Source organism: Hypanus sabinus, unplaced genomic scaffold (assembly GCF_030144855.1).
Source record: "Hypanus sabinus isolate sHypSab1 unplaced genomic scaffold, sHypSab1.hap1 scaffold_597, whole genome shotgun sequence".
Taxonomy (NCBI): domain Eukaryota; kingdom Metazoa; phylum Chordata; class Chondrichthyes; order Myliobatiformes; family Dasyatidae; genus Hypanus; species Hypanus sabinus.
Window position 1 is genome coordinate 130,098 of NW_026781453.1, and position 72,089 is coordinate 202,186.

The 72,089-nt window shown below is 50.4% G+C and overlaps 1 protein-coding gene across 1 annotated transcript; it reads left to right on the plus strand.

The window, feature by feature from the left end:
• Nucleotides 1-22,916: 22,916 nt before the first annotated feature.
• LOC132389546 (NACHT, LRR and PYD domains-containing protein 3-like) lies at nt 22,917-58,179 on the plus strand. The gene is made up of 7 exons (XM_059962017.1): nt 22,917-22,988; nt 23,095-23,161; nt 30,830-32,567; nt 55,234-55,320; nt 55,476-55,646; nt 55,802-55,969; nt 56,134-58,179. Exons 2-7 carry the CDS (start codon nt 23,155-23,157, stop codon nt 56,219-56,221), a joined length of 2,259 nt encoding a protein of 752 aa, XP_059818000.1. The 5' UTR covers nt 22,917-22,988; nt 23,095-23,154; the 3' UTR covers nt 56,222-58,179.
• The last annotated feature ends 13,910 nt before the right edge of the window (nt 58,180-72,089 follow it).

Here is a 72,089-nt window from a genome sequence, read left to right on the forward strand (position 1 = left end):
AAGAGGATAGTGAGGGATAAAATTGGTCCCTTAGAGAACCAGGGTGGTCAGGTATGTGTGGAGCCGAGGGAGATGAGAGAGATTTTGAACGATTTCTTCTCTTCGGTATTCACGAAGGAGAAGGATATTGAATTGAGTACGGTATGGGAAACATGTAAGGAAGTTATGGAACCTACGACAATTAAAGAAGTGGAAGTACTGGCGCTTTTAAGAAATTTAAAAGTGGATAAATTTCCAGGTCCTGACAGGATATTCCCCAGGACCTTGAGGGAAGTTTGTGTAGAGATAGCAGGAGCTCTGACGAAGATCTTTCAGATGTCATTAGAAACGGGGATTGTGCCGGAGAATTGGCGTATTGCTCATGTGGTTCCATTGTTTAAAAAGGGTTCTAGAAGTAAGCCTAGCAATTATAGACCTGTCAGTTTGACATCAGTGGTGAGTAAATTAATGGAAAGTATTCTTAGAGACAGTATTTATAATTATCTGGATAGACAGGATCTGATTAGGAGTAGCCAGCATGGATTTGTGCGTGGAAGGTCATGTTTGACAAACCTTATTGAATTTTTTGAAGATGTTACGAGGAATGTTGATGAGGGTAAGGCAGTGGATGTAGTCTATATGGACTTCAGCAAGGCCTTTGACAAAGTTCCACATGGAAGGTTAGTTAAGAAGGTTCAGTCATTAGGTATTAATGCTGGAGTAATAAAATGGATTCAACAGTGGCTAGATGGGAGATGCCAGAGAGTAGTGCTGGATAATTGTTTATCGGGATGGAGGCCGGTGACTAGCGGGGTGCCTCAGGGATCTGTTTTGGGCCCAATGTTGTTTGTAATATACATAAATGATCTGGATGATGGGGTGGTAAATTGGATTAATATGTATGCCGATGATACTATGGTAGGAGGTGTTGTGGATAATGAGGTGGGTTTTCAAAGCTTGCAGGGAGATTTATGCCGGTTAGAAGAATGGGCTGAACGTTGGCAGATGGAGTTTAATGCTGAGAAGTGTGAGGTTCTACATTTTGGCAGGAATAATCCAAATAGAACATGCAGGGTAAATGGTAGGGCATTGAGGAATGCAGTGGAACAGAGAGATCTAGGAATAACAGTGCATAATTCCCTGAAGGTGGAGTCTCATGTGGATAGGGTGGTGAAGAAGGCTTTTGGAACACTGGCCTTTATAAATCAGAGCATTGAGTACAGAAGTTGGGATGTAATGTTAAAATTGTACAAGGCATTGGTGAGGCCAAATTTGGAATATTGTGTACAGTTCTGGTCACCGAATTATAGGAAAGATATCAATAAATTAGAGAGAGTGCAGAGATGATTTACTAGGATGTTCCCTGGGTTTCAGCACTTAAGTTACAGAGAAATGTTGAACAAGTTAGGTCTCTATTCATTGGAGTGTAGAAGGTTGAGGGGGGATTTGATCGAGGTATTTAAAATTTTGAGAGGGATAGATACAGTTGATGTGAATAAGCTGTTTTCATTGAGAATAGGGGAGATTGAAATGAGAGGACATGATTTGAGAGTTAGGGGGCAAAAGATTAAGGGAAACACGAGGGGGTATTTCTTTACTCAGAGAGTGACAGCTGTGTGGAATGAGCTTCCTGTAGAAGTAGTAGAGGCCAGTTCAGTTTTGTCATTTAAGGTAAAATTGGATAGGTATATGGACAGGAAATGAGTGGAGGGTTATGGGCTGAGTGTGGGTACGTGGGACTAGGTGAGATTAAGGGTTCGACACGGACTAGGAGGGCCGAGATGGCCTGTTTCCGTGCTGTGTTTGTTATATGGTTATTGTGGTGAGCATTTTGTCCATAACGACAGATGAGGCAGCTCGTTAAACTCAATAACAGTTTTATCGTGATAAACACAAAATAGACCGGCCAGCACGACCCAACCAGTCTCATACAGACGGGAGGTGACCATCACACACCCCGGTTACAGTTAGTGTGACCCAGAAATACACAAGCAAATAACTGTATAATCCAAGCTAAAAGGTAACAATAAATGAATTGGAACATCCCATCATAATCCCACAAAGGCATTTTAACACAAGAACAATAAACAGTGCTGCTCATTAGAAATGTAGGGGCGGGCTGTTGACCAACCCCTCCTCCTGAGGACCATCAGTGATCGTCCTTGATCCCTTCTCCCAGCTGATTCCATCTGCACATTCCCCACCCATCTTGTTCAACCTCTGTCCAGCCTGTATCCCACCACCTCAATGATATATATCAACCATTTTGTTCACTCTCTGTCCAATCTGTATCCCACCACCTCAATGATATATATCAACCATCTTGTTCAATCTCTGTCCAGACTGTATCCCACCATCTCAATGATATATATCAACCATCTTGTTAAAACCTCTGTCCAGCCTGTAACCCATCACCTCAATGATATATATCAACCTTCTTGTTCAACCTCTGTCCGGCCTGTATCCCACTACCTCAATGATATATATCAATCATCTTGTTCAACCTCTGTCCAGCCTGTAACCCATCACCTCAATGATATATATCAATCATCTTGTTCAACCTCTGTCCAGTCGGTATCCCACCACCTCAATGATATATATCAACCATCATCTTCAACCTCTGTCCAGTCTGTATCCCACCACCTCAATGATATATATCAACATCTTGTTCAACCTCTGTCCAGCCTGATTCCCAGTACCTCAATGATATATATCAACCTACTTGTTCAATCTCTGTCCAGAATGTATCCCACCACCTCAATGATATATATCAACCTTCTTGTTCAACCTCTGTCCAGCCTGTATCCCACCAACTCAATGATATATATCAATCTACTTGTTCAATCTCTGTCCAGCCTGTATCCCACCACCTCAATGATATATATCAACCATCATTTTCAATCTCTGTCCAGTGTGTATCACACCATCTCAATGATATGTATCAACCATCTCATTCAACCTCTGTCCAGCCTGTATCCCACTACCTCAATTACATATATCAACCATCTTGTTCAATCTCTGTCCTGTCTGTATCCCACCACCTCAATGATCTATATCAACCCTTGTTCAATCTCTGTCCAGCCTGTATCCCACCACCTCAATGATATATATATAAATCGCCTGCCTCAATGTCTGTCCAGCCTGTATGCCACCAGCTCAATGATATATATCAACTATCTTGTTCAACCTCTGTCCAGCCTGTATCCCATCACCTCAATGATATATATCAACCTTCTAGTTCAATCTCTGTCCTGCCTGTATGCCACCAGCTTAATGATATATATATCAACCTGCTTGCTCAATGTTTGTCCAGCCTGTATCCCAATGCCGTAATGATATATTTCAGCAATCTCTCTTCTAAACTTTGTCTTCATTGTGAAGTTTAGTATTGCACCTTTCTATTTATTTATTTATTTATTTGTTTGTTTGTTTGTGTGCCTGTCTGATTGTTTATTTAGTTATTTAGTTATTGTTTGCTAGGAATACCAGAGGTTTAGTTGGACACAACACGTGGCAGGGTAAAAGCAACCATTTCAATTTTAGATTCACCGTTACAAAATGGCTGCAGTGTTAATCTTTGTCATAATGGAACTCATAGCATCTGATGTTGAGTTTGTTATTTCCTTTCTCGGTTATTTTATGTTGAGTTTGTTATTTCCTTCCTCTGTTATTTTCATTGAGCACTTCCTCTGTTTCCATGGTAACAGCCCGTCAGAGCTGCAGCAAGTGTTGCACTTTTTATCACTCTGTGGTCACCGCCTCTCAGCGTAGAGACATTGGCCTCGGGAGCAAATGTAACAGAGTGATAGAGGGAGGAAAGGATGCTGTGAGCATTGACTGTGTGGGATGTGTTACACCAGGGTCAGAGTGAACTCAGAACTAACAAATTGTTTGGGGTGGGGTGGCATTTACAGTTCAGGGTGGCAATCAGTTACTATCTGTGCATTAAAATGAAGAGGGAGAAAATACTACAGTTGCAGGAAATTTAAAGTAAGGAAGGGAAAATACTGGAGACGCTCAGCAGATCGGCAGCATCTTGGACAGTCTCAGTTCTGGAACTGGGTCTTCCACCATTTGTCCTTTCAGAGACGTAGTCTGATGTACTGAGCTCCCAGCATTTTCTACTTTATAATTTTACATTTTGTTCCTGCTACACTGCAGGAAACATGGCAGCCCGCTCTGCTGGGCAAGATCCCACACAGCGATGACACAGAGATCAAATGTGCTCGGTTTAGCTGCGGGTGTCAGGCTGAAGTGTATCCGCATCCTCTATACAGACCGGGGAACCAGCCTGAGCACCGGCCCCGGCAGAGGGTCATTAGGTTCTAATTCCACCTTAGATTGTGAATCGGAAATGACAGGAACTCCCAAGGCAAATTGCCGGCACCAAGGCGTCTTTGTATGGGTGATAATATTGGGCTGATGAATCTGATGATATGAAATTGCCAGAAAACGGGCTACAGTCCAGGTTGGTAATTCTGCAGCTGGGATCGGAATTTTCTCAGTCTGCAGTGAAGCTGAAATCCCGGGCGGTTGGGCATTGGTTATGGGGAAATCAACGTCAACACTGTCCAATAGGATATCATATCTGTCAAGTATTTTGGAGATTATTTAAGAATGAACTAGGGCGTTAGGTGAAGTTGGGCAGTGATGTTGTTCATCTGAACTTTGGTAAAGTCTGTAACAAGATCCTGCATGGCAGCTGATCGGGGAAGTTCGGTCACGTGGGATTCACGGGGGGCTGGCGAGGTGGATTCACAGCGGGCTAGAGAACAAGAAGGAGAGGGGGATGAATGTAGATGGTTCTAACGAATGGAGGTCTGTGACGAGTGGGATGGAAGTGTCAGTGCTGAGATCTCTGTAATTTACTATTCATGCCATTGATTTGTATATGAATGTACATGGCTACACAGAGTATTATGTACCGTTGTGTTCACCCTACTGTAGTAAATATATTATCAAGCTGGAGAGGGTGCACAAGAGATTGCTGAAGATGTTGCCTGGACTACAGGGCCGAGTCATAGGAAGCATTTGGCTGAGCTGGATCTTTAGTTCAGATGAGAATGAGGGTGACATTGTAGGAGTTCATGAAATCAAGATGGAATATAAATAATGAGGTTGGTCGTAGCATTTTCCCCAGGATTCAAGATTCAAAAATGATTGATGTCATTCTAGTAATGAAGAGTAAAAGAGAACAAAATAATTCATACTCTGGATCCAAAGCAAGACAGAAAATAAATAATGATAGAGACCACAATAATAAACAAAACACAATACATAAAGTATGATAGTTTAAAACGATTGATTGTCTGTCCATAAAGTGACGTTAATCACAGAAGTGTCTGGACATATGAGGCTGACATTGATAATTCTTCTGCATGTGTCTTGCGCGTTACACGCTTGGGCGATCATGGGTCTCCACATCCGATGACTCCTCACAGCGTCAATGATATCTCGCACACTTAGATCTGTTAGTTCTTTCACAGTGTCCATATATTTTCTTCTTTGTCTTCCTCTTCCGCGATTCCCAGGCATAGGGCCTTGCAATGTAAGGCATTCTATTTCGCCCTTTCTGATGACATGGTCCAGGAATTTCAGTCTCCTCTCATTTAATGTTCTCATTAAAGATCTTTTTGCATGTGCACGTTGGAGTACCGCCTCATTAGTTACCCGATCTCTGTATGATATTTTCAGCATTCTTCTAAATAAAAACACATTTCTGTTGCTTCTAAGTTTTTTTGGAGTTCAGGTGTTACAGTCCATGTTTCGGAAACATACAGAAAGATTGACCAGATGTAACACTTTAGTAGCCTAAGCCTTGTTTTCATAGAAATGTGTCTGTTGGTAAAAATGGGTTTCATTTTTTTGGAAACACGAGTGAATCTGCAGATGCTGGAAATAAATAAAAACACAAAATGCTGGCAGAACTCAGCAGACCAGACAGCATCTATGGGAGGAGGTAGAATGATGAAGGGTTTCGGCCCGAAACGTCATCACTACCTCCACCCATAGATGCTGTCTGGCCTGCTGAGTTCTGCCAGCATTTTGTGATTTTATTCATTTTTGGACGTTGGTTTTGGCAATGGCAATTCTTCTTTTTATTTCTACTTTACTTCTAGCATCTTGTGATATAAAGCTACCAAGGTAATTAAAGCCGATCTTTTGTTCAATCGCTTGGTTACCGATGGACAATTGGCAGTTGGGAGTATCCTGCCCTTTTTATATTTCCATATATGTGTTTTATTTTACCGTTGATGGTTAGACCAAAATCTGCACTTGTTTGTACTAATTTGTCTGGGAGGATTTGTAAGCCTTCTGCAGCACTTGCTATTAGGGGGATATCATCTGCATATCTTATATTGTTGATGCAAACACCTCCAATTTTTATCCCATCTAGGTCTTCTATTTCTCTGAGAATCTTTTCAGTATAAATATTAAATAATTCCGGTGAGGCAACGCATCTCTAACTCCCCTTTGAATTTTAGTCTAACCGCTTATATTATCATCAATTTTTACAGCCACTGTTTGATTCCAATATAAATTTTGAATAAGTTACTGGTCCCTTCCGTCAATGTTTAGTTAAATGAGAATTTGAAAAAGTTTTTCATGTTACACTTTGCCGAATCCTTTAGTGAAATCAATAAAAAATGAAAAGACATCAATTTGACACTCAATTGCCCTTTCTGAAAGCATTTGTAGTATGAAAATTGTGTTCCTTGTTCCTCTATCCTCCATCAGCCCATATTGCAGTTCAGAAGTTTCTGGCCTTAACTTGTTTTTAATTCGACTCAGAACAATTATCAACAAAATCTTTATTATGTGACTCATAAGACTGATTGTTCTATAATTTTCGCAGTCAATAGTTCCAGGAATTTTAGGCAGAATTGTAAATACTGATTTCAAGAGATCGTCGGGCAATTATCCAGACTCATATATGCCATTAAACTCTTCAAAATGAATATCCATGCCCAGATCTTCCGGGGCTTGTATCATTGCCACTGAAATTTCATCAGGTCCAGAGACATGGTCAACCTTTGCCCCTTTTCCACTGAACTCTCACATGGTTAGCTTGCTCACCAGTGTGGAATAGGCCTTCACATACTCCTTTCATAGGATTTATCTTATCACCAATGTTTTCCAAACTTAGCCCATTCTCTGAACTTCCACACACTTCTTTATTTCTGAGCAAGTCATTAATTCTATCTTCAGGACCTTCATTCTATTAGTTTTCATTTTAACATCTGCAAGCGATCCCCCTTTGTCCAACCAACACTTTTGGTTCAGTCTCTCCAAATCACCTCCTTGAATAACATCAGGCAGTTGTTCACCTTCAAATTCCAAAACAAACTGTAATAGATTCACAGGCACCTTGTTAACAAGCGATTTTTCCTTCAGCCTGGTTACTGCTTCTAAAACCAATCCAGACATTCAATTTTCTTTATTCAATTTAGGAACAACACCTATCCCTTCTCCTTCAATAATATTCACATCACCAGCTTACATCTCCTCACTAACATTTAACACACCTTCTAATACAAACAACAGAGAATTCTCACTTTCCACTGGTACCAAGGTTAACCCTTTCTTCACTAAACCAAGTCCATCTGACCCAAAAGGACTGCATTCCTTTTCAACTAAATCAGATACCTCAGACTTTTTCTGAGCTTCAACACTAGGTTCAGTATCCTGTGACTGCACAGGTACTTCAACAACCTGAACACAAGCCAACGGGAAATCTGCCTCTTCTAGGCTTCCAATACCAGTCCCCTTTTCAAATACTAAGTTCCCCTGATCCTCCCAGTTACTTTCTGGTCAACTCCCATCCGGAGTAAACTAAACCCTGCGGGTTAAAGCAACTTCATCTGCTAACCCAGCAGACTCCTTCAAGGTAATGGCATCCTTTTCATTTAGGACTGCCCTTATATCGTTATCGGGAACACATTTAAGTTTTTCAACTTCTTCAAACAGTTCTGCCAAGCCAGACAGATCATCGGTGTCCAACCCTGGACCTTCTAACTGCCTCATCTGTTTCTCATCCTTACTCTGTGCCTGTATAAATTCCCTCTTGGCAAAGGTTAAATCTACCTCCTCTCCTTTACCTTCTTTCACCTCCCTGTTCTCCGATTTACCATCCCCTAATCTCTCTAGATACAGGGTCGGTAAAAACGTCTCAGCCAAATCAACAGTGGACTCATTTAAACTGTCTTCTTTCTCAGCCTCCTTTCTCGACATGCTGCGAGTGATTGCGCATGCGGGGTAGATCTTAGAATCTAGGGCCGGGTCCTCAGCACTCACAGGCTTGCTTGTCAGCTTCACTGCTGAACACACGTCACCACCTGTTAAATCATTACAAGAAGGACGTCCACGCCGTCTCTCGGTAATTCCGTCTTCACCCCTACTTCGACTGGTCCAGATACCTGGTCACATTGTAAAATGATCCTGTGCAAAGGTACAGCTTCTGTCCCTTTTCCTATGCCTCTTAATACCACCTCTCCAGTTTCTGGACCGAAATCCAGCACCTTACTTAGGATCAATGACTGGTCAGCCCCAGTATCCCTCCAGATTATCACTGGAACTGGGGTTTCTCCTTCTTTCACAGACACCGTCCCTTCCGAAATAAATTTCTGACGGCCCTCTCGGACTCTTATCTACCTTTGCCTTCCTCGTTGATCTGCTGACCGACTCAATGCATCCTGTCGGGATTGCTGTTTTCCCTTTTCCCGTCTCCTTCTTCGGAGCAAAGCACTTAGATGCAATATGACCAACCTTTCCACAATTATAACAGGTCAAGCCAGGAACCTTCCTGCCAGCTTGCTTGTCTTCCTCCTTACCTTTATCACTAGCTCCCAGCTTATTCTCTACCTTAGCCCGTGGACTTTCTCTACCGTCTCTACTGCCTTTCTGGTAACTCTTATTTGGGGGAAACTTTGTCTTGTGGGTTAGGGCATATTCATCTGCTAACCTGGCAAATTCCGTTATAGACTTATTCGACTTCTCGTTCAGATACGTCCGGATATTATCCGAAACACAACCTTTAAATTCTTCAATCAGAATTAACTCTCTTAAACGATAGAAATCCTCCTCCGCCCTTTCTGCAGCGCACCAACGATCCAAGAGCACACCCTTCTCATAGGCAAACTCTGTATACGTCTGATTCCACAGTATCTTTAAATCACTGAACTTTTGTCTATACGCTTCAGCTACCAACTCATAGGCCCGAAGGATAGACTGTTTTACTTCCTCATAATCCTCAGACTCTTCCATGGACAATGCCACATATGCCTGTTGAGCATTTCCTTTTAATACACTTTGTAACAACGCCACCCACTGATCTCTGGGCCACTTCTGATTCACGGCCACCTTTTCAAAATGCAAGAAGTAACTATCAACGTCCGTCTCTCGAACGGAGGTACTAAACTCCCTACTTACATTAAACTTCTCCGCTCGATCTGCCCCGCTACCCATATGTTGCCATCTCTCCCTCTCGAACTGCCGTTGTTTCTCTTCCTCCTCCATCCTCCTTTCAGATTCCTCTTTCCTCCTTCCAGCTGCCTCATCTGTAGTTCATTCTGCCTCTGCTTCTCCTTCTCAACCGACTCAGCTCTTCCTTTCCCCCTTTTCGCCTCCAACTCCTTTAGCAGGATCTCATACTCCATTTTCCTCTTCTCCATCTCCAACCTTATTTTTGCTATCTCTAACTGAGCCGTCCGATCGACTGGTTTCTTCTCAGGAAACAGGTTCAATGTATCAAGCGCGAACACAGCCTTGGATATATTATGCTGGGCTATGGCTCTCTGTATCTCCCACTTTCTCATCGACGATTTCACCGCCGAGAGATTTAATCGTCTCGCAACACTCACCAATTCCACCTTCCTGGTATTCTCCAATGCCCTCAAAGTCGGGTTCTTTATAAATTTGTCTATTCCCATCTCTGCTGGTTCCCGTCTGGTTACCCACGCAAACAGATCAGATAACGGACTTATAGCCGATTTCTCTGGCCTCCCAAATTAGGAATCAAATCCCGGACGAGCCCCCAATTTGGTTTTGTACCCCGTAACTGGGTGTCTAACCAGCAGAGAAAGAAGTATCCGTTGGAGTCTGGTGGTACTATTTTCAAACAGTGTTTATTAGTAAAATACACAAATCAATATCAATAATGCAAATATATAGATAATACACGTTAGCAATACTAAACCGAAAAGTGTGGGTATAATAATAAGCAATAATAAACAAGCTCTATCAATGTCTAGTGGATAATGAATTGTCATATGTGAATTTAACGTACAGTTCAGTTCATACTTGCTGAGGCAGATGTTGGTCGTTGTGTTGTAATTGTTGGAGAGATAGAGAGAGAGAGAGAGAGAGAGAGAGTGAGAGAGAGAGAGCAAGATGTAACAGCTACAGGCAGGCAAACCTTCCTTTACGTTCTTCATCCGTCGATGTGTTGTGGCCATTCAGGTATGACCCCTCTGTCCTTCTGTGGTGGACTCGTCACTCTGGCATGAGTGGGCACACACACAAGCCCCCACCGGCCCTGCTATAACACTGTGAGTTAAACTGACCAATCCTTTGTTCGGTCTCCGGTGCCCCACACCTTCACGCGGGTTCCAACACTCAAGCAGTGCTCAATAGTGTGTTCCTGGTGTGTCTGTAGGGAGTCTCCCCAGACCTCACTTTTATCCCTTCTCACGGGGTTTCAGTTGTACATCAATTTTGAATGACTGTGTCCATCAAACCAGCCCACTCCAGCTGTCCACTGAGGAATTTTAATGAACAGAATGGTACAAGGTGACCAACCCTCTCAGAAGCCATAAGTCTTTCAGAAGTCAGAATATGGTGGACCAACAAGTCTCACTCCCCTGCTTTATCTCTCTCTCTTATCTGTAGCAGATGTTCCAATTCCAGCATGTTTTCTCTTACATCTCTCTCTCTCATTAACAGCATAGCAACAGTAACGGTTTGTGATTCTCCAAAAGGCGGGGTGGGGGGGGGGGGAGATGGGCAACTCTGCACCCTTCTGCCCATCAGAGCTGTTCATCCTTCGTAACACTGGCAAGTCCACATCTGACATGTGGAGGGTGTTTAAAGTCCATCTGCACGGAGTATAGGGTATTTTGAAGTACGGGAGGAGACAGTGTTGGGTCTCTATGTTCGGTGCTCAGTGACGCTCTCTTGCTCTCCGCTGTTGGAGTGCGTGGTTATTTGAGTTCTTGCCGCTTTCCTGTCGGATTTAATCAGTCTGCCCAATCTCACTGAGTTCTCTCATTAACGGGGCCTTTAGAACCGCTGTTCACTGGATTTTCCTTTGGTTTGATTCCGGACCATTCTCAGTAAACCGAGAGATTTATACTTGAGAATCCAAGCTGCTGATCAGTTTCCGTAACCCTCATACCACCCGGTCTGGCACCAACGATCATTCCCCGGTCAACGTCACTTACATCACATTTATTTCCTCTTCAGATGTTTGGCCTGAATAACAACTGAACCCGTTGACCATATCTGCATGTGCTTGTGCTTTGAGTTGCAAGCAGATGATTAACAGATTCGTATTAATGAGCTGGTATAGAGTTGTACCTAACAAAGAGGCCATTTAATACATTTCCCATTTAAGCAAACCCTCACCCATCTCGAATATGCACACGGATGAGATCTGAGCCTGATTGTTGATGATCTGCATGTTTGTAACAACAGGCTGTCTCTGGCAAGGCAGTGGACAAAACACTGTTATAAGGTAGGATAATCTGGAGAGAGAAACCCGTCACTGTTCCCTCTGCACTGCGTGTCTGCAGAACCAAAATGCTCCCGCAAACGGAGCCTTTGTTGCAGCGCAGATGGAATTAAACACTGTCGTATAAACGTTTATGAAACCTGAAAGTTTTTCTTTGTTGTACTACATTTTTATCCTATCCTTTAATTAGTAATTAAAATCAATAGAATGTTTTTTCTCTTGTCTGTCTTAATCCTAAAATATTCATGGATGCATTTTACAAAAGAGGACGCATCTATGGTGTTGTGCTTTTCTCAGTCCGTGTGAAAAGTTCCGTCTCAGAGCAATGGCTGATCCACGCAGCTGCAAAAATAGTCATTAGATGGAACATTGGAGACCGACCCACATTACATTCTATGCATATTAATCACAATTGAATATGGTACATTATCGTGCTTCCTGTTATAGAGGAGATGTTAAAAGTCAATAGAGTGGACAAAACAGTTTCACCGGGAGCCTCTCTGCTATCCAGGAAATAGTAATGAATAACGCAAGAAAAATTAATAATAATTTCGCCTTGTCCGTAGGAGCCTACTTTAAGGCAATGATGCTCAGGTGCTTAACAATATAGAACTAATTCTGAACAGAGAATAACTAGACGGTCTATTTGCTATAAATTCAAGAGCTTTTCGTTTTCGTTTCTCTAAAGATCACTATTAATGCCCCGATAATCACTTTTACTATTTTTTCAGAACACTGTATGTTGTACCTCCCCCATTATAGGTATGAGCAAGGATGCGATCTGGGCCAAATTGCGCAATTAAGCGTTCAGCATATCACGCATCATCCTGCATAATCCCAGTTCTGATACTGGGTCTTCCACAGTGTCTTTTTCCACAGATGCAATCTGCTGCACCGAGTTTCCAGCACTATAAGGGGACGCAGGAATATGGCATTGGGGCAAAAAAAATCAACCATGTTTGAATGATGGAGGAGACTCGATGGACTGAATCACTTCATTCTGCTCTGATATCTCATCATGACTGAATGATGAGTCCTTCGTATCCCGTATCAGGATTTGTGACGTGTGAGGGACAATTAATGATTTGTTCCATGAGATCCTTTTATTTGTCTTCAGCGTTTAAATTTCAGTGAGATTCGCTTTTGAAAAAATTGAGCAGAAATATTTTTTCTCCTTTGTATTGTTAATGTGCTTCATTATCTCTCTGGTTAAAGTTAGACCTGCGGTGAGAGATTTATTGGAAGAAAAGCCCCCAGCTGGAAAGCCACGAATGAGAACGAGGGAACAGCGACAAGCGAACCAGCCCGAGGACTGAGAGTACCAACTGAAGAGAACCCTCTGACTCAGAGTTTCCATTGATTCAGTCAGGAGAAAGTTTGGTGAGTATCATTCACTCGAACACTGGTCCTGTAAACATTACAGACCTTTACAAAGGAAGGTACGAAATAGGTGGAATGCCTCGGTCAGAGCAAGTTGCAATCACTCCAGGTCTGGTAATGTGCTTTCAGAAGCCCAGCTCTTTACAGTCACTCACATTCTCTGAGTGTTTGCTCATTTGAAGGTGCTGCATCATCTGAAGTAGCTTTTGATTAGTTCTGATGTTTCCTTGTTACGTTATAATCAGCTTAAAATGCGTTGACAATTTCCTCCCTTTATAAGAAGCCCCACGTGTGTCGTGTTGCAGTGATTATAGAAATGTGGAATTACCATGAACTGCAGCAACATGCCCTTGATCCCATTGGCGATTGCAATCTGCAGTGATATACTTACCCTCGAATATATCATCGCTTCGGCCTCTGCTGAGAACAGATCATTTATAAAGGAAAATATCCCAACACTGACTTTTATTCAGTCCTAACTAGCACATGGCAACCCATAATTTACCTTGACATACCTTGGCCTCATCAAGTACATTTCTGCTAATTACATTGTCAAAACCTGTGAAGGTGACATTAAGCAGAGGTGGAAATTCAAAGTTATGCTCCCATGGATGTTGCGCAAGGGCCTTCAGCAAAGCATTTGACAAGGTGTCACATGGCAGCAGTTGGGGTGTGTAGATGGAGTGAAGAGGCCAGAAGGGAGATGGCCCCATCACAGGAAATTGTGACCATCTCAGTGGGCACTGTGGTTGGCATTGTCTCGTTGGGCTGAACGCTCTGAATTTGCATTTTATTGCTCTGTGACTCTGTCAGCAGATGCGCCAGGTATCAGTGGGCAGATATGGTGTGGAAGTGGTTACTAACAGGGAATGTTTGGTCCCCATGCCAAATGCTACAAGGGATAGAAATACTGTCATATTTGCAAAGCAGTCGTACTCTCTGACTCACTGTCTGCTTGTTGTGAAATTTAGAGCATCACCAGCCGTGGAGCTGTCCTGCAGAGTGTGAACAAGACGACGCCAATCAACAATCGTCAGTCAGAATCAGAATGGACAAAGGTATGATCACAGGGGTCTTTGAATTAAACTTTTATCGCGTTTGTACACAATAGTTCAGATGAAAGAACAGACAGAGGTGTTAACAGTGCATAGAAAAGTTTCATCCAGCAGTGTCATTTATCCCACTGGTAAAGCGGCCTTGAGTAATTGATCAACCCAACAGTTCCAGCGCAGGGACCTGACACCAGTAATGATCGAATCACTCCGCTCACCACACAAACCTTCAGCTGAGTGAAGGGAGCAGGGACTCCTGAACCAGGTGGTCATGAGTGAAACACAGACAGGAATGTGACAACGAACTTGTGGTTTATGTGAATGTTCAGGGTCAGGGTCCATTTCACCTCCAGACAGGCCCTGATATGCAAGACATCTTCAACTTTCATTTATAAAATTCAGAAGCAGATGACAGGAGCATTTCCGGGATTTCAGAGATTCTATGATAACACAGCATTTCAGGTTTTGGAGGGAAAGCTACCAACTCCCCCCTGGTTTTTCTTGCCTGCTACGCAAAGGAGGAGGGGTGTCACCGAAATCTGTTTTCTGTAGCGGAGCGGAGATCATTGCCGGTGCTGGGAATGGCTGAGGATCAGGAGGCAGCTCATTGTAGATACATTTGTGATCTGCTTCGAAGTTTTAACACCCCAGTGAATGTCTGGGCTGTGGAGAAATGGTGAACCTGAGTTTCTAAATATTTCCCTCTTGATATGATCTTCTACCTGAATTTAAATTCCCAGGATCTTGGCTGGGAAACCCGGCACAACCAATGACCAAATGTCTCTGTCACCTGTAGACATTGTGATTGTGCTCAAATCTGAGATTCCAGGTGGAATAGAAACGATGCTCCAGCCTGGAAACAGGTCCTTCGGCCCAGATAATTCAAGCTGATCTAAATGTCCCATTTTCCTGCAGTTTTCCCAAACTTCCCTCGTAAACTTCCTCTCCCATTTTCCCTGCCCAGATGCTCTCAATTTTGTAATTTTATTTGTGTTTGCGGCCTCCTCCGGATGCATGTACTTTATACCCATCAGCCACCACGTGGAAAAATGCCCCTTTGGTCCCTTTTAAATCTCTGTCCTCGAGTCTCAGACTCCCTTACCCGGGCAAAAAGACTGTGACCATCTACCCTATCTGCACCCCTGATTACTGTATGTGTGTGTGTGTGTGTGTGTGTGTGTGTGTGTGTAAGATCACCCTTCAAGCTCCTGAGCTCCAGGGCAAGCTGTCCCAGCCCAACCATATAACACAAAAAACAACACCCTAGCCCAGTACCGTAGTGTTCATTCTTCACTTCACACTTTCCAGCTTCATCACCTCCATCCTATAGATTAGCAACTGCAACTACACACAAAGCTCTATAACCAAGACTTTGCCAATGAACTGCATAGTTGTTACATGATGATCTGCGGGTGGGGGACAAGATGGGAACCAGGGGAGAGGTCAGCATAGATCGCAAGGAAATGATCAGCCTGCGACCCAGGGGACCGGAGGAAGTGCGTCTCAAGGGAATGGTCAGACTGTGACCAAAGGAACTGGAGAAAGCAACTCCAGTCCCCTTGTCCAGTCTCCAGCCCCTCGTGTGACAAAGCAAGTGGAGAATGTGTGATCCAGCAGACTGAACCATGTGTAATCCCGTTGCTGGTCTTTGTGTGACACGGACTACTGGACAGTTAGTGACCGAGGGAGATTTTGGCTTGTGGAAGATGATCACAGTGATATTTCCCAGTATCACCGGACACCGGTGCATTATGATCCCGTGGTCATCCGTGCGTTCAACTGCTGTGATTAGTATTACTGTGCCGATTGTGCTATTTTACTGGGAGTAAATGTGTCCGGTCACCGGCTTATCGGGATGGTCACCTGACAGGATGTACGGTTCACATTAACCAGCTCAGTTCCATTCCAAATCTGGTCAGCCAGAGTCTCGGCTCCTTTGCAATCTGAATCAGTTTTGCTCAGATCTAAATCACACTTGTATAACCTGCAATTCATCACTTATTTCATGTGGAAAATTGAAACTAGTATGGAACGTATTGAAGAGGATTTTACCAGGCGGATCATCGAGGGAAGATGATCGGGACACGGGATGCAAGGTACCAACGCAGGGTCAGAATGAGAGCGGTGTCCCAATGGAATCCGGTCCGGCCGCAGAGAAGGAGGAGAAAATTCAGCCCAGAGACAGTGACGTCAGAGACACTGATCCGAACCCTGGAACCGGCACAAGTGAGGTGACTGTCTGTCAGCCCAGAGACAGTGACGTCAGAGACACCGATCACGACCCTGGAACCGGCACAAATGAGGGGACTGTCTGTCAGCTCGGAAGCTCATTGAACACAGAACTGCCAAGTCCCAAAGAAGGATCGGGTGAGTGAAATATGAAGGTGACGTGCTCACAGAGTGCGGCAGGGTGGAGCCCTGTTGGAGGGTTGGTCAGAGGAGAGCGAAAATGAGTGGGTGTGGTACATGTGGTGCACTGGGTAGCTGTTACCCCACTACAGGAAATGTACTACCTGCTCTGAGGATTTCCAGGATGTGAATTGGAGGAAATGCAGCTGTCCAGATGAGGAGAGTGTTTCCGGGATGTGTATCAGGGGAAATGTATTCGCCAGGATGGAGAGAGTATCTCGGGGAAGCAAATATTACCAACCATCCCAACATTTATGCCCATCCAAATTTAAACAGGTGAATGGGTCGGATGGGGGATGGACTGGTTTATATTAAATGTGGTCCTTCTATTACGTAATGCCTAGAGCATTGTTGGTTAGGCTTTAAGGCAAGTGTTAGATTCAAGTCAAGTCAAGTCACTTTTTTATTGCCATTTTGACCATTACTGCTGATACCGTACATAGTAAAAATGAGTCGTTTTTCAGGACCACGGTGTTACATGACACGTTACAAAAACTAGACTGAACTACGTAAAAAACACAACAGAGGAAAAGAAGAAAAACACACAACAACTACACTAAACTACACACCAATCTAGGACGGCATAAAGTGCACAAAACAGTGCAGACATTACAATAAATAATATACGTGACAATCGGGCAGTAAGGTGTCATGCCAGGCTCTGGGTATTGAGGAGTCTGATAGCTTGGGGGAAGAAACTGTCTCATAGTCTGTCGGTGAGATCCCGAATGCTTTGGAGCCTTTTCCCAGACGGCAGGAGGGACAAGAGATTGTTTGAGGGGTGCATGGATCCTTTATAATGCTGCTGGCTTTACGGATGCAGCGTGTGGTGTAAATGTCCATGATGGCGGGAAGAGAGACCCCGATGATCATCTCAGCTGACCTCACTATCCGCTGCAGGGTCTTGCGATCTGAGACGGTGCAATTTCCGAACCAGGCAGTGGTGCAGCTGCTCAGGATGCTCTCAATACAACCCCTGTAGAATGTTATGAGGATGGGATGTGGGAGATGGACTTTCCTCAGCCTTCGCAGAAAGCGGAGACGCTGCTGGGCTTTCTTTGCTATGGAGCTGGTGTTGAGGGACCAGGTGAGATTCTCCGCTAGATGAACACCAAGAAATTTGTTTTGTTCACATTCAGAGACAGGCTGCTGGCTCTGCACCAGTCCGTTAGCTGCTGCACCTCCTCTCTGTAAGCTGACTCGTCGTTCTTGCTGTGTGTTGCAGCACAGTCGTGGGTCAGCAGAGTGAACAGCAGTGGTCTGTGCACACAGCCGTAGGGGGACTCCGTGCTCAGTGTGATGGTGTTGGAGATGGAGAATTAATCCTATTTTGTATCTGGAGGCAGGTTCAAGACACGGTTTTTTTTTGTCGAGTTGGGTGAGAGCGGTGGAGACGAGGGATATCTGAGTTCAAGCCTACATTTTCCTTTTTGTATTCACAGAGCCAGAGTTTACAATCTCTGAACTCCTGGCAGAAGGGGAGGAATATCGACTGTACCAACTGACAAAGTTCTACAGGGACAGACTCAAACAAGCAATTGAAGAAAAGGTTGAGAGACTGGGTTGGATGTTGACAAAGGAGGGACATTTCAGTAGAGAAGAAAATGAGGTGAGTGTAGTTCGTGTATTGTCACTGATCTGCTGGTATCAGAGGGAATAGTGATCAACATTTATCTCCTGCATGTTTTAGGAGATCGACTTGGGAATGGAGACTTTGATCTCTGACTTGCCTCTCGCAGATCTGGTTTCAGTTTTTAAGGTGGGGAGCACTGGGAACTGCAGGTTTAGCATCACCTTTTCCTGTATCACCTGCTGTATTTATCAGTGTGAAATAAGAGCAGTGGCTGCATATCAGGACTTCCAAAAGGCATTCGGTGTGAAACATTTCAAATCTTGGCTGAACCGTCGGGTAGCTTCACCTCATCTCATTAATCCAGGATGAGTATTAAACTGTCAAATGGGCCAACCGGCTTCACTGCGGTACCTGAGGGAGGGAAACCAGCTAACCACAGCTTGTCCTGGCTCCGTGAGTTCCCAAACAATGTGTGGCTGACTTGTCATAGTCGCAGCAAAGTACAGTACAGAAACAGGCCTTTTGGCCCATCTATTCCATGCCAGACTACAGAATCTACTTATTCCCATTGACCTGCACCGGGCCATGGCGCTCTATACACTCATTACGCAAGCATCTATTCAGAATTCTCTTCACAACTTGCACTACTTGCCCTGCTAGCTAGTTTTGCACTCTCACCACCCTCTGAGTAAACCGGTTTCACCTTTGTACCCTTTGAACTTTTCACCTTTCACCCTTTAGTGATAACCTCTTTACCTCAGTACAAAATGCCTGCTTGCATTTATCCTACCTATATCCCAATGTAATTGTGTACACTTCTATCAAATCTCCGCTCAGTCTTTCATGTTCCAATGAATAAAGTCCTAATCAGTTCACTCTTTTCTTATAACTTAGGTCTTCCAGTCCAGGTAACATCCTTGTAATGTTTTTTCTGTACTCTTTCAAACTTATTTCCATCTCTCCTGCAGGTAGGTGTGCAGAACTGCACATAATATCCAAATTAGGCCTCTCCTACGTCTTATACAACATCATATTGGACACGATATTTTCATTTACCAGGGTTAGTCCGCTAAGAAACTTTCTTTCAGAGCCTAGCAACATTTGCTGCCACTTTCAATGGCTTATGTACCTGCATTCCCAGATCACCTTGTTCTACCGGTCTCTCAGTATGATCTACCCTGATTGGTCCATCCAAAGTGCTACATCTTGTACCTGTCTGTATTAAATTGCATCGGCCCTTTTTAAACCCATTCTCCGGTTGGTCCAGATCTCACTGCAAGCTCTTGTACTCTTCCTCTTTGTCCACTGTGCCTTCCCAATGTTGGAGTCATCAGCAAATTTGCTGATGCTGTTAACCGTAATTTCATCCAGATCATTGATATAGATGACAAACAACAACAGGCACAGCACCGATCCCCGTGACACTGCACGAGATACAGGCGCCAATCAGAAATGCAACAGTCTATAGTGACACTCCGGATTCTTTCAAAAAAGTTAGTGTCTAACTTTACCTTGAATGCTAAGCAACTGAATCTTCTAGACCGACCTCCTATACGGGACCTTGTCAAATACCGCGCTGAAGTCCATGTAGACAATATCCACAACCTTGCCTTCATCAACTTTCCTGGTAACTTCCTCGACAATCTCTGAGATTGATTGGATGTAAAAGATCACGCACAAAGCTGATATCTTATGACCACAAACATCAATAGTTTGATCTGAAAGAACAGAAGAAAGCACAAAACATAAAATAAATCTGGTGACTTGCTGGTATCCCATGATCCCAAAAAATCAACAGGTTGTCCTGAAAGGGAAGAAGATCAATAGGATTTCCTGAAAGGGAAGGGGCAAACAAACTAAAATCTGCTAACTTGCTGAATATCTGACTAAAGAGAGACAGGGACACACCATTTCAGGTCACTCTCCTTGGAGCTCATAAACAGTGATTGTCTTGTCCTAGATATGACCTATTCAGCCATGAGTGGTATTAGAAAACCAACTGTGTTACACCCGTGAGTAACTCTGTTCTTTTTGGGATTCATTGGCGCTGTCTGTAATCAATCACACAGGCATTATCCAAAGGCAAGAGGAAATCTATAAATATGATGCTGATCGATAAATTTATCATCTGGAGACGTCTGATTTACTGGTTAAATTTCTTTCACAACTGTAACTCTTCAAACCTGGTAGCAGTGAAACTGAAGGATTATTTTACAGTGCAGTGGGCCATCAGGGAATTATGCTGATTTATTTCAGTACAGCACAGTACAGGCCCTTCGGCCCACAATGTTGTGCTCACCCTTAAATGCTGCCTCTCTTATTTCTCAGAGCAAGGTCCTAAGCCCATCCATATTCAGTTACCTTAATTCCATCATAGATGTATGTTGCTTGAAGACTATTCAATGTTTAACTCATAATTCCTCAGTTAATCAGGAAGCCCATGCCTGCATTCAGGAAGTCATTACCATTTCACGGTACCAGTGCCAGGCAGTAACCATCTCCATTATAAGATAGCCGCACTGACATTTCTTAATCTTCTTTTGTCTTTACACATGATGAGACCATAAGTCATCAGAGCACAATTGGCCATTAGGCCCATCGATTCTGTTCCGCCATTACATCATGGATGATTTACTATCTCTCTCAACCCCATTCTCCTGCCTTCCTCCAGTGAACTTTGCTGACCTGACGAGTCAAGAAGATACCAACCTCTGTTTCAAATATACCCAATGACCTGGTCTCCGCAGCTGTCAGTTCCAATGGATTCTGCAGATTCACTACTCCTCGGCTAAATAATATCCTCATTTCTGTTCCAAATGGACGTCCCTCTAATCTGAGGCTGTTCCGTCTGGTTCTGGACTCCCCCACTTAGAAACATCATCTCCACATCCTCTCAATGTCTTCCGATATTCCACAGGTTACAATTAGATTCCCCCTCATCCTCTCACACTCCGGCTATTACCAGTGCATCCAGGATCCATTCCCATCAAAATCTGGTTTAATATCACTGGTTCTGTTCGTTTAGATTCCTCTCTGGATTTTTCACAATGCCATCACATATTTTCTCTGATCAGGGGATCAAAATATGCGAGTGCGGTCTGGCCAGTGCTTGTTCTTATATTCTGATCCTCTCGAAGTGAATGCTAGCATTGTATTTGCCTTTCCTAACACCGACTCAAACTGCACGGAATCATGCACCAGGTCTCCAGAGACTCTTTACAAATCCGATTTCTGAATTTTCTCCCAGATTCAAAAATAGTCTACGTCTTCATTATTTCTGCTAAACTATATGGCCATGTACCTCACTATACTACATTCCAATTGCCACTGATGTGTCCATTTCTTCATAGGTCCATGTCCTCCCGCGAAATCCCTGCTTCCTCAACACTTCCCCTCCCTCCCCATATCTTCGTAATGCCTACAATAACGGCCATAAAGCCTACAAATCATTGACATAACGGAAAAAGAAACTGTCCCAAAACCAACCACTGCAGAACACCACTGGTCACCAACATTCGACCAGAGAAAGCCCTATTTGTTCCCATTCTGTGCTTCCTGGCAGTCAGACAAATCTTGCCCTCACCTTTGCTTTTGTGCTGCTTTGACTACCTCGTCAGCCACGGTTGATCATCCTCCCTTTAGAATAATTCTTCATCTTTGTGATCATTTGTCCTCCGAGAAACTTCAGCCTTTCCTGCTCTGCCATTGTCCCTGTTATTGTCACTTCCGAATTTATTATTGCCCAGCTCCTCTCTCATGCCGAGGTAATTCCTTTATTCTCGTGTCGCACTGATCCCTCTAAATTTACTTTCTCCCTTTCAACCTGCTGGCTGAGTTTTGCTATTTTATGATCACTGCCTCTTAAGGGTTTATTCAGCTGAAGCTTGCTAATCAAATCTGGTTCAATTCACAACACATAATCCAGATCCGCCTTTCCTATATTGGGCTCAATCATAGGCTTCTCTCAAAAGCCATCTCATAGGCATTCTACAAATTCCCTCACTTGGGATTCAGCACCGACCTGATATTCCAAAGCTATCTGCATATTGAAACTCCCCGTGACAATTTTAGCATTGACTTTTTTGAATGACTCTTCTCTCCCCTGTTGTAATTTGTAGCCAACATCCTGGCTACTGTTAACACGCCTGTATATAATTTCCGTCAGGGTCATTTTACCTACGCAGTTCCTTAACATCCACATCGTCTGATCCGACATCACCTCTTTCTCAGGACTTTTCATTTTTTAATGACAGCAGCTTCGACCCAACACTTTCAACTACCTGCGTATCCTTTCGATTCAATATTTATCCTTGGATTTAAGCACCCAACTATAAACTTTTGTCAGCCACAATTCAGTGATGCCCGCCATCCATTTGTTTTTGCTCTCTCTCTCCCCTCTCTCCCGTTCTTGTTGTCACATCTTGTTGATGTAATGCTGCACATTGACAGATCAAGGAAATTAATCACATTGCATCTACTGCAGGGTGCCAGTAAATCCTTATTCTTACACACTATTGATTTAGAATTTCCTTCAGTGACTGTTTCTCTGTTAATGACTGAACCCAGGGAGGATGAGGCAGCAGCCCAGTGACTGCATCTGTTCTGAAGCTACTGGGGCCATGAACAGATACTTTCCTGCACATTCTCCATGTCTGTCTGTCTGCTCCACAATAAGTCCATTGTTTCCTTTTCTAGAAAGTCACTGAGCTGACAGAGAAGGGAAACCGGGCAGAGAGTTCCAGACTCTTCCTCAGTCTGGTGAATGGCAAAGGCTCCCGGGCCCGGAGGGCGATGTGGGAATCCTTTCTGATGTGGAGGACTGAGTTACCGAAGTTGGACAGAATACTGAGGGAAATACAGGAACTCGGTATGTTAAAACCACGCTCTGAACACAAAGGCACATTGAGATAAACATTTTAGTTATTTTAATTATTTTAGCTCTGTTTCCATGTTTTTTTTTCATATTTAAACAGGTCCTGATCCACAGGAATACATGAACATCGGCCAAGGTTTATCGGAATTACCCACTCAGAATGATAGGTGAGTGATGAAATGCACAGTTCAAACCGCATCTCAAGTGTTAGTCTGTGACTTGGCAAAGCCTGGGAATCAGAATTCGCCATTAATCATTCGCAGATCTCTGGATTCAAGTAACAATTCAACGAATCTCTCTTTGCAGCCTGAATATTCTACAATATATTTTTCTATTAATCCAGCTGTTGGTTCTGCTGAAGCCTTCACTCCAGGTCCTAATGCTCTGGGAATCCCAACACACCCTAGGCAGGCTCCTGATACACTGTATGACCCAGTCCAGGTGACTTTTCTATCTTCAGAACTTTCATCTTTCAAGCCCCTTTTCCTTTGTAATAGCACTATACACAATTCTGATCGCTGATGCTCTTTACCTTTTGGAACTCTGCCAGTGCCTTGGACAGAGTTTGTCTGGCATTTCCTTTTCACCCGTTACTGCAACTACAACAGCAGTTTCTAGTTGTCCGATATCGACCCTCTCCCTTTTTTCACTCTTTATATATCCGGGAAAGAAAAAAAATATACTTTGGTATCCTTTCTTTTATTATTCACCATTGGTGCCTGGGGAACAGGCTCCAGCAATCCACCCTATCTCTGCCTCTCATAATTCTTTACACCTCTATCAAGTGCCCTCTCATCCTTCTACGCTCCAAAGAGAAAAGTCCCAGCTCTGCTAACCTTGCTTCACATGACTTGTTCTCCAAACCAGGCAACATCCTGGTAAATCTCCTCTGCACCCTCTCCATAGCTTCCACATCCTTCCTATAATGAGGTGACCGGAATTGAACACAATACTCTAAGTGCGGACTCACCAGAGATTTGTACATTTGCAACTTGGCTTCTCTACTCTTGAACTCAATCCCCCACCCCAATTAATGAAGCCTAACATCCCATAGGAGTTCTTAACTAGCCTTTCAACCCGTGCAGCGACCTTAGGGGATGTATGGATTTGAACCCAAAGGTCCCTCTGTTCATCCACACTCTTAGGTAACCAAAGATTGTAGTCAGCATTCTGGTTTGTACTTCCAAAATGCATCACCTCACACTTATCCGGATTGAACCCCATCTGCCACTTTTCTGCCCAAATCTGCACCTTCGACAAGATGACAAGGTATGTACCATGTCATCCACAAATTCACTCACCCATTCTTCCACCTCTACATCCAGGTCATTTATAAAAATCACAAATAGCAGGGGTCCCAGGACAGGTCACTGCGGTACGCCACTAGTCACCGACCTCCAGGCAGAATACTTTCCTTCCACTACGACTCTCTGCATTCATCCTGTAAGCCAATTATTTATCCAAACAGCCAAGGTTCCACCTGTCCCGTGCCTCATGACTTTCTGGATGAGTCTCTCATGAGGGACTTTGTCAAATGCCTTGCTAAAATCCATGTGGACCACATCTACTACCGTACCTTCATCAATTGCTGTTTGTTACCTCTTCAAAAAACTCAATTAGCCTCGTGAGGCACGACCTTCCCTTCACAAAGCCATGTTGACCCAGACAGTAAATTCCAAGCACCCAGAACTCTGTTAAAAAACTACCCACAATTGCTGTAAATTTACACCATCTCACCTTAACCAAATACCCTCTCGTATTGGACACCAGTCACATGTAAAAAATAACAAACAAAATACAGGCTGTCGACACAAACTCTTATCTCTCAAACTTGTACACCTCAGTCAGATTTCTAATCTAACTCCAGAATAAACAAATCAAGTTTATCAAACTTCTACTTGTAGCACATGCCACCGAACCCAGGCAACACCCTGAAGAACCTGTTCTGCACCCTCTCCAATCCTTCCAAGAGCTGGACAATCAGAAGTGAACACAATACTCCAGCTGCTCCCTAAAACATAAGACCTAGTAGCAGAATTAAGCCATTCGGCTCAGTGAATTTGCTCTTCAATTCCTCTCTACCCCATTATCCCAGTAAACGTTGACGCTCTTCCTAATCAGGAACATATCGACCTGCATTTTAAATATATCCAATGAAGTGTCTTCCTCAGCCGTCTATGACAATAATTTCACAGATTCGCCACCCGCCAGCCAAGACATTTCTCCCAGTTTGTGTCCCCGGCAGCCAGGACAATTCCCCACAGTTCTCAAGCATGTTAATATTCTGTATGAGCCTCTCATGTGGGACTTTGTCAAACACTCTACCAATATACAAGTAGACAATATCCATGTGTAACTGCATCCATCACCTTTGTCACCTCCTGGAGGAGCTCAATCAAGCTGGCAAGACACAAACCCGAACCAAAGCCTTGCTGCTGAACCCCAAACCACCTCATACATCCTCTCTGTCACAGTCCTATGGGGGAGAACATATAAAAGACTGAAGGTATGTACCACCAGCCTCAACGACAGCTTTATTCTGCATTTATAAGACTACTAAATGGTCACCTACTATGTTATTATTGGCTCTTAATAATAATAAGACAATTTTATATATAAAATTATAGCATCGTACATCTCGTAACTAATAACAACTCAGATAACAACTTAGATAACCACAATATACTCACAGAAGAGCAGACAGAATACCGGTCCGGTTTGAACAACAGATAATAGATCATGTAATTCTATTTCAAACCCTGTGGAAAGCAGAAAACTTTCAGTGTTATATTGCCAATCAAGAAAAAAACACATCTGTTTCTGTTCCTTGTGTGTTTAAGAGAAGTTCCAAATATATATAAAATTCATACAATACTCGTGAAATTTTTACAACTGATGAAGCATTCGCGTAAAATAATCGTCCTAGTAACAACCACAGTGGAACAACGACCACTATCAAAATAAATGGAGGGATTTTCCAGAACGACTCACTAAGCCCACTGTGGTTTTGTCTAACTTCAAGCCCACTCATAATTTACTGAAACAGATAAAAATCAGGTATCTAATCAGAAGAAAATACGAATTATACCTTGACACAGCTATACATTGATGATTTGAAATTATTTGCTCTTGCATCAATAAAGCTGAAACAAACAATTCAAATAATGGAACTAATTTCCAAATATATAAGCATGACCTTTAGACTAGGAAAGTACAGAACATGATTAAACATAAAGAAAGGTGCAATAGAGCCGGTAGAATATCAAACAGAGCATCGGGATGCAATGCAACAGAATATGAAACGGATATTTAGGATATCAATAAGCAAAGAAAATAGATCATCGTGTGATAAAGGAAAACCTTCCAACAAAATTTACTTCAAGGCTGAAGAAAATCTGCATTTACTGCTGGGCTGAACAAACTTTGAATTTACATCAAGGATCAAGAAAATCTGCCAAACAGAGCTGAACAATAAAAATATAACGAAGGTAGTAAACACTCACTGTGCCCATATTGATGTATACTTTTGGTAAAATATGTTGCTCTGAAACAGATCTGGAAAATAGGCAAAAAAGTAATAACTTAAATAGCAATTTCTGGAAAACACCATGTGCACTGGAGCGCACTCAGATTGATATGAACGAGGACAGTATGAGGATGATGAATATCAGATCTAAAAAAATGTGACAACAGCCAGATAAAAATTTTCAGGATCAGGGTTAATATCATGGACACATGTAGTGAAAATTGTTTTTCTGCACCAGCAGCACGATTACAGTAAAGTGTGTGCAGTGAGTCTGTATTTATGTATACAATTGTGGAAACAGAATTGTATCAGCGTGAACTAATCAGTCTGATGGTCTGGTGGAAGAAGCTGTCACGGAGCCTGTTGGTCCTCGTTTTAACGCTATGGTACCATTTCCCAGATGGTAGCGGCTGGAACAGTTTGTGGTTGGTGAGACTTGGGTCCAGAATGATCCTTAGCATTTAGAGGCCCATCCCAAACATCCAACCATCTCAACCACCTGTTTTTCTGTTTTCCTGTTTTTCTTTTTTTTTGATCAGACCAGAGAATATGCCAGGCAGGATGTTGGAATTCTCCTCTTGCAGGATGTGGAAAGTCAGGGAGACCTCCGGTGTCCCTGACAACGATACCTGCAAGAAGTGCATCCAGCTGCAGCTCCTAACAGACCGCGTTAGGGAACTGGAGCAGGAGCTGGATGTCCTCCGGATCATTCGGGAGACTGAGCAGATTATAGATAGTAGCTTCCAGGAGGTAGTTACACCTAAGAAACAGGGCACAGTTAATTGGGTTACCGTCAGGCGAGTGAAAGGGAAAGGGCAGTTAATGCAGGGTTCTTATGTGGCCATTCCCCTCCAAAATAGGTATACCAATTTGGATACTGTTGGGGGGCGGCGGGGGGAGGATGGCTTACCTGGGACAAGCTGCGGCAGCCAGATCTCTGGCACTGAGTCTGGTTCTGCAGTGCAGAACGGAGGGAGGAGGAAGAGGAGAGCGGTAGTGATAGGGGACTCCAGAGTCAGGGGTACAGACAGGAGATACTGTGGTTGTGACAGAGACTCCCGGATGGTTTGTTGCCTCCCGGCTGCCATGGTCCGGGATGTCCCTGATCGCCTGCACACCATTCTGAGGTGGGAGGGTGATCAGCCAGATGTCGTGGTACACATCGGTACCAACGACATAGGTAGAAAGAGTCAGGATGTCCTGAAGAGTGAGGACAGAGAGCTTGGTAGGAAGTTGAAAAACAGGAGATAGAGGGTAGTAATCTCCGGATTGCTGCCTGTGCCACGTGCCAGTGAGGGTAAGAGTGCGATGCTCTGGCAGACGAACACGTGGCTGAGAAACTGGTGTAGGGGGCAGGGTTTCAGATTTCTAGATCATCGGGACCTCTTCAGGGGCAGGGGGGACCTGTACAAGAGTGACGGGTTACACCTGAACTACAAGGGCGCCAATATACTTGCAGGGAAGTTTGCTAGTTTTATTGGGGAGGGTTTAAACTAGATGGGAATCAGAGTGCCAGAGTAGATAGTGGAACGGGGGTAAAAATAAATGTTGTTGTTAGTTCATGCAAAGTCACAAATAGCAAGGTTGTGTGTGGTGGTAATAATCCTCTGACGTGTGTCTATTTCAATGCGAGGATTATTGTGGGAAAGGCAGACGAGCTGAGGGCCTGGATTGACACATGGAATTATGACATCATAGCCATTACTGAAACTTGGCTACAGGAGGGGCAGGACTGGCAGCTCAGTGTTCCAGGGTTCTGATGTTTCAGACATGATAGAGACAGAGGGATGAAGGGTGGGTGGTGGCTTTGATAGGGAAAATATCACAGCAGTGCTTCGGCAGGACAGATTAGATGGATTGTCTACTGAGGCCATATGGGTGGAGCTGAGAAACAGGAAGGTCTGATAACATTAATAGGGTTGTATTATGGACCACCCAATAGTCAGCGAGAATTGGAGGAGCAAATCTGCAAAGAGATAACAGAGAACTGCAGGAGAAAGAAATTTGTGATTGTAGAGGATTTTAATTTTCAACACATTGATTGGGACACCCATACTGTTAAACGTCTTGATGGGTTAGAGTTTGTAAAATGTGTTCAGGAAAGTTTACTGAATAAATATATAGATGTACCAACTAGGGAGGATGCAATATTAGATCTCCTATTAGGAAATAAGTTAGGGCAGATGACGGAAGTGTGTGCAGGGGAACAGTTTCGTTCCAGTGATCATAACGTCATTAGTTTCAACTTGATCATGGATAAAGATAGATCTGGTCCTCAGGTTGACGTTCTAAACCTGAAAAGGGTACAACCTCATTGCACCGATGTGATGTAATGATCTATTTGGATCGCATGCAGAAAAGTTTTCCATTTTAAAGTGGTGCATGTCACAATAATAAACCAATTTACCGATTCGTTGTCAATAATACATCGCCCCTCGGTTGCTTAAGATTGTTATAACCGGGGGGGGGGGGAGGGGGGGTGACAGTGTGGATGAGCTGCCACGACCTATTAAATGCTCCCAGTGGCGAGTAGCCTCTGTCCAGCTCTTGGCCTTCACGTGCGGTTTAGCCACTAATCCCGGTGGAAGCGTTTCTTCTGACAGCAGAAGGGGCAGAAGTGAGTTATTGGTGCCTTACAACCAGTCACTTTGGGCAGATGGGGCTTGTCGGCTGTGATTGGCAGCTCACCCAGGAACAAGAAAAATCTGATCTCAAAACTCCACTGCTTTGCAACTGTACCCCTCATGGGGAAGAGTTTGGGAGTAAACCCAGTGGGAAAAGCCTCGAGCTGGAGTCCCTGAGTCAGTGTTAAATGGTGTTCAACGCAGACTAGCATCTCCTGCGACACCTCTGGTGCCAAGCTGTGTCAGTCTATGCCGATCCTTTGTGTACATCAGATGCATGGAGAGAGGGAGCTTGCTACATCGGCAGAAGCTTCCTCTCCATATCGGAGTGTCCCGGCTTGCAGGGGCAGGACATCCATGGTCGACTCTGACAGACAGAGGCCTCCTAAGACAGCGCCCCACACCGCCACAGCAAGACTGATGAGTAGCAGTTGCCAAGACTTCACCACCCTTTCCCACAGACACGACGTACATCACTGAGACAGACCCTTGTGGCTTCTTCCATTAACAGAGATTCCATCTTTCCACCAATCCTCCATCACTGCGATTGAAAACTACCCATTTTCATTCCTGTCATTCCGATGGGTTATCGATCCACAACTTCACTGTGATTCTCCCCCAGACGCTGTCCGACTTGAGTACTTCCCGCGTATTCTGCTCCTGTTTTGATGCAAGAGCAGTGGACACCTGTGACCCCCAGTGTGCAGCCTTGCACAGTGTCCTGCTCTCCATAGTTCCACACCAGATCAACATTAACATCGTCTGTTAATGAGTCAAACAATGCTTTAAATATAGTGAAATGTTGTTGTAACGGGAGGTGCAGTCAGGAATGCAATAGGATATTCAAGATTCTAAAAATTTATTGTCGTTCCAACCGTCCATCAGCTCTGAAGGACAGAATGAGACAGCGGTTCCCAGGAGCAGTGCAATCATAACATAACAAACGCAACACTAAATAATAAACACAACAATAAATAATAAAACACAACAGCCACATGTCGCTTTAAATCAAGTTATAAGTGTCCGATGCAAGTTAAAAGTGTCCAAAGCAGAGTCAGATAGAGCAGCTATTTAGCAGTCTGACTGCCTGTGGGAGGAAGCTGTTTAGTAGCCTTGTGGTTTTAGTTTTGATGCTCCTGTAACGTTTACCTGATGGCAGAAGAACAAACAGTTCATGGAGAGGGTGTGAGGGGTTTCTAATTATGTACCGTGTCTAATGGAGGCATCGACGTTGAAAGAGGTCTTGGAAGAAGGTAGGGATACCCCAATAACCTTCTCTGCTCCCCTAACCACCCCCTGTAAGGCTTTTTTGTCGGCAGCATTGCAGCTGGAGTACCAGGTTGTGATGCAAAAGGTCAGCACACTCTCAACCACGCCTCTGTAGAACATAGTTAAGATGTTAGTGGGGAGTGATGCTTGTTTAAGCATCCACAGAAAGTGCAATCAGGGGAATGTTCACCTTCACAAATAACTAGAACCAGAACATGAGGATTGGACAATTTCAGGGACATCCATTGCTGTCAATTCCGTGTCTGCGAACAGAATTTTACTTTCTGTTCTAATATCCATGGAAGCATTGAATTTATTCATGTAATCTCAAACACTGAATGCTGAAATACCATTATAAAGTTCTTTGTCAGATAAGCCATTTAACGTTTTGAATATGTTCTCTGTTCCCATGGAAGATGTCCAACAGAAACACAAGGAGACTCTGCGGACACGAACTGAAACACTGAGAGTGAACACGATCCTGATGACGGAGAAGGTGAAGGTTTTCCAGCTGGCTGATCGATACGCTGAGCTCACGGTCATTTCTACTGTTCGAGATCGGACACTGGTGGAACATGAGCTGCTGGCAAGAGGCAGAGACCATGAGCATTATAGAGAGAAACAACTCCGCAGTCAGCTGGAAAAAATCCGTACTGATCAGTTATTCCAGAGCAGCTTTTCCCGGAGTAAATCCAAATCTGGGAGTTCAGCAGCAGTGGCCGGAGTCCCGGGGATCGGGAAAACAACGATGGTACAAAAGATTGTTTATGACTGGGCCATGGGGAAAATATACCAACAGTTCCAGTTTGTCTTCAGTTTCAAATTCCGAGATTTAAACAGTATTGACAGTCGAATAAACCTGAAGGAACTGATTGTGGATCAGTATTCTTACTTTGGGAATTTCTTGAGAGAGGTGTGGAAGAATCCAGAAGGATTACTGTTTATATTCGATGGTTTGGATGAATTCAAACACAAAATCGATTTTGCGGACAGTCGGAGAGATACAGAACCAAAGCACCAGTGCCCAGATCCCGAGTGGAGGTGTGAAGTGTCTGACATTGTGTACAGTTTAATCCAGGGCAAGCTGCTCCCAGGGTGTTCAGTGCTGGTGACCACCCGCCCCACTGCGTTACATTTATTGGAAAAGGCGGATATCAGTGTCCGGGCTGAAATCCTGGGATTTGTTGATGAGGAACGGAAGGAATATTTCATCAGACATTTTGAACATCAGACGGTGGCGGAAGCTGTTTTCAATTATGTGAAGGAGAACGAGATCCTGTACACCATGACCTACAACCCCTCCTACTGCTGGATCCTCGCTCTGACACTGCGCCCCTTCTTCACACAAAGAGTCAGGGACCCACAGCGAGTTCCCAAGACCATCACCCAACAGTACTCCTACTATATTTACAACATCCTGAAAAACCACGGCCGTGAGATTGAGAGACCCCGTGATGTGTTACTCAGGGTTGGTCAAATGGCCTTCAGAGGAGTGTCCGAGAAGAAGATTGTGTTTACAGATGGAGATTTGATCAAGTACAATCTTCAGCCTTCCCAGTTCCTGTCCGGGTTCCTGATGGAGCTTTTGGAGAGAGAGGATTCTGCCCAAAGCGTGGTGTACACATTCCCACACCTCACCATCCAAGAGTTTGTAGCTGCAGTCGCACAATTCCTGAATCCACATCCCGGGGATATCCTGAAATTCCTCACTGAAACCCACAACATGACAGATGGGCGATTTGAGGTATTTCTCCGTTTTGTTGCTGGTCTTTCCTCCCCAATGACAGCTCGGGGCCTGGTGGAGTTTCTGGGTCCATTTCCTCATGAAACAACCTGCCGGGTGATTGACTGGGTGAAGGAGGAGGTTAAACGTCAGATTGGAAACACAGGGAGTGAAGCTGGTAAAAGGAGCCTCCTGAACACATTGCACTACCTGTTTGAGTCTCAGAATCGTGGACTGGCTCAGGAAACACTGGGATCTGTGGAAACACTTTCATTCCGTGGAATGACACTGACCCCGATTGACTGCGCGGTCCTGTCTCATGTCATCGGACTCTGTGATACAATAAAACACCTCGACCTGGGGAACTGCCACATTCAGTGTGAGGGAATCCAGCGGCTGGGACCCGGGCTGCACAAGTGTCAGGAGTTGAGGTAACTTGATTTATCTCTCACTCGGAACTGTGAAACTGTTCTATTGTGTCATTTCAATGTAAAGAGATTTGGGTTAAACTGTGTTAAATCAGATTGTGAAGAATTGTGACAAATGCCCAGGGGATCGGTCAGCAATTCCCCAAGGACAGGAGGGTTCTGTGGTTCCTTGTGAAGGGATGTTGGAGACTTCATCAGATCAGTGAACAACGACCATTGGTTTAATGGTAGTAAATCACAGGAATGGCCGTGTTTCCTGCTGCCTGTGACACGTCCGTTGACAATGTTCCTTCTCACTGTTACTGACACCCAGACCGACACTGACTGCAGCAGATGGGTCAAAGATTCACACCCCCTTCCCGGTGAGGGACAAAAGGCCGTCTGCAGACTGTCCCAGTGAGAAGGAAAGAAATACCATTGTCAGATTGCCCTCCCCTGCCCTTTCCTGTTTGTGACTTTGCTCACTACCAGATACACAGAGAGCGAGGCCGCATCTCCTCTGGGTCTCTGTTCAGACCCAACACACGCGTACAAAAATTCCCCTTCCTCCTTTCGGATCTCTCTTTCAATCCCCCTTCCTCCTGTGGGATATCTCTGCCTCATCCCCCTTCCTCCTCTCAGATCTCTTTTCCCCATCCCCCATCCTCCTATGGGTTCTCTCTTCCCCATCCCCCTTCCACCTCTAGGTTCTCTCTTCCCCATCCCCTTCCCTCCAGTGGTATCCCTTCCCATTCACATTTCATCCTGTGGGATCTATCTTCCACATCCCCCTTCCTCCTGTCAGATCTCTCTTCCCCATCCCCCTTCCTCCTGAAGGTTCTCTCTTCCCCATTCCCTTCCCTCCAGTGGTATCCCTTCCCATTCCGCTTTCCTCCTGTGGGATCTATCTTCCCCATCCCCTTAACTCCTGTCGGATCTCTCTGCCCCATCCCCCTTCCTCCTGTGGGATCTCACTTCCACATCCGCCTTCCGCTTGTGGGATCTCACTTCTCCATCCCCCTTCCGCCTGTGGGACCTCTCTCCCCCATCCCCCTTCCTCCTGTGGGATCTCTCTGCCCCATCCCCCTTCCTCCTGTGGGATCTCTCTCCCCCATCCCCCTTCCTCCTGTGGGATCTCTCTTCCCATCCCCCTTCTTCCTGTGGCAACTGACCTCCCCATATTCCTTCATAGAATCGTAAAATCATAGAACACTACAGCATAGAAAACAAGCCATTCGGCCCTTCTGCTCTGTGCCAAAACTTTATTCCGCTAGTCCCATTGACCTGCACCCAGTCCATCGCCCTCCAGACCTCTCCCATCCGTGCATCTATCAGATTTATTCTGTGTCCGCATTTTCCACATCAGATGGCAGCTCGTTCCGCATTCTCCCAACTCTCTGAGTGAGGACGTTCCCCCTAAACCTTTCCCCTTTCACCCTGAAGCAAAGTCCTTTTGTAAGTTATCTCTCCTAATCTGTGTGGAAAGAGCCCATTCGCATCTACCCTGTCTATTCCCCTCGTAATTGTGTAAACTTCTATCAAATCTCCCCTCATTCTTCTGCGCTCCGAATAAAGTCTTAACCTGTTCAATCCTTCCTTGTAACTCAACTCCTGAAGAGCCGGCAACATCCTCGCAGATCTTTTCTGCACACTTTCAGTCTTACCGATATCGGTCCTATAGTTCAGTGACCAGAATTGCACACAATACTCCAAATTTGGCTTCACCAATGTCTTGTACAACCTCACCATAACTTTCCAACTCCTATACTCAACTTTGATTTATGAATGCCCGGATGCCAAAAGCATTCTTTACAACCCTGTCTCCCAGTGATGCCACTTTCAGGGAATTATGTATCTGAACTCCCAGATCCCTTTCTTCCTGCGCATTCCTCAGTGCCCTACCCTTTACTGTCTATGTCCTACCTTCAGTTGTCCTTACAAAATGGAACACCTCACACTTGTCTGCATTCATTTCCATCTGCCATTTTCCGGCCTATGTTGCCAGTTGGTGCAGATCCCTCTGCAAGCTTTGAAAGCCTTCCTCGCTGTCCGCAACCCCTCCAATCTTAGTGTCATCAGCAAACTGGCTGATCCAATTTATCACACTATTATCTAGATCATTGATATAGACAACAAACAACAATGGTCCCAGCACAGATCCCTGAGACACACCACTAGTCACAGGCCTCCAGTCTCAGAAGCAATGATCCACGACCACTCTCTGTCTTCTCACACACAGCCAATTTGGAATCCAATCTACAACCTTTCCATGGATACCTACTGTCTGAACCTTCTGAACTAACCTCCCATGTGGGATCTTGTCAAAAGCCTTACTAAAGTTCATGTAGACAACATCCACAGCCATTCCTTCATGTGCATTCTTGGTAACCTCCTCGAAAAACTCTACAGGATTCATTAAACACGATCTGCCATGAACAAAGCCATGCTGACTATCCTTAATCAGCCCTTGCTTATCCAACTCCTTGTAAATCCGATCTCTCAGAACACCTTCCAATAATTTACCTAACACCGATGTTAGGCTCACTGGCCTGTAATTACCTGGTGCACTTTTGGAGACTTTTTCAAACAACGGAACAACATGAGCTACCCTCCAATCCTCCGGCACCGCTCTTGTGGCGAAGGACATTTTAATTATTTCTGCCACGACCCCTGCAATTTCTACACTAGTCTGTCTCAAGGTCCGAGAAAATATCATGTCAGGCCTGGGGGATTTATTTACCTTTATTTGCTGTAAGGCAGTAAGCACCTCCTCCTCTTTAATCTCTATATGTTCCATAAAGCATAGAATAGTACAGCACATTACAGGCCCTTCGGCCCACAATGTTGTGCCGACCCTCAAAACCTGCCTGCCATATAACCCCCCTCCTTAAATTCCTCCGTATGCCTGTCTAGTTGTCTCTTAATCTTCACTAGTGTATCTGCCTCCACCACTGACTCAGGCAGTGCATTCCACTCACCAACCACTCTCTGAGTGAAAAACCTTTCTCTAATATCCTCTTTGAACTTCCCTCCCCTTACCCATGTCCTCTTGTACTGAGCAGTGGTGCCCTGGAGAAGAAGCGCTGGCTGTCCACTCTGTCTATTCCTCTTAATATCTTGCACACCTCAATCATGTCTCCTCTCATCCTCCTTCTCTACAAAGAGTAAACCCTGGCTCCCTTAATCTCTGATCATAATCCATACTCTCTAAACCAGGCAGCATCCTGATAAATGTCCTCAGTACCCTTTGCAATGCTTCCACATCCTTCCTATAGCGAGGTGACCAGAACTGGACACAGTACTCCAAGTGTGGCCTAACTAGAGTTTTATAGAGCTGCATCATTACACCGCATCTCTAAAACTCTATCCCTTGACTTATGAAAGCTAACACCCCATAAACTTTTTTAACTACCCGATCTACCTGTGAGGCAACTTTCAGGGATCTGTGGACATGTATCCCCTGATCTCTCTGCTCCTCCACACTACCAACTATCCTGCCATTTACTTTGTACTTTGCCTTGGAGTTTGTCCTTCGAAAGTGTACCACCTCACACTTCTCTGGGTTGAACTCCATCTGCCACTTCTCAGCCCACTTCTGCATCCTATCAATGTCTCTCTGCAATCTTCGACAATCGTCTACACTGTCTACAACACCACCAACCTTTGTGTTGTCTGCAAACTTGCCAACCCACCCTTCTACCCCCACATCCATGTCGTTAATAAAAATCACAAAAAGAAGAGGTCCCAGAACAGATCCTTGCGGGACTCCACTAGCCACAACCCTCCAATCTGATTGTTCTACCTCCACCATGACCATCTGCCTTCTGCAGGCAAGCCAATTCTGAATCAACCTGGCCAAACTTCCTTGGATCCAATGCCTTCTGACTTTCTGAATAAGCCTACTGTGTGGAACCTTGTCAAATGCTTACTAAAATCCTTATAGATCACATCCACTGCACTACCCTCATCTATAAGCCTGGTCACCTCCTCAAAAAACTCTATCAGGCTTGTTAGGCACGATCTGCCCTTCACAAAGCCATGCTGACTGTCCCCGATCAGACCATGATTCTCTGAATGCCCATAGATCCTATCTCTAAGAATCCTTTTCAACAGCTTTCCCACCACAGATGTAAGGCTCACTGATCTATAATTACCTGGACTATCCATACTACCTTTTTTGAACAAGGGGACAGCATTCGCCTCCCTCCAATTCTCCCGTACCATACCCCTGGACAACGAGAACATAAAGATCCTAGCCAGAGGTTCAGCAATCTCTTCCCTTGCCTCGTGGAGCAGCCTGGGGAATATTCCGGCAGGCCCCGGGGACTTATCCGTCCTAATGTATTTTAACAACTCCAACACCTCCTCTCCTTTAATATCAACATGCTCCAGAACATCAACCTCACTCATATTGTCCTCACCGTCATCAAGTTCCCTTTCATTGGTGAATACCAAAGCGAAGTATTCATTGAGAACCTCGCTCACTTCCACAGCCTCCAGGCACATCTTCCCACTTTTATCTCTAATCGGTCCTACCATCATTCCTGTCATCCTATTGTTCCTCACATAATTGAAGAATGCCTCGGGGTTTTCCTTTACCCTACTCGCCAAGGCCTTCTCATGCCCCCTTCTTGCTCTTATCAGCCCCTTCTTAAACTCCTTTCTTGCTACCCTATATTCCTCAATAGACCCAACTGATCCTTGCTTCCTAAACCTCGTGTACGCTGCCTTCTTCCACCTGACTAGATTTTCCACTTCACTTGTAACCCATGGTTTCTTCACCGTACCATTCGTTATCTTCCTCAGCTGGACAAATTAATCCCTAACATCCTGCAAGAGATCCTTAAACATCGACCACATGTTCATAGTACATTTCCCTGCAAAACCATCATCCCAATTCACACCCGCAAGTTCTAGTCTTATAGCCTCATAATTTGCCCTTCCCCAATTAAAAATTGTCCTGTCCTCTCTGATTCTATCCTTTTTCATGATAATGCTAAAGGCCAGGGAGCGGTGGTCACTGTCCCCCAGATGCTCACCCACTGACAGATCTCTGACCTGACCCGGTTCGTTACCTAATACTAGATCTGGTATGGCATTACCCCTCGTCGGCTTGTGAACATACTGAGACAGGAATCCATCTAGGACACACTTAACAAACTCTGCCCCATCTAAACCCTTGGAACTAAACAACTGCCAATCAATATTAGGGAAGTTAAAGTCACCCATGATAACAACCCTGTTATTTTTGCACCTTTCCAAAATCTGCCTCCCAATCTGCTCCTCGGTATCTCTACTGCAACCTGGGGGCCTGTAGAATACCCCGGTAGAGTAACTGCTTGCTTCCTGTACCTGACTTCCACCCATACTGAATCAAAAGAGGATCCTGCTATATTACCCACCCTTTCTGTAGCTGCAATACAATTCCCCCCTCTCTATCCCTTTGAAAGCACTGAAATCCAGGAATATTGAGAATCCATTCCTGTCCTGGTGCCAGCCAAGTCTCCGTAATGGCCACTACATCATAATTCCATATAAGTATCCAAGCTCTCAGTTCATCACTTTTGTTCCTGATTCTTCTTGCATTGAAGTACACGCACTTTAGCCCTTCAACCTTACTGCCTTTATACCATTTATTCTGCTGCCCTTTCCTCAAAGCCTCTCTCTGTGTCAGATCTGGCTTTACTCCATGCAGTTTCTTCACTGCTCTATCGCTCTGGGTCCCATCCCCCTTGCAAATTAGTTTAAACCCTCCCGAAACATGCTAGCAAACCTACCAGCAAGGATATTGCTCCCCCTCGAGTTCAGGTGCAACCCAGCCAATCTGTACAGGTCCCACCTTCCCCAGAAGAGATCCCAGTTGTCCAAAAATCTAAAACCCCGTCCCCTGCAGCAACTCCTCAGCCACGCATTCAACTGCCATCTCATCCAATTCTTACCCTCACTATCACGTAGTACTGGCAACAATCCTGAGAACACCACCCTTGAGGTCCTCTTCTTCGGCCTTCTGCCTAGTTCCCGAAACTCACACTTCAGGACCTCATCCCTCTTCCTGTCTATGTCGTTGGTACCAATATGTATCACGACTTCTGGTTGCTTTCCCTCTCGTACCAGGATGTCATGCACCCGGTCAGAGACAACCCGGACCCTGGTACCCGGGAGGCAACAAACCATGCGTGTTTCCTTCTCACGTCCAAAAAATCTCCTCTCTGCTCCCCTGACTATAGAGTCTCCAATGACGACAGCTCTCCTCCACTCCGTCCCACCCTTCTGCACCACAGGGTCAGACTCAGTGCCAGAGGCCCTGCCACCGTGGCTCACACCTGGTCGGTCGTCCTCACCAACAGTATCCAGGACGGTAAACTTATTATTCATGGGAATGGCTACAGGGGTGCTCTGCACTACCTGTCTACTCTCCTTCGCTTTCCCCCCTCGGACTGTCACCCAACGACCTGCTTCCGGCAGCCTAGGTGTGACTACCTCCCTGTAGCTCTCATCTATGGCAGCCTCATTCTCCCTTATGAGTCGAAGGTCATCCAGCTGCTGCTCCAGATTCCTCACACGGTCTTCCAGATCGCCCAGCGCTTACACTTCTGGCAGATGTGACTCTGCAGAAGAGGGGATTTCCCCCAAGACTGCCTCATCTCACAGGAGAGGCACATCACCGTCTCAGCAGGCATTGTAAAGACCTGTCAAAGCCTCAAATCTCCACTCACTCACTGGCCGCTTTCCACGGGCCACTCAGCTTGAGCTACCCCTCTATTTATTTGTTCGAGCTTTTCAAACTGCTTGGTCAATCAGCTGCTTTCTGCTGAGTCTGAGCTATTCAAATCTTCGTTGTCTTGATTTGCACAGTCCAATTGCCAAAACTGCCAGAATCTCTCAAGTCAAAGCCTCATATTTCCACTCCTTCACTGGCCCACTCACTCACTGGCCGCGTTCCATGACACTACTGTTTGTTTCCTTTAATTCCATATCCACTATGCCAGTTTTCTAAGTAGACACTGACGCAAAAGACTGTTTAAGATCTTCCCCATCTCGTGATGCTCCACACATAGACAACCACTCTGATCTTCTAGGGGACCAATTTTGTCCTTTACTATCCTTTTACTCTTAATATACTTGTAGAAACCATTCGGGTTTACCTTCACATTATCTGCCAACACAACCTCATGTCTTCTTTTTGCCTTCCTGATTTCCTTCTTTAGTATTCCCTTAAATTCACTATACTCTTCAAGTATCTCATTTGTTCCTTGTTGCCTGTACCTGCTAAACACCTACTTAACCAGATCACCAATATCCCTTGAAAAACAAGGTTCCCTATCCCTGTTAACTTTGCCTTTAATCCTGGCAGGAACATGCAAACTCAGGATGTAAGCGCAGTTCAGTAACTCCACTTACTGAATACATCATTGCCAGAAAACAACTTATCCCAATCCACTCTTCCCAGATCCTCTCTCATTTCCACCAAATTGGCCCTTCTCCAATTCAGAACCTTAACTGGTGTACCAGTCCTATCCTTATCCATAATTATCTTGAAACTAATGACATTATGGTCACTGGACCCAAAATTTTCGCTGACACATACTTTTGTCACCTGACCTGTCTGATTCCCTAATAGATCAGGTACTGCACCCTCTCTTGTTGGTACCTCAATATATTGATTTAGAAAACTTTCCTGAACACATTTGACAAACTCCACGCCATCTAACCCTTTCACAGAGTGGGAGTCCAGGTCAATATGTGGGAAGTTAAAATCCCCTACGATTACAAATTTCTGTTTCTTACATTGGTGTGCTAACTCTCAACAGACTTGCTCCTCCGATTGGGCCGTATATAATAATACCCTATTAGTGTGGTCACAGCTTTCCCGTTCCTCAGCTCCACCCATACGGCCTCTGTAGACGAGCCCTCCGGGCTGTCCCGTCTGCACACAGCTGTGAGATTCCCCTGACTAGTAATGCCACTCCTCCCCCTTTCATCCCTCCCCCTCTATCACGTCTGAAACAACATAACCTCGGAACATGAAGCTGCCAGTCCTGCCCCTCTTGCAAACCAAGTCGTACTAATAGCAATAATGTTGAGATCACCATGTGCCAATCCACGCCCTAAACTCATCTGCCTTACACACAATACTCCTTGCATTGAAATAGATGCACCTGAGAACATTTCTATCACGTACAAACCATTGATATCTGTCGAAACAGGCAGTCCTCGCATGACCATTATCCTCCTCCACATCACTATCTGCTCTAAAACTCTGCCCCGTCCCCCTGCAACCTTGTTTAAAACCCCCAGAGCAGAACTTGCTAGCCTACCGATAAGGATGTTAGTTCCCCTCCAGTTCAGGTGCAAACTGCCCAATTCGAACTGGTCTCACCTCCCCTGGAAAAAGCCCAATTGTCCAGAAACATGAACCCCTCCATCATGTACCATCCCCCCAGCCACGTATTTAGCTGCATTATTTCTAGCCTCACCATCACGTGGTACGGGTAGCAAACCACCTGTGGGATCTCACGTTCCCATCCCCCATTCATTCTCTGGGCTCTCTGTTTCCACTCCCCCTTTCTGCTGTTGGATCTCTCCTCAGCATCCCCCTTCCTCCTGTGGGATCTCCCTCCCCAATCCCCCTTCCTTTTGTGGGATCTCTCTTCCACATCCCCCTTCCTCCTTTGGGATCTGTCTTTTCCTGAGGTATCCTGAGGTATCTCTCTTCTGCATCCTGCTTCCTGCTGTTGGGCCTCTGTTCCCAATCTCCCTGCCTCTAGTGGGATCTCGCTTCCCGATCCCCCTTCCTTCCGAGAGATCTCTCTTTCCTAACCCCTTCCTCCTGTGGGATCTCTCTGCCGCATCCCCCTTCCTCCTGTGGGATTTGTCTTTTCCATACACATTCATCCTGAGGTATCTCTCTTCCGCATCCCGCTTCCTGCTGTTGGGCCTCTGTTCCCAATCCCCCTTCCTCTAGTGGGATCTCTCTTCCCGATCCCCCTTCCTTCCGAGGGACCTCTCTTTCCTAACCCCTTCCTCCTGTGAGTCCTCAGCTCCTTTGCCCCCTCTTCCTGTCGGATCTCACTTCCCCATGCTCCTTCCTCCTGTGGGATCTCTCTCCCCCATCCCCCTTCCTCCTGTGGGATCTCTCTCCCTCATCCTTTCCTCTTGTGGGAACTCCCTTCCCATCCCCATCCTCCTGTGGGATCTCTCTCCCCCATCCCCTTTCCACCTGTGGGATCTCTCACCGCCATCCCCCTTCCGCCTGTGGGACCTCTCCCCCCCATCCCCCTTCCTCCTGTGAAATCTTCCTCCCCCATCCCCCTTCCTCCTCTGGGATCCCTCGGCGCCGTCTGTGGGACCAACCTCCCTCGTCCCCCTTCCCCCCGAGGGATCCCCCTCCCCCGTCCACCTTCCCCCCTGTGGGATCTCTCTCCCCCGTCCCCCTTCCTCCTCTGGGATCTCTCTGCCACATCCCACCTGCATACTCTCCGTCCCCCGTCCACCTTACCCCCTGTGGGATCTTGCTCCCCCGTCCCACTTCCCCCCTCTGGGTTCTCCCTCCCGCCTCCCCATTCCCCCCTGTGGGATCTCCCTCCTGTGTCCCCCTTCACCCCTCTGGAATCCCTCTCCACCGTCCCCCTTCATCCTGTGAGATCTTCCTCCCCCATCCCCCTTCCCCCCTGAGGGATCCCCTCCCCCGTCCACCTTCCCCCCGTGGGATCACCCTCCCCCGTCCCCCTTCCCCCTGTGGGATCTGACTCCCCTGTCCCCATCCCTGTGTGGGATCTGACTCCAGTGTCCCCCTTTCTCCTGTGGGATCGCCCTCCCACGTCCCCCTTCCTCCTGTGGGATCTCCATCCCCCGTCCCCCTTCCGACGGTGAGATCTCCCTCTCCACCGTCCCCCTTCACCCCTCTGGAATCCCTCTCCACCGTCCCCCTTCACCCTGTGAGATCTTCCTCCCCCATCCCCCTTCCTGCTGTGGGATCCCTCGGCGCCGTCTGTGGGACCAACCTCCCTCGTCCCCCTTCCCCCCTGAGGGATCCCCCTCCCCCGTCCACCTTCCCCCCTGTGGGATCCCTCTCCCGACTCCCCCTTCCGACTGTGAGATCTTCCTACCCCATCCCCCTTCCTCCTGTGGGATCTCCCTCCTGCCTCCCCCTTCTCTCCTGTGGGATCTCACTGCCACATTCCCATTCCGACCGTGGGATCTCTCATCCCCGTCCCACATCCACCTGTGGGATCTCTCTGCCCCATCTCCCTTCCACCTGTGGGATCTCTCTTCCACATCCCCCTTCCTCCTGTGGGATCTCCCTCCCCCGTCCCCCATCCTCCTGTGGGATCTCTCTGCCCCGTCCCCCTTCCCCCCTGTGGGATCCCCCTCCCGTGTCCCTCTTCACCCTTGTGGAATCCCTCTCCACCGTCCCCATTCCCATTGTGGGATCTTGCCTCCCCCGTCCCCCTTCCCCCATGTGGGTTCTCCCTCCCGCCTCCCACTTCCCCCCTGTGGGATCCCTCTCCACCGTCCCCCTTCACCGTGTGGGATCTGATTCCCGTGTCCCCCTTCCTCCTGTGGGATCTCCCTCCCATGTCCCCGTTCCTCCTGTGGGATCTCTCTGCCCCGTCCCCCTTCCTCCTGTGGGATCTCCCCTCCCCCATCCCCCTTCCTCCTGTGGGATCCCCCTTCCCCATCCCCCTTCCTCCTGTGGGATCTCCCTCCCCCGTCCCCCTTCCTCCTGTGGTATCTCCGCTCCCCCGTCCCCCTTCCTCCTGTGGGATCTCTCTGCCCCGTCCCCCGTCCACCTGTGGGATCCCCCTCACCCGTCCACCTTCCCCCCGTGGGATCTCTCTCTCTCGTCCCCCTTCCTCCTGTGGGATCTCTCTCCCCCTACCTCACTGCGTACTCTCCGTCCCCCGTCCACCTTACCCCCTGTGGGATCACTCTCCCCCATCCCCCTTCCCCCTGTGGGATCCCTCTCCCCCATCCCCCTTCCTCCTCTGCGATCTCTCTGCCAGATCCCCCTTCCTACCGTGGAATCTCTCTTCCCCGTCCCCCATTCTCCTGTGGCATCTCTCTGCCCCGTCCCCCTTCCTCCTGTGGGTTCTCTCTGCCCCGTCATCCTTCCCCCCTGTGGGATCCCCCTCCCCCATCCACCTTCCCCCCGTGAGATATCCTTCCCCCTTTCCCCTTTTGTGATCCCCGTCCCCAATCACCCCTGTGGAATCCATCTCTACTGTACCCCTTCCCCCTGTGGGATCTTGCTCCCCCGTCCCACTTCCCCCCTCTGGGTTCTCCCTCCCGCCTCCCCATTCCCCCCTGTGGGATCTCCCTCCTGTGTCCCCCTTCACCCCTCTGGAATCCCTCTCCACCGTCCCCCTTCCCCCTGTGGGATCCTGCTCCCCCGTCCCTCTTCCTTGCTGTGGGTTCTCCCTCCCGCCTCCCCATTCCCCCCTGTGGGATCTCCCTCCTGTGTCCCCCTTCACCCCTCTGGAATCCCTCTCCACCGTCCCCCTTCACCCTGTGAGATCTTCCTCCCCCATCCCCCTTCCTCCTGTGGGATCCCTCGGCGCCGTCTGTGGGACCAACCTCCCTCGTCCCCCTTACCCCCTGAGGGATCCCTCTCCCCCGTCCACCTTCCCCCCGTGGGATCACCCTCCCCCGTCCACCTTCCACCCTGTGGGATCCCTCTCCCTCGTCCCCCTTCCCCCTGTGGGATCTGACTCCCCTGTCCCCCTTCCTCCTGTGGGATCTCTCTCCCCCTTCCCACCTACAGGCTCTCCGTTCCCCGTCTACCTTCCCCCCTGTGGGATCCCTCTCCCCCGTCCCCCTTCCCCCTGTGGGATCTGACTCCCCTATCCCCCTTCCTCCTATGATATCTCTCTGCCACATCCCTCTTCCTACCGTGGGATCTCTCTTCCCCGTCCCCCATTCTCCTGTGGGATCTATCGTCCCCTTCCCCCAACCACCTGTGGGATGTCTCTGCCCCGTCCCCCTTCCCCGTGTGGGATCCCTCTCCCCCGTCCACCTTCCCCCTTGTGGGATCCCCCCCCCTTCAACCTTCCCCATTTTGGGATCCCCGTCCCCAATCACCCCTGTGGAATCCATCTCTACTGTACCCCTTCCCCCTGTGGGATCTTGCTCCCCCGTCCCACTTCCCCCCTCTGGGTTCTCCCTCCCGCCTCCCCATTCCCCCCTGTGGGATCTCCCTCCTGTGTCCCCCTTCACCCCTCTGGAATCCCTCTCCACCGTCCCCCTTCCCCCTGTGGGATCCTGCTCCCCCGTCCCTCTTCCTTGCTGTGGGTTCTCCCTCCCGCCTCCCCATTCCCCCCTGTGGGATCTCCCTCCTGTGTCCCCCTTCACCCCTCTGGAATCCCTCTCCACCGTCCCCCTTCACCCTGTGAGATCTTCCTCCCCCATCCCCCTTCCTCCTGTGGGATCCCTCGGCGCCGTCTGTGGGACCAACCTCCCTCGTCCCCCTTACCCTATGAGGGATCCCTCTCCCCCGTCCACCTTCCCCCCGTGGGATCACCCTCCCCCGTCCACCTTCCACCCTGTGGGATCCCTCTCCCTCGTCCCCCTTCCCCCTGTGGGATCTGACTCCCCTGTCCCCCTTCCTCCTGTGGGATCGCCCTCCCATGTCCCCCTTCCTCCTGTGGGATCTCCCTCCACCGTCCCCTTTCAGACTGTGAGATCTTCCTCCCCCGTCCCCCTTCCTCCTGTGGGATCCCTCTCCCCCATCCCCATCCCCGTGTGGGATCTGACTCCAGTGGCCCACTTCCTCATGTGGGATCGTCCTCCCGTGTCCCCCTTCCTCCTGTGGGATCTCCCTCCCACGTCCCTCTTCCTCCTGTGGGATCTCCCTCCCCCGTCCCCCTTCCTCCTGTGGGATCTCCCTCCCCCGTCCCTCTTCCTCGCTGTGGGTTCTCCCTCCCGCCTCCCCCTTCCCCCCTGTGGGATCCCTCTCCCCCATCCCCATCCCCGTGTGGGATCTGACTCCCGTGTCCCCCTTCCTCCTGTGGGATCTCCATCCCCCGTCCCCCGTCCGACTGTGAAATCTTCCTCCCCCATCCCCCTTCCTCCTCTGGGATCCCTCGGCGCCGTCTGTGGGACCAACCTCCCTCGTCCCCCTTCCCCCCGAGGGATCCCCCTCCCCCGTCCACCTTCCCCCCTGTGGGATCTCTCTCCCCCGTCCCCCTTCCTCCTCTGGGATCTCTCTGCCCCGTCACCCATCCTCCTGTGGGATCTCTCTGCCCCGTCACCCTTCCCCCCTGTGGGATTCCCCTCCCTTTGCCCCTTCCCCATTTTGGGATTCCCGTCCTCCTTCCCCCCTGTGGGATCTCTCTCCCTCGTCCCCCTTCATCCTGTGGGATCTCTCTCCCCCTTCCTAACTGCGTACTGTCCGTCCCCCGTCCACCTTACCTCCTGTGGGATCACTCTCCCCCATCCCCCTTCCCCCTGTGGGATCGCTCTCCCCCATCCCCCTTCCTCCTGTGGGATCTCTCTGCCCCGTCACCCTTCCCCCCGTGAGATATCCTTCCCCCTTTCCCATTTTGTGATCCCCGTCCCCAATCACCCCTGTGGAATCCCTCTCCACCGTCCCCCTTCCCTCCTGTGGGATCTCCGTACCAAAGTCCCCCTTCCCTCCTGTGGGATCACTCGGCGCCGTCTGTGGGACCAACCTCCCTCGTCCCCCTTCCCCCCTGAGGGATCCCCCTCCCCCGTCCACCTTCCCCCCGTGGGATCACCCTCCCCCGTCCACCTTCCCCCCTGTGGGATCCCTCTCCCTCGTCCCCCTTCCCCCTGTGGGATCTGACTCCCCTGTCCCCCTTCCTCCTATGATATCTCTCTGCCACATTCCCCTTCCTACCGTGGGATCTCTCTTCCCCGTCCCTCATTCTCCTGTGGGATCTATCGTCCCCGTCCCCCAACATCCTGTGGGATCTCTCTGCCCCGTCTCCCTTTCTCCTGTGGGATCTCTCGTCCCCATCCCCCAACCACCTGTGGGATGTCTCTGCCCCGTCCCCCTTGTGGGATCCCCCTCCCCCGTCCACCTTCCCCCCTGTGGGATCCCCCCCTTCCCCCTTCCCCATTTTGGGATCCCCGTCCCCCTTCCCCCCTGTGGGATCTCCCTCCCGTGTCCCTCTTCACCCCTGTGGAATCCCTCTCCACCGTCCCCCTTTCCCCTGTGGGATCCTGCTCCCCCGTCCATCTTCCTCGCTGTGGGTTCTCCCTCCCGCCTCCCCCTTCCCCCCTGTGTGATCCCTCTCCCCCATCCACCTAGCCCCCTGTGGGATCCCCCTCCCCCGTCCCTCTTCCCCCTGTGGGATCCCTCTCCCCCGTCCCCCTTCCCTCCTGTAGGATCTCCCTACCAAAGACCACCTTCCCCTTGTGGGATCTTGCCTCCCCCATCCCCCTTCCCCCCTGTGGGTACTCCCTCCCGCCTCCCACTTCCCCCCTGAGGGATCCCTCTCCACCGTCCCCCTTCACCGTGTGGGATCTGACTCCCGTGTCCCCCTTCCTCCTGTGGGACCTCCCTCCCACGTCCCCGTTCCTCCTGTGGGATCTCTCTGCGCCATTCCCCTATCTACCTGTGGGATCCCCCTCCCCCGATCAACTTCACCCCTGTATGATCCCCCTCCCCCGTCCACCTTCCCCCCTGTGGGATCCCTCTCCCTCGTCCCCCTTCCCCCTGTGGGATCTGACTCCCCTGTCCCCCTTCCTCCTGTGGGATCTCTCTCCCCCTTCCCACCTACAGGCTCTCCGTTCCCCGTCTACCTTCCCCCCTGTGGGATCCCTCTCCCCCGTCCCCCTTCCCCCTGTGGGATCTGACTCCCCTATCCCCCTTCCTCCTCTGCGATCTCTCTGCCAGATCCCCCTTCCTACCGTGGAATCTCTCTTCCCCGTCCCCCATTCTCCTGTGGCATCTCTCTGCCCCGTCCCCCTTCCTCCTGTGGGTTCTCTCTGCCCCGTCATCCTTCCCCCCTGTGGGATCCCCCTCCCCCATCCACCTTCCCCCCGTGAGATATCCTTCCCCCTTTCCCCTTTTGTGATCCCCGTCCCCAATCACCCCTGTGGAATCCATCTCTACTGTACCCCTTCCCCCTGTGGGATCTTGCTCCCCCGTCCCACTTCCCCCCTCTGGGTTCTCCCTCCCGCCTCCCCATTCCCCCCTATGGGATCTCCCTCCTGTGTCCCCCTTCACCCCTCTGGAATCCCTCTCCACCGTCCCCCTTCCCCCTGTGGGATCCTGCTCCCCCGTCCCTCTTCCTTGCTGTGGGTTCTCCCTCCCGCCTCCCCATTCCCCCCTGTGGGATCTCCCTCCTGTGTCCCCCTTCACCCCTCTGGAATCCCTCTCCACCGTCCCTCTTCACCCTGTGAGATCTTCCTCCCCCATCCCCCTTCCTCCTGTGGGATCCCTCGGCGCCGTCTGTGGGACCAACCTCCCTCGTCCCCCTTACCCCCTGAGGGATCCCTCTCCCCCGTCCACCTTCCCCCCGTGGGATCACCCTCCCCCGTCCACCTTCCACCCTGTGGGATTCCTCTCCCTCGTCCCCCTTCCCCCTGTGGGATCTGACTCCCCTGTCCCCCTTCCTCCTGTGGGATCTCTCTCCCCCTTCCCACCTACAGGCTCTCCGTTCCCCGTCTACCTTCCCCCCTGTGGGATCCCTCTCCCCCGTCCCCCTTCCCCCTGTGGGATCTGACTCCCCTATCCCCCTTCCTCCTATGATATCTCTCTGCCACATCCCTCTTCCTACCGTGGGATCTCTCTTCCCCGTCCCCCATTCTCCTGTGGGATCTATCGTCCCCTTCCCCCAACCACCTGTGGGATGTCTCTGCCCCGTCCCCCTTCCCCGTGTGGGATCCCTCTCCCCCGTCCACCTTCCCCCTTGTGGGATCCCCCCCCCTTCAACCTTCCCCATTTTGGGATCCCCGTCCCCAATCACCCCTGTGGAATCCATCTCTACTGTACCCCTTCCCCCTGTGGGATCTTGCTCCCCCGTCCCACTTCCCCCCTCTGGGTTCTCCCTCCCGCCTCCCCATTCCCCCCTGTGGGATCTCCCTCCTGTGTCCCCCTTCACCCCTCTGGAATCCCTCTCCACCGTCCCCCTTCCCCCTGTGGGATCCTGCTCCCCCGTCCCTCTTCCTTGCTGTGGGTTCTCCCTCCCGCCTCCCCATTCCCCCCTGTGGGATCTCCCTCCTGTGTCCCCCTTCACCCCTCTGGAATCCCTCTCCACCGTCCCCCTTCACCCTGTGAGATCTTCCTCCCCCATCCCCCTTCCTCCTGTGGGATCCCTCGGCGCCGTCTGTGGGACCAACCTCCCTCGTCCCCCTTACCCTATGAGGGATCCCTCTCCCCCGTCCACCTTCCCCCCGTGGGATCACCCTCCCCCGTCCACCTTCCACCCTGTGGGATCCCTCTCCCTCGTCCCCCTTCCCCCTGTGGGATCTGACTCCCCTGTCCCCCTTCCTCCTGTGGGATCGCCCTCCCATGTCCCCCTTCCTCCTGTGGGATCTCCCTCCACCGTCCCCTTTCAGACTGTGAGATCTTCCTCCCCCGTCCCCCTTCCTCCTGTGGGATCCCTCTCCCCCATCCCCATCCCCGTGTGGGATCTGACTCCAGTGGCCCACTTCCTCATGTGGGATCGTCCTCCCGTGTCCCCCTTCCTCCTGTGGGATCTCCCTCCCACGTCCCTCTTCCTCCTGTGGGATCTCCCTCCCCCGTCCCCCTTCCTCCTGTGGGATCTCCCTCCCCCGTCCCTCTTCCTCGCTGTGGGTTCTCCCTCCCGCCTCCCCCTTCCCCCCTGTGGGATCCCTCTCCCCCATCCCCATCCCCGTGTGGGATCTGACTCCCGTGTCCCCCTTCCTCCTGTGGGATCTCCATCCCCCGTCCCCCGTCCGACTGTGAAATCTTCCTCCCCCATCCCCCTTCCTCCTCTGGGATCCCTCGGCGCCGTCTGTGGGACCAACCTCCCTCGTCCCCCTTCCCCCGAGGGATCCCCCTCCCCCGTCCACCTTCCCCCCTGTGGGATCTCTCTCCCCCGTCCCCCTTCCTCCTCTGGGATCTCTCTGCCCCGTCACCCATCCTCCTGTGGGATCTCTCTGCCCCGTCACCCTTCCCCCCTGTGGGATTCCCCTCCCTTTGCCCCTTCCCCATTTTGGGATTCCCGTCCTCCTTCCCCCCTGTGGGATCTCTCTCCCTCGTCCCCCTTCATCCTGTGGGATCTCTCTCCCCCTTCCTAACTGCGTAATGTCCGTCCCCCGTCCACCTTACCTCCTGTGGGATCACTCTCCCCCATCCCCCTTCCCCCTGTGGGATCGCTCTCCCCCATCCCCCTTCCTCCTGTGGGATCTCTCTGCCCCGTCACCCTTCCCCCCGTGAGATATCCTTCCCCCTTTCCCATTTTGTGATCCCCGTCCCCAATCACCCCTGTGGAATCCCTCTCCACCGTCCCCCTTCCCTCCTGTGGGATCTCCGTACCAAAGTCCCCCTTCCCTCCTGTGGGATCACTCGGCGCCGTCTGTGGGACCAACCTCCCTCGTCCCCCTTCCCCCCTGAGGGATCCCCCTCCCCCGTCCACCTTCCCCCCGTGGGATCACCCTCCCCCGTCCACCTTCCCCCCTGTGGGATCCCTCTCCCTCGTCCCCCTTCCCCCTGTGGGATCTGACTCCCCTGTCCCCCTTCCTCCTATGATATCTCTCTGCCACATTCCCCTTCCTACCGTGGGATCTCTCTTCCCCGTCCCTCATTCTCCTGTGGGATCTATCGTCCCCGTCCCCCAACATCCTGTGGGATCTCTCTGCCCCGTCTCCCTTTCTCCTGTGGGATCTCTCGTCCCCATCCCCCAACCACCTGTGGGATGTCTCTGCCCCGTCCCCCTTGTGGGATCCCCCTCCCCCGTCCACCTTCCCCCCTGTGGGATCCCCCCCTTCCCCCTTCCCCATTTTGGGATCCCCGTCCCCCTTCCCCCCTGTGGGATCTCCCTCCCGTGTCCCTCTTCACCCCTGTGGAATCCCTCTCCACCGTCCCCCTTTCCCCTGTGGGATCCTGCTCCCCCGTCCATCTTCCTCGCTGTGGGTTCTCCCTCCCGCCTCCCCCTTCCCCCCTGTGGGATCCCTCTCCCCCATCCACCTAGCCCCCTGTGGGATCCCCCTCCCCCGTCCCTCTTCCCCCTGTGGGATCCCTCTCCCCCGTCCCCCTTCCCTCCTGTAGGATCTCCCTACCAAAGACCACCTTCCCCTTGTGGGATCTTGCCTCCCCCATCCCCCTTCCCCCCTGTGGGTACTCCCTCCCGCCTCCCACTTCCCCCCTGAGGGATCCCTCTCCACCGTCCCCCTTCACCGTGTGGGATCTGACTCCCGTGTCCCCCTTCCTCCTGTGGGACCTCCCTCCCACGTCCCCGTTCCTCCTGTGGGATCTCTCTGCGCCATTCCCCTATCTACCTGTGGGATCCCCCTCCCCCGATCAACTTCACCCCTGTATGATCCCCCTCCCCCGTCCACCTTCCCCCCTGTGGGATCTCTCTCGCTCGTCCCCCTTCCTCCTGTGGGATCTCTCTCCCCCTTCCCACCTGCGTACTCTCCGTCCCCCGTCCACTTTACGCCCTGTGGGATCCCTCACCCCCATCCCCCTTCCCCCTGTGGGATCCCTCTCCCCCGTCCCCCTTCCTCCTCTGGGATCTCTCTGCCACATCCCCCTTCCTCCTGTGGGATCTCTCTGCCCCGTCACCCTTCACCCCTGTGGGATCCCCCTCCCCCGTCCACATTCCCCCCGTGGGATATCCTTCCCCCTTTCCCCTTTCCCATTTTGTGATCCCCGTCCCCAATCACCCCTGTGGAATCCATCTGTACTGCCCCCTTCCCCCTGTGGGATCTTGCTCCCACGTCCCACTTCCCCCTCTGGGTTCTCCCCCCCCACCTCCCCCTTCCCCCCTGTGGGATCTCCCTCCCGCCTCCCCATCCCCCCCACTGGGATCCCTCTCCACCGTCCCGCATCCCCCTGTGGGATCTGACCCCCGTGTCCCCCTTCCTCCGGTGGTATCTCCCTCCCCCATCCCCCTTTCTCCTGTGGTATCTCCCCTCCCCCGTCCCCCTTCCTCCTGTGGGATCTCTCTGCCCCGTCCCCCTTCCTCCTGCGGTATCTCCCTCCCCCATCCCCCTTCCTCCTGTGCTATCTCCCCTCCCCCGTCCCCCTTCCTCCTGTGGGATCTACCTCCCCCATCCCCCTTCCTCCTGTGGGATCTCCCTCCCCCGTCCCCATTCCTCCTGTGGGATCTCCCACCCCTGTCCCCCTTCCTCCTGTGGGATCTCCATCCCCCGTCCACCTTCCTCCTGTGGGATCTCTCTGCCCCGTCCACCTTCCTCATGTGGTATCTCCCCACCCCCGTCCCCCTTCCTCCTGTGGGATCTCTCTGCTCCGTCCCCCTTCCTCCTGTGGCATCTCCCTCCCCCGTCCCCCTTCCTCCTGTGGGATCTCCCTCCCCCGTCCCCCTTCCTCCTGTGGTATCTCCCTCCCTCGTCCCCCTTCCTCCTGTGGGATCTCTCTGCCCCGTCCCCCTTCCTCCTGTGGTATCTCCCTCCCCCATCCCCATTCCTCCTGTGGGATCTCCCTCCCCCGTCCCCATTCCTCCTGTGGGATCTCCCTCCCCAATCCCCTGTCCTCCTGTGGTATCTCCCTCCCCCGTCCCCCTTCCTCCTGTGGGATCTCTCTGCCCCGGCCCCCTTCCTCCTGTGGTATCTCCCCTCTCCCGTCCCCCTTCCTCCTGTGGGATCTCTCTGCCCCGTCCCCCTTCCTCCTGTGGTATCTCCCCTCCACCGTCCCCCATCATCCTGTGGGATCCCCCTCCCCCGTCCCTGTGGTATCTCCCCTCCCCCGACCCCCTTCCTCCTGTGGTATTTCCCCTCCCCCGTCCCCCTTCCTCCTGTGGGTTCTGACCCCCGTGTCCCCCTTCCCCCCTGTGGGATCTTCCTCCCCCGTCCACCTTCCTCCTGTGGGATCTCTCTCCCCTATCCCGCTTTCTCCTAAGAGATCTCTCTTACCCGTCCCCCTTCCTCCTGTGGGATACCCCTGCCCCGTCTCCCTTCCTCCTGTGGGATCTCCCCTCCCCCGTCCCCCTTCCCCCCTGTGGGATCTCCCCTCCCCCGTCCCCCTTCCTCCTGTGGTGTCTCCCCTCCCCCGTCCCCCTTTCTCCTGTGGGATCCCCCTCCCCCGTCCCCCTTCCTCCTGTGGGATCCCCCTCCCCCGTCCACCTTCCTCCTGTGGGATCCCCCTCCCCCGTCCCCCTTCCTCCTGTTGGATCCCTCTCCCCCGTCCCCCTGTGGGATCCCTCTCCCCCGTCCCCCTGTGGGATCCCCTTCCCCCGTCCACCTTCCCCTGTGGGATCCCCCTCCCCCGTCCCCCTTCCTACTGTTGGATCCCTCTCCCCCTTCCTCCTGTTGGATCCCTCTCCCCCGTCCCCCTGTGGGATCCCTCTCCCCCGTCCCCCTTCCCCCTGTGGGATCCCTCTCCCCCGTCCCCATTCCCCCTGTGGGATCTCCCACCCCTGTCCCCCTTCCTCCTGTGGGATCTCCATCCCCCGTCCACCTTCCTCCTGTGGGATCTCTCTGCCCCGTCCACCTTCCTCATGTGGTATCTCCCCTCCCCCATCCCCCTTCCTCCTGTGGGATCTCTCTGCTCCGTCCCCCTTCCTCCTGTGGGATCTCCCTCCCCCGTCCCCCTTCCTCCTGTGGTATCTCCCTCCCCCGTCCCCCTTCCTCCTGTGGGATCTCTCTGCCCCGTCCCCCTTCCTCCTGTGGTATCTCCCTCCCCCATCCCCATTCCTCCTGTGGGATCTCCCTCCCCCGTCCCCATTCCTCCTGTGGGATCTCTCTGCCCCGGCCCCCTTCCTCCTGTGGTATCTCCCCTCCCCCGTCCCCCTTCCTCCTGTGGGATCCCTCTCCCCCGTCTCCATTCCCCCTGTGGGATCTCCCACCCCTGTCCCCCTTCCTCCTGTGGGATCTCCATCCCCCGTCCACCTTCCTCCTGTGGGATCTCTCTGCCCCGTCCACCTTCCTCATGTGATATCTCCCCTCCCCCGTCCCCCTTCCTCCTGTGGGATCTCTCTGCTCCGTCCCCCTTCCTCCTGTGGGATCTCCCTCCCCCGTCCCCCTTCCTCCTGTGGTATCTCCCTCCCCCGTCCCCCTTCCACCTGTGGGATCTCTCTGCCCCGTCCCCCTTCCTCCTGTGGTATCTCCCTCCCCCATCCCCATTCCTCCTGTGGGATCTCCCTCCCCCGTCCCCATTCCTCCTGTGGGATCTCCCTCCCCAATCCCCCTTCCTCCTGTGGTATCTCCCTCCCCCGTCCCCCTTCCTCCTGTGGGATCTCTCTGCCCCGGCCCCCTTCCTCCTGTGGTATCTCCCCTCCCCCGTCCCCCTTCCTCCTGTGGTATCTCCCCTCCACCGTCCCCCATCATCCTGTGGGATCCCCCTCCCCCGTCCCCCTTCCTCCTGTGGTATCTCCCCTCCCCCGTCCCCCTTCCTCCTGTGGTATTTCCCCTCCCCCGTCCCCCTTCCTCCTGTGGGTTCTGACCCCCGTGTCCCCCTTCCCCCCTGTGGGATCTTCCTCCCCCGTCCACCTTCCTCCTGTGGGATCTCTCTCCCCTATCCCGCTTTCTCCTAAGAGATCTCTCTTACCCGTCCCCCTTCCTCCTGTGGGATACCCCTGCCCCGTCTCCCTTCCTCCTGTGGGATCTCCCCTCCCCCGTCCCCCTTCCCCCCTGTGGGATCTCCCCTCCCCCGTCCCCCTTCCTCCTGTGGTGTCTCCCCTCCCCCGTCCCCCTTTCTCCTGTGGGATCCCCCTCCCCCGTCCCCCTTCCTCCTGTGGGATCCCCCTCCCCCGTCCACCTTCCTCCTGTGGGATCCCCCTCCCCCGTCCCCCTTCCTCCTGTTGGATCCCTCTCCCCCGTCCCCCTGTGGGATCCCTCTCCCCCGTCCCCCTGTGGGATCCCCTTCCCCCGTCCCCCTTCCCCTGTGGGATCCCCCTCCCCCGTCCCCCTTCCTACTGTTGGATCCCTCTCCCCCTTCCTCCTGTTGGATCCCTCTCCCCCGTCCCCCTGTGGGATCCCTCTCCCCCGTCCCCCTTCCCCCTGTGGGATCCCTCTCCCCCGTCCCCATTCCCCCTGTGGGATCTGCCTCCGCTGTCCCCCTTCCTCCTGTGGGATCCCCCTCCCCCATCCCCCTTCCTCCTGTAGGATTTCTCTTCCTCATCCCCCTTCCTCCTGTGGGATTTCTCTTCCTCATTCCCTCCTCTACTGGGATCTTTCTTCCACATCCGCTTCCTTCTGTGTCTTTCCATCCTTTACCTTAGGTGATGTCTCTTCCTCCATCTCCCATCGACATTTCCCGATTCTCAAATCTTCCTCACTGTTTGACTTCTCCCCTTCACACCTGCCCTTTCCGACTGTCTCACATCAGGAACACTTTTCTATCCATTAGGGAATGAGAGAGAATATGTGGAGTTTACAGGGTCACACCGACAGACGAAATTACTGACATTCGGTGAATTCATTGGAGCTGGGCAGTGAGGGACATTGACAGTGATGGGATCTACGATCAGTGAATTACTGAAGGGTTTAATGTTTCCTGAAATATCCGGGTGAGAGAAATGCCCTCAGACGGACGATTTTAATCACAATGTTCATCAATTTGTCTGTTTGTGTTTAGACTGAACAATAATGAACTGGGGGATTCAGGAGTGAAACTGGTGTCTGCGGCTCTGAGGAACCCGGAGTGTAAAATACAGAGACTGGGGTAAGTACCAGACTGTGGGAGATTGTGTTTACAGTCACTGGGTGTCTGACACTGAACATTAATGTGATCAGTAATTGTGTTACTGATAAACACCGGGGATTTGTACCGTCTTCTGTCTCTCTCTGTCCTTCACCCTCACTCTCTCTCATCTCCAGGCTGGGGGATGTCGGTCTCACAGATTCTGGTGCCGAGGATCTCGTCTCCGCTCTCAGTACAAACCCATCACTGACGGATCTGGACCTGAGTGATAATAAACTGGGGGATTCAGGAGTGAAACTGGTGTCTGCGGCTCTGAGGAACCCGGAGTGTAAAATACAGACACTGGAGTAAGTACCAGACTGTGGGAGATTGTGTTTACAGTCACTGGGTGTCTGACACTGAACATTAATGTGATCAGTAATTGTGTTACTGATAAACACTGGGGATTTGTACCGTCTCCTGTCTCTCTGTGTCCTTCACCCTCACTCTCTCTCATCTCCAGGCTGTACGATGTCGGTCTCACAGATTCTGGTGCCGAGGATCTCGTCTCCACTCTCAGTACAAACACTTCAGTGACGGGGCTGGACCTGGGATACAACTCTCTGACAGACCGATCTGTCCCCGCTCTCCGCCGCCTCATACTGACCCTCCCGAGTCTGGAGCTGATCCGGTGAGTGTTTGTGTTAATGTTCAATGTGATAAAATATCAGCAGATCCGCGGGTTTTCTGGTGATATTTGTCTGTGTGTGTTGTTGAAACATTAACCCCGGTCCCCTGTTACTGACACTGTTGTGTGATCTGTTTATTCCATCTTTATTCTCCCATCTGTTTCAGGCTGGGGTGGAATCGGTTCAGTGAGACCGGGAGGAAGGAACTGAGATCTCTACAGGAACCCAGACCCGAACTGAGAGTGGATCTGTGAACATCTGAATGTGGTGAATCGGTTCAGTGAGACCGGGGGAAGGAACTGAGATCTCTACAGGAACCCAGACCCGAACTGAGAGTGGATCTGTGAACATCTGAATGTGGTGAATCGGTTCAGTGAGACCGGGGAGAAGGAACTGAGATCTCTACAGGAACCCAGACCCGGACTGAGAGTGGATCTGTGAACATCTGAATGTGGTGAATCGGTTCAGTGAGACCGGGATGAAGGAACTGAGATCTCTACAGGAACCCAGACCCGGACTGATGGTGGATCTGTGAACATCTGAATGTGGGGAATCGGTTCAGTGAGACCGGGATGAAGGAACTGAGATCTCTACAGGGACCCAGACCCGGACTGATGGTGGATCTGTGAACATCTGAATGTGGGGAATCGGTTCAGTGAGACCGGGATGAAGGAACTGAGATCTCTACAGGAACCCAGACCCGAACTGAGAGTGTATATGTGAACATCTGAATGTGGTGAATCGGTTCAGTGAGACCGGGGGGAAGGAACTGAGATCTCTACAGGAACCCAGACCCGGACTGATGGTGGATCTGAACATCTGAATGTGGAGAATCGGTTCAGTGAGACCGGGATGAAGGAACTGAGATCTCTACAGGAACCCAGACCCGGACTGAGAGTGGATCTGTGAACATCTGAATGTGGTGAATCGGTTCAGTGAGACCGGGATGAAGGAACTGAGATCTCTACAGGAACCCAGACCCGGACTGATGGTGGATCTGTGAACATCTGAATGTGGTGAATCGGTTCAGTGAGACCGGGATGAAGGAACTGAGATCTCTACAGGAACCCAGACCCGGATTGAGAGTGGATCTGTGAACATCTGAATGTGGGGAATCGGTTCAGTGAGACCGGGATGAAGGAACTGAGATCTCTACAGGAACCCAGACCCGGACTGATGGTGGATCTGTGAACATCTGAATGTGGTGAATCGGTTCAGTGAGACCGGGGGGAAGGAACTGAGATCTCTACAGGAACCCAGACCCGGACTGAGAGTGGATCTGTGAACATCTGAATGTGGGGAATCGGTTCAGTGAGACCGGGGGGAAGGAACTGAGATCTCTACAGGAACCCAGACCCGGACTGAGAGTGGATCTGTGAACATCTGAATGTGGTGAATCGGTTCAGTGAGACTGGGGAGGAAGGAACTGAGATCTCTACAAGAACCCAGACCCGGACTGATGGTGGATCTGTGAACATTTAGCCTTTAACCTTTATCTTACCTGGAACCCAGACCCGGACTGATGGTGGATCTGAATGTGTGAACATCCCCGCCCGCGGGGTGGGGACATTTGGCCGACTCCCCGCCCTCCCCTTTAACTCCCGCCCTTACCTTTAACGGCCGCGCGCCGGGGCTGATTCCCAACGGTTTTAACGGAACCGGCTCGGGCCTCGCGCTGTGTGCGTCGCTCGCAGCGGTCCCGCAGTGACGTGTTTCCGCCTGTTGTCCGGCGGGGCAGCTTCCGCCGGAAGTGCGTGTTGGAGACTCCCCACGTGGCACCCCGGGGAATTACCCGGACAGGAAGAGCCCGGGGTCCGGGGCTCAGTCTGGGACACCGGTGTCCCGGGTTGGGGGGGATGGTCCCGGGAGAGAATCCTTTTGCCCCCTTTGCTGAGGACGGAGCATTCGGCAGCCTGGCCGATATAATGATGTTAAATGGACAAATCCATCGGCAGTGACCCTGGATCTGCAGCGATCCCGGACACGGCCCTGAAATGTGATTTTATAATCAGTTTTATAATTTTATAATCAGTTCCCCGATGCAGAGTGACGGTGAGCAACGGGACTGGTTATTATTCAACCGGTCACCCCTTGTCGCCGGTCAGTTAATTGTGTGTGACTGTCAGCAGAATATTTATTACCGCACGTTAGCAGCTCACACATTGTTTCATTGATATATCTCATAAAAAATCAATAAACCACTGTATCTTCCTGTCTTGTGTCGGACTCGAGTTTTATTTGAGGTTTCTGTTGCCCTCCACACCCTGTGCACTGCAACAGTGGGTCGGAGCTCCTCACACTGACACAGTAGCGTCTCAGCTCCAGGCTGAGGGAGGTTGGACAAGCATCTCCACCAAAGCCCATTTCTGGCAAATTGACCCCCGCCTGTCCCCCGGTGTCAGACACAGAGTGAATCTCCCTCCACACCGTCCCATCACACACACCCGGTGTCAGACACAGAGTGAATCTCCCTCCACACCGTCCCATCACACACACCCGGTGTCAGAACAGAGTGAACCTCCCTCCACACCGTCCCATCACACACTCCCGGGGTCAGACACAGAGTGAATCTCCCTCCACACCGTCCCATCACACACTCCCGGCGTCAGACACAGAGTGAATCTCCCTCCGCACCGTCCCATCACACACTCCCGGGGTCAGACACAGAGTGAATCTCCCTCCACACCATCCCATCACACACACCCGGGGTCAGACACAGAGTGAATCTCCCTCCACACCGTCCCATCACACACTCCCGGGGTCGGACACAGAGTGAATCTCCCTCCACACCGTCCCATCACACACTCCCGGGGTCAGACACAGAGTGAATCTCCCTCCACACAGTCCCATCACACACTCCCGGGGTCAGACACAGAGTGAATCTCCCTCCACACTGTCCCATCACACTCTCCCGGGGTCAGATACAGAGTGGAGCTGTTCTGATTGCGCTGGGAGAAATCGGGGAAAAACTACTTTATGAAGGTCTTGATTTGCTTGGAAATTGGTTTCCAACGTCCCTTGAACTTCTACGTGAGCGGCTGGTTTAGAGTGGAAGCTTCGTTTGGAGTTTTTCTGCCAGTTTGGACCGGGTTCGTTGACGGCTTCGAACTGCGTAGCACTCTGCTGTGGCGGCTGGCAACTCGCCGTGAAGCAGTTTCGCTCCCAAAACCAGAGGCAAACGACGTTATTTGTCCCCACTGACATCGGGGCGACCTCCTTCCATCTCTATCGTCAGGATTCTCGTTCGGTGTTGGAGCCGAACCGTCGTTTGGGACGTCTCGACCTCTCACGGCCTGGAAGTTTCTACAGGACTAACGGAGCCTTTCCTGGCGTTGGAATTTCTGGCATTGGGCCAGCAAGGTACCGTCGAGTACAAACTTTTCCCGCCAGTTACTCAACTCACTCCGAGACTTTATAACCAGCACCACCGTATCATTCTCGGTTCGGACACACAAGTAACATGCCGGACCAGTCTACAGGGAGTCGCAGGCCTGCGGGGAGTTATGCAAAGGCGGCTGCCTCTCCGGCCTCGGACAACGCCCTGTTTCGGGCGGTGAAAGTTGAACGCGGGGTGCAATGTATTTTGCGAACTGGAACTGCCCTGGAAAAGTGCGCGGAGGCTGTGGAGGACTTGTTGGGGAGAGATGGTGTTTTGGCCCCTGAGAAAGAGTTCATGAAGGCGGTGTTTTACCTGAGGAATGATGAGTTGGTGCATCGGGCCCTCAGTAGGGGGATCACGGTGGAGAACATCTTTTCACAGATGGAGCTTGTGACAGCTCCCACACAACGCATCGTCCTCGGTCACAAAAACCTTTCATCCCCAACGAGGACCTGCTTCCCGCACTAACACGCTTGGGGCAAGTACGATCAGAAATAACTGCCATCAGGCACAAACTCAGGAGACGCTCCCTCCGGACCGTAATCTCTTTCCGGCGACAGGTATTCATGAAACTGGAACGGGAGGATGAAGTTGAGGGCCGGTTCACTGTCCGGCACGGGGGGGTAGATTATCAGGTGTATTGGAGCTCTGAGCGCCCACGGTGCCTTGCGTGCGGGGAGGTGGGGCACTTTCAGAGGGACTGTCCAAGCACCCGAAAACCCAAGGAGTCCACTTCGGGAACTAGTGCCCCAGCTACCTCTGCCCCGATCCCATTCTTGTTCCTACACCTGATCCGGCCCCTGCTCCTGCCCCTGACCCTGTCTCTAAACCTGTCCCTGTTCCTACGTCTGTTCCAGTCTCTGGTCCTATCCTTGACCCTGTCTCTACTCCTGTCCCTGTTCCTACATCTGTTCCAGTCTCTGGTCCTATCCCTGACCCTGTCTCTACTCCTGTCCCTGTTCCTACCTCTGTTCCAGTCTCTGCTCCTACCCCTGTGGTTCAGGCGAGTGTTCCTGAGGCTACGTGCGGGGAGGTTCGGGTGAGGGACGGGGTGGAGTCTGTGCGGGGAAGGAAAGTTATGAAGAAATCCAAACACATGAAGAAGTCAGTCCCCGAGACCGCAGAGCTCACGCCCATTTGCCCTGAAGTGGAGAGGGAGGCTCGGGGTGATGGAAGCGGAGAGTAACGCTCCATCGGTGAATCCCGCACCTGTGTGCTCCTCCGGCTTGAAGAGGAGAAGGGAATGTTCCCCCAAGAGGACAGATAATGTAGATGCGGGGGAGTCCCAGAAAGGGGTGGGAATCCGGGTGGTTATATCTAACCCTGAATCCCCAGATGTGGCCACCTGTCCTGGGGTGGGTGATGTGGTTGTGCAGGAAGCTAGTGCTGGGTCTGTTTGCACAACTAAAACAGACCTGGAGCCCTCCACCCAGGACTTAGCAGTAAGAGCCTCCCTGGAGGGAAATGTATCAAATAGTACAAGCGGAGAGGAGACCAGGCTCTCTCACAGTCAGCATTAGGCTGCCGGTGAATCCATTGGGCCAGAGCTGCTGGGGTCCCCTTCATGCCTGTCTCCTGGGGAGGGTGATGTAACCTGCATGCCGACCCCATCAACTAATGGCCTGCAGGGAGTCCCAGGGGATTTTCCCTCCATCGTCGCAACTGTGGATAAGACTGATACGACGGTGGAGCGGGAAGGTATGAGGGAGGTACCCGTTGTGCAGTGTGGGTTACAGGGGCAGCCACATTATACACCACCTGAGGGTCTGTCTGCAGTGAGGGGTTGGAAGGGGATTCATTTGATAGCGAGACAATGGACATCCTCACCCCTCCAGGGAAATCCCCATTGATACCTGTGGAGGAGATCAGAGAGTTTATTCACTCCTCCGTTGGTGCAAAGCATCGGCCTAAACTAGCCTCGCTTCGCTGGCCTAGCATGCCGAGGCTGGTGAAGTCCCTGAGGGTTATCCTCAGACGGAAGGGGAAGGGGAACAGGAATTCTGTGCCAGGGAATGACAGGCGGCAGCTGAAATCCTTCCTGGATGACCTGGTGCGGGACATCAGGATGAAAAGCAGCCTCGCTCCTTCGGGAGATGGTGGGTCACAGGGTAGCGATGGTAGCAGTCGGGCCCGGAAAGCGAAGGATATTCTCGGTTTTCATCGGGACAGTGCGGCTGAGGGCGCCATCGCTCTCAGTGGGAAGGGGACTGGTGCTGAGGCCTAGTGTGCTCCCGACATGAAGCTTACCATAGCTAGTCTCAATGTAAACGGCAGCAGGGGCTCTCTCCGCAGGTATAACAATCTCTCAGTCCTCAGGGACGGGAGATACGCGGTGAGTTTCCTGCAGGAAACCCATACCACCCTGGGGGACGAGTCAGCTTGGCTCTTGGAGTGGCAGGGCGGGGTCTACATGAGACACCTTAGCTCCAACGCTAGCGGGGCGGCGACCCTGTTGGCCCCAACCTTTCGGCCAGAAATGGTAGGAGCCCAAGATGTTGTGTCCGGCCGTCTGCTCCACCTGGCTGTGCGCCTCGATGGTGTACCGCTGCATTTTATCAATGTGTATGCTCCGAGGCGCGGGGTGATGCAGACGCGCCTATTCTGTCAGCTGTCCACCTTGCTGAGTTCCATCGATCCGGGGGACTGCGTCGTCCTCGGGGGAGACTTCAACTGTACCCTCGAGGTGGAGGACCGCTCGGGCCTCCAACGCAACCCAGCATCGGCGAAAAAGTAAAAGGAGCTAGTCGGCTCCTTTGATTTGGTGGACAGCTGGCGGAATCTTCACCCTGACTCTAGCGCCTTCTCCAGAAGATCGAGAGAGGGGGGTTCCCGGATAGACCGCCTGTATATCTCTCGGGCTTATGGCTCCCGTGTGTCGGCGTCCTCCATGCGGCCGGTGTCGTGCTCGGATCATCACCTTGTGTGGATGGAATTTACTCCTCTGCACCCTCGGGTGGGATCCGGGTATTGGCACTTTAACAACCGGCTGCTGGAGGACAGCCGATTCCGGGATTCATTCCGAGCGTTCTGGGCCGCCTGGAGAGAGAGACGGAGTGAGTTTGGCTCCCTACGGCTGTGGTGGGATGTGGGCAAGGCCCACATCCGGATTTTATGTCGGGAGTACACTAGAGGGTCGACAAAGAGGCGGGGCTCTCAGATTGAGCGGCTCGAGAGAGTGTTGCTTGACCTAGAGTCCCGTCTTGGTTCGACCAGTGGAGACCATCAAACGTGGCAGGAATACCAGGAGAAGAAGGACGCACTAAAGAATCTGCAGCTTCAGCAGTCCCGAGGAGCGTATGTGAGGTCGCGGGTCCAAATGCTGCAAGATTTGGACCGCGGTTCATCCTTCTTCTACTCGTTGGAGAAGTGGCGGGGAGTTCAAAAGCAGCTGGTGGAGCTATTGGCTGCTGATGGCTCCTCCATCACGGATCCTGACGAAATTATCGAAGAAGTCCGCACCTTCCATCGGTCCTTATTCTCACCGGATCCGTCAAATGCGGGGGCGTGCAGTGAGGTCTGGGAAGATTTGCCGAAGGTCAGCCCTGATGACGCAGCGCGTCTGGACGCTTCCCTGACTGGGGAGTAGCTGCCTACTGCCCTTCGGCAACTCCGGAGGAGTAAATCCCCTGGCTTAGATGGTCTGAGTGTAGAGTTTTATCAGGCTTTTTGGGATGTCCTGGGGGTCGATTACAGCCTTGTTCTAGGGGAGAGCCTAGCCACCGGGGAAATACCCCTGTAGCCCCCTGGGTCGCCTCAGGCTCGCTCAGCTCATTCTCGTCTAGGGGAAGCAGCCTTCGGCCCCGCCAAACTTGGTAATCAGCTGGTGTGGATGCTGTGTGATGTCCCCGCCTCGCCCAAAAACAGACAGTACACCATAAGCGATTACATGAGTACAATTTATAAAGGTTACTATAACTAAGTGATTAATAACGATACAGTATATATGAAGGAAAAAAATAAAGAAAAGGCGCCAAACTTATCAAAGTCCAAACCCCTTCGTGCACAACGGTTGGAGCTCATTTACTGAAGTCTTCTGGCCACCATTCGATCCCCTCCGAACTCCTCGACTCGCAGCTCAGGACCCTCTGAACTCCTCGACTCGCAGCTCAGGACCCTCCGAGTGGTCAACCAAGCACATCTAGCTTCATCCCCCCTCCTCGGGGTACCTCCTGGCCTCGGACCCCCGCTTGGGGTCCGTTCCTCGCCCAGTTTACAGCATCGTGTCCTCTCTCTCTCAACCCCTCGCGCCGATCTGCCCAAAAGCCCGTCAACAATCGCTTACAGACTCAGAAGAAAGAACAACATTAATCCCCATTTGGTTTACAAAGGAATACAATTCTCGTTATCAGTAAATTTTAACCCAAACAAGCTTCCAGCACTCTCTCGCAACAAAGAAGCATTCCTGCTTTTAACAAAACAAAGAAGCCCTTTTGATTACATACACAGTAACAAAGAAAAAAGAAGAAACCCCCTTTACACTCACCCCCCACCAAATAAAAGTCATGTCCTCATGACTATTAAATAACTCGCCACCTTTCCTGCCAACACACCGTAACCCAAGCACAAACAGTGACATCTCCTCCCCACACAGTAAACCTCACGCCCTGTTCCTCAGGCGCTACATAGGCCAACTATCTGGGAGTTCCCTAACCCTTCTGAGACCTCCGTAGCCCCTCACCTAAACCCTTCAGGCTCGGACACAACTGGGGATACCTTGGGCCCACTGCCAACTCCTCTCTCAACCTCTCACTCATGCCCCACACTGCACACAGCTAACCCTCCCCGCTACACGTGATTCAGTGGGAGAAGGGCCAATGGTCTCTTCCTCAATCGAGGGAAAGTCAGCAAAAGGCAGCATGTACCACACATCCAGCACATCATCCATCGAATCTGTATTCTTCCTCATTTCTGTGATCGGTAGTTGCTGTTTGTTCTTCTCCAAACGGAAACACGTGGCCTGCACTGCTCCTGCAGTCTCTTCAGCCTCCTGCAACTCTCGCCACAGGCTCAGCAGTTCTGACTCACGCATCCCGGCTATCTCAATCGGGGACGCAGTGACTCCAACAGCTTCTTCCACCCCGACCGGAAAAGTAGCAGTTAAAGATTGGTCAGCCTCCAGTTCAGTATTCACTGCACTTCTCTCCAGTTGTTCCTTCCTCATGACTTCTTCCAGATCAACTTTCAGGTTTTGCACTTCATTTGAACTGTCGATGGTCATCTTCAGGTTCCCTTCAAGCTTCCGCTTCCCTCTTCCGAGATTTGTCAGTAATTTCTTCACCTCCGCAAACTCCCCTCTCCAGATTCTCAGTTTGCTGTTGCCCTCAGTCAGACAACTCTCTTCGTTCTCTCCAACTTGTAAGTCTTCCAAATGGTTCCAGATCACTCTCTCCAGTCTCTCCGTCTTCATTTCAAACCTGATTCCGTAGAGACAGTCACTCACGAGTTGCGACCTTCGCCAGCCCTGGCACGTGTCCAGAAAACACTTTAACTCTGTAGTTCTCAGCCGCTCCTGCAACGACCTCACTTCATATTCTCCTGAGGCAGATCCAAATACCAAGAGATCATCCACATACGCCAAAACTCCAAACGCCTCCACGTCCCCCATGGTCTACCACATGCCCCTCGGGAACGTTGCAAGGGCTCCGGATATGCCCTGTGGCATCTGTTCGGACCGTAACACTCTTAGGGAAGTTATAACGGCCGTCTTCTCCTTGTCGGCCCCACTCATCGGGATCTGGCAACATCCACCCCTCAGATCCAGCACCTTAAACCACATCGCACCACTCAGACAGGCCATCGCCCCTTCGGCCCTCAGGGCCGTATTTTGGTCACTGACAATGCGCCTCTTCAGCGCAATATAATCCACACACACGCTGCCTACATCTTCCACGGCTTCAGGGGCCAATCGCCGCAATCTCTCTCTCTCTCCGAGGTGTCTTCAGCTGTCAAATCCCCTCCGTCGTGGTATTTCGCAGCGTCCACTTAGAGGGTCTCACCATCAGATACTTCCCCCAGGCCGTACCACCACCGGCTCTTGTTTGAATTCGGTATCGGCCCAATGCTGCTACACACGTCCGCACAAGCAGCTCGAAACTCTGGGTGTATCGACAATGCCTCCTCCGGGCAGGCCCCCAAGCGCACCAGCAGGATATTGGTTCTCTCTAGAACAGAAACACTGCCCGTCTCAACAGTGTCCGGACACATCAGCATTAACGATTCATGAACCTCAGTCTCCTCCACATTTGCCTCTAAGAGCTCCATTTTCACTGACCAACAACCGTCGTCTGGATAATCACCGGCTCTGGTACCCCGAATCTCCAGTGTCCTCAATGTCGTCAAGGGTAAATGCTTCCAATAACGGTTAGGAAACCCACAAAGGCACACCAGCTCTTCGCTGCAGACACAATTTAAAGAGGGTGATCACACAGCCTCCACAGAAATCAATCCGGACGAGCACCTCACAATGTAACCCCCGGGGTCGCCTGAGGCTCGCTCAGCTCGTTCCCGTCTAGGGGGAGCAGCCTCCGGCCCCGCCAAACTGGGTAATCAGCTGGTGTGGATGCTGTGTGATGTCCCCGCCTCGCCCAAAAACAGACAGTACACCATAAGCGATTAAATGAGTACAATTTATAAAGGTTACTATAACTAATTGATTAATAACGATACAGTATATATGAAAAAAAAAGAAAAGGCGCCAAACTTATCAAAGCCCAAACCCCTTCGTGCACAACGGTTGGAGCTCAATTACTGAAGTCTTCTGGCCACCATTCGATCCCCTCCGAACTCCTCGACTCGCAGCTCAGGACCCTCCGAACTCCTCGACTCTCCAAACAGCTCAGGACCCTCCGAACTCCTCGACTCGCAGCTAAGGACCCTCCGAACTCCTCGACTCGCAGCTCAGGACCCTCCGAACTCCTCGACTCGCAGCTCAGGACCCTCCGAACTCCTCGACTCTCCAAACAGCTCAGGACCCTCCGAACTCCTCGACTCGCAGCTCAGGACCCTCCGAACTCCTCGACTCGCAGCTCAGGACCCTCCGAACTCCTCGACTCGCAGCTCAGGATCCTCCGATCTCCTCGACTCGCAGCTCAGGATCCTCCGAACTCCTCGACTCGCAGCTCAGGACCCTCCGAACTCCTCGACTCGCAGCTCAGGACCCTCCGAACTCCTCGACTCGCAGCTCAGGACCCTCCGAACTCCTCGACTCGCAGCTCAGGACCCTCCAAAGTGGTCAACCAAGCACATGTAGCTTCATCTCTTCTCCTCGGGGTACCTCCTGGCCTCGGGCCCCCGCTTGGGGTCCGTTCCTCGTCCAGCTTACAGCATCGCTTCCTCTCTCTCTCACCCCCCCCCCCCGCTCCGATCTCCCAAAGCCCGCCAACAATAGTTTACAGTCTCAGAAGAAAGAACAACATTAACCCCAATTGGTTTACAAAGGAATACAATTCTCGTTATCAGTAAATTTTAACCCAAACATGCTTCCAGGACGCTCTCGCAACAAAGAAGCATTCCTGCGTTCAACAAAACAAAGAAGCCATTGTGATTGCAAACACAGTAACGAAGAAAAAAGAAGAAAACCCCCTTTACAACATGATGAAGTTGTCCTTTGCGGGGCACCAGCGATTCGCTCTTCCCTTCCTCCACCATTGATGTTGATCTCAGTCCAATCGGTTCTGTGTCCTGAAAATCCTCCTTCACTCCATCTTACCGTCCCCTTAACATTGGCAGAGTCCCCCTTGTCCTTACCTGCAAACCCACTAGACATCGGTGGCAGACTGTTCTGGTTAGAGTAATGAGCAGTGCTGGGATAATGAGGCCAGCTCCTTTGGCAATGGGAATTCCGGGCATGGCCAGGTAACATGAGTAGACTTGTCCAAGTGTAGTCAGCCTGGATCAAGCCAGTTCCCTGTGCGCTGTAGGGATTGTGTCAGTCTCCCAGCCTCCCGACCGGCCATAACTGCACATGCTGTGTGGAGCTGCAGCTCCCAGTGGACCGCATTAGGGATCTGCGGTTGCTGCTCGATGACCTTGGTCTGGTCAGGGAGAGCGAGGAGGTGACTCCCGAACGGCCATAACTGCACATGCTGTGTGGAGCTGCAGCTCCCAATGGACCGCGTTAGGGATCTGCGGTTGCTGCTCGATGACCTTGGTCTGGTAAGGGAGAGCGAGGAGGTGACTCCCGAACGGCCATAACTGCACATGCTGTGTGGAGCTGCAGCTCCCAATGGACCGCGTTAAGGATCTGCGGTTGCAGCTCGATGACCTTGGTCTGGTAAGGGAGAGCGAGGAGGTGATAGAAAGGAGTTAGAGGCAGTTGGTCACAGCGGCGCCACGGGAGACAGGCAATTGTGTAACAGAAGAGGGAAGGGGAAGAGTCAGGTACTAGAGAGTTCCCTGAACATTAAGTACTCCTGTTAGAGTACAGGTGCGGGGGGGCTGACAGTCTACCTGGGGGAAGCAAGTCTACCTGGCGCAGAGTCCGGCCCTGTGGCTAAGAAGGGTAGGGAAAGGAAGAGAAAGGCGGTAGTGAGAGGGGACTCTGTAGTCGGGAGTTCAGACAGGCGATTCTGTGGACGCAGGAAAGAAGGTCGGATGGCATTTGCCTCCCAGGTGCCCGGATCCGGGATGTTTCTGATTGTGTCCACGATATCCTGCAGTGGGAGGGAGAGCAGCCGGAGGTCGTGGTACATATTGGTCCCAAAAGGAGAAGAGGTCCTGAAAACAGACTCCAGGGAATTAGGAAGGAAGTTGAGAAGCAGGGCCGCAAAGGTAGTATTCTCGGCATTACTGCCTGTGCCACGTGATAGTATAGGAATGGAATGAGGTGAAGGTTAAATGCGTGGCTGAGGGATTGGAGCAGAGGGCAGTGATTTCTGGATCATTAAGTCTTATTTTGGGGCAGGTGTAACCTGTACAAAAAGGATGGATTGCACTTGAATCCCAGGGGGGACCAGTATCCTATTTTGGAGATTTGCTAATGCTACTGGGGAGAGTTTAAACTGGATTTGTTGGGGGGGGGGGTGGGAACTGCGAAAGAGGCGGTTGGCTCGCAAATAGAGGAAGCTTGGAGACAATGTGTGAGAAAGGATAGGCAGGTGATAGAGAAGGGACACGCTCAGACCGACGGTTTGAGATGTGTCTGATTTAACGTAAGGAGTATTGTGAATGAAGCGGTTGAGCTTCGGGCCTGGATCAGACCTTTGATCTATGATGTAGTGGCCATGACAGAGACTTGGATGGCTCGGTGACAGGAAATTGCAGGGTTTTAAATGTTTCAGAAAGGGCAGGGAGAGAGGCAAAAGAGGTGGGGCGTGGCACTTTGATCAGAGATAGTGTTAAGCTTGCAGAAAAGGTGGACGTCATGGAGTGATTGTCTACGGAGACTGTGGGTGGACGTTAGGAACAGGAAGGGGTCAATAATTGTATTCGGTGTTTTATCTATAGGCCGCCCAGTAGTAACATTGATATCGAGGAGCAGGTAGGGAAACAGATCGTGGCAGGTTATAAAAATAACAGTTGTCATGGTGGGAGATTTTAATTTCACAAATATAAATTGGCATCTCCCTAGAGCAAGTGTTTTAGATGCGGTGGAGTTTGTTCGGTGTGGAGTTCTCCGTCGGTACGTTCCGATGAGACAGGGAAGTTATGGTAGGGTTTGGGAGCGAGGAAAGTTTGCCTGTCGACCTCTGTTTTGAGACTGGCGATGAAGATCTGCCGCAGAACACTTATCTGAAGTATGTGTCCGAGATGCGAAGGGAGCTGAAAAGGGCTGATGAATTAGCTGAGGTCTCGGCTCCCAGGCAGAATCAAAGAAATAACAGGAGGTATGATCAAAAAGTTAGGTTCTCCTCACGCATGCATGCAGACTGAGTACTCATAAATATCAGGGGCGACCTGGGAAGCATAAGTTGTTTGGCCGCTGGGAGTTGCGCCCAATGTAATGGAGACCGGGGTGTCAAACGTACCAGTGTTATGCACGATACCAGAGCATGGGAATGGATTCTGAAACGGAACATCTGGGGCAAGAGTTGCCTCAACTGGACCCTACACTTAGTAAGAGGACTCTGCGGCAACGTGGAGAGATTGAAGGACTCAGAGGATGAGGAAAAGGGGTTGTGGTATCTGCTGCATTTCGCCAACTCCACAAAATGTGAGGAGGAGATTCCTAACCTTTCCCACACTGAGGCAGGTGACCTGGTCGGGGGTGGAGGTTGTGGCATTAGCAGTGCTCAGACAGGCTTGCAGCTGGACCAGGAAGGGGGTGTGGGCTCCACAGTAACTGGGATGAAACTGAGCAGGGGGATCCGGTTTGCAGGAAGGCACGAGTGATAGACTGGGGGAAGCCTCGTCATTACAACAGAGGTATCCCTAGGAGTGTATGAAACTGAAGGAATAGTTGATGGAACAAAGGGGTCTCAAAGAATCAGGAGACTCCCAGGTAGGCTTGCCTATGCAGCACCAGGGGAACTGAGTGCTACGAATATCCCACGAGGGAGATATGTCACCACCCTTTACGAGTGGACTGGAGTTGTTGACATCAGGAAATTCTACTGAAAACGGTTTTATTATTCTGAGATGACAAGTTGACAAGATGACAAGTCATGAGGACATGACTATTTTGGTGGGGGGAGATTGTAATGCCCCGGTTCTTACTTTTACTGTTATGCTGTATGTCTTTCATATTGGCTGTTCTGTAAAAGCAGCTTGCTTTCAGCTTGTTTGGCTTGTGGTTGAACATAAGAGATGAGGGGACATGTGCGCCATCCGATTCGGAAGGTTGAGTTAAGGAGATGATTCTCTGGTGAGGGACACTAAGGTTGGGCTTGGGTTTTGTTCTGCGGGGGATGGGGAGAGAAGACGCTGCAGAGAACCGGTCGAAGCATAGGATCCGGTGGGAGAGCCGCTTGTTCGAGATGGGTTACGAGCGACGTGCGGAAGGTGGTGTGAGCTTTCAGCTTGACCGAGGACCCAGCGCGTGAGTGACAGAGAAGTTCCAGATGAGCTCCAACTTGTGCACATTTGAATGTTTAATTTGGATTGGGCAGTTTCCGTTTGTTACTCTTTACTAACCTTCCAGTTAAGTCGAGATTCATAAGCATAATTCCTTTAATCGTATGCAGCGTGCAGTCTGTTATATGTAACCGGATAGAAAATTACACAGCATCCACACAACCCGGGGTCTGGGGTGGGTTCGAGCCGTCTCAATCTCACCGGTTCGGCGGGAATTGAGTGTGCTCTCCTTAGACTTACGCAGCCAAGGAAACGGTGGTGTTTCACCCGTATATCAGTGCATGTGGACAGACACATGAAGATCAGAACTTAACCGGAACAGGGAATTAAAGTGGCAGGAACTGAAACGTCGACGATAAGCAGGAGCGGTTCCTCACCCGCCTGTCGTTTGTCCAAACCACAGGCGGCGTGTCTTTAAACGTTCCACCGAGTACACAGAAATAACAGATGTACCACTCCATTACTGTTTCCTCTGGATGGAGTGACAAAAACTGTGTGAACATGGAGCATAGATATTTACAGCACATTACAGACCCTTCGGCCCACAGCAGAGAGACCTACTCTAGAGACTGCCAAGAACTTTGCCAGCGCTCAGCCCGCTATTTTACTCAGCTCCATGTTCCTGGATCACAGTGGACGGGCCTCATCCAGCACCAGGACTTAATGGTGGCGAGGGCCGAATCGTTCAGAAAATCAGGTAGAAATGTTCCCTTCAAAATGCTGAAAGCCGCGGAGTGGCAGAGAATATAAAAAGAGTTGTGAAGGTTGGTGGAATCTTGCTGACTAATAGAAATTGAAGAGCATGAAGACCAGGCCAATGACACCGTGCTGAATTCGGAAGGGGTGTGGGGAGCACATGCAGAGGAAATAATTGAGATGCAGAAAGGAATTTCTTTCCATTGGCAGAGGGACGGAACTTCAGAGAAACCCGCGTGGAGAAGATTCCAATATTGGAAAAGTACAGCGGAGACATGGAAACTGTGAGAATGGAATACAGCTTCAAATGAGGAGTATGACGGTGGGGAATGGATGTAGGAGGCGGGGCTGAGGAGAACCACAGAGTGAATACAAGGGACGGAAATGAACTGACTCATACTTCCAAACTGAAGACAGGATACAAAAGAAAGGACACAGAGAGAATTTTCCCCAGGTGAGGGGATAGGAAACGGGATGATTTGAAAGTGTGACGGGAAGAATACCCTTCAGCAAATGTCGAGTCCGTTTGCAACGTTTCAACCGAGGTTCCGCAGAGGCTCAGTCTTTGAAATACTTCATAATATTCATTTGTTTATATAAATCGATTTGGTTAGATGCGGAAACAGAAAAAAAAACTTCTTCGTGGGAAAATATTAGCCGTGACAATGTCTCATTAAGGAATCGCTTCTGCTTGTACTTCATATGTCCATCCGGATTTCCGCGAATTTTCCCAGTGTGATCCCTATTCCCCAGTTATTACCCAGGATACTATGCTCTATTTGCCCCGTTTCGTTCTCCTGGAATGCATCATTTACGTGTCCTTTATCACTTGGCTTGCAGAATTTCAGTGGGTGAGTTTTTGTCGGGAAGCGGATCTCGCCCAGCTTTTCACTGAGCCAATGCCCAAAAATGGAAGGAAAAGACAGGCCACTGAGCGGACGGGTGTTACTGCGGAATTCTCACCTCAGGCAGCTGAAGGATGGATGTCCGCGGTGGAGGGAGGCCCACGCGGGAATGACTGAAAGAGCGCTGAACTC

What these genes read in the sequence shown, in the direction of transcription:
- LOC132389546 (XM_059962017.1), top strand. An exon ending in TGTAAAATACAGACACTGGA is followed by an intron (nt 55,647 to 55,801) that starts GTAAGTACCAGA and finishes TCTCATCTCCAG; the next exon opens with GCTGTACGATGTCGGTCTCA. An exon ending in CCGAGTCTGGAGCTGATCCG is followed by an intron (nt 55,970 to 56,133) that starts GTGAGTGTTTGT and finishes CATCTGTTTCAG; the next exon opens with GCTGGGGTGGAATCGGTTCA.